The 72089-nt window shown below is 39.7% G+C and overlaps 1 protein-coding gene across 1 annotated transcript; it reads left to right on the forward strand.

Annotated features, from left to right (window-relative positions):
• Positions 1 to 25740: 25740 nt before the first annotated feature.
• LOC148013238 (norbelladine synthase-like) lies at positions 25741 to 26973 on the forward strand. Its single transcript, XM_087668155.1, has 2 exons — positions 25741 to 26012; positions 26365 to 26973. Exons 1-2 carry the CDS (start codon positions 25832 to 25834, stop codon positions 26685 to 26687), a joined length of 504 nt encoding a protein of 167 aa, XP_087524281.1. The 5' UTR covers positions 25741 to 25831; the 3' UTR covers positions 26688 to 26973.
• Positions 26974 to 72089: the final 45116 nt, after the last annotated feature.

Raw genomic sequence — 72089 nt, forward strand, 5'->3', positions numbered from 1 at the left:
TATAAATTTTCTTCCACTTGTAGCATGCTTTAGTCTTCTCAAATATAGTGTTTACTACTCTCTATCCTACCACAAGCTTTCATGAAAACCCTTCATAAGCTAAATATGTGTATCTATGTCAATGGTTATCCTCTTTTCTTTTTTAGATGCTTCCATAAGAAACCATCTTTTGAGGAAATAGCCATTTTCTTCCTTTTAATCCTCTTTGAGCTTTCTCTTTATCCAATCATCTCTCTTGGTCAGTGTGCTTAGATACTAGCCAAATCTGTAGCTATTCACCCTCATACAATTCCTCTGTTAAACATTCCATAGAAAATACCTAGCATTCATGATTCATTATGGTGGCTAAAATCTTAGCCTCATTATCCTTTACTACTATCATATCCTCTTCATCCTAATATTTGGATCTAGATAGCATGTTTGTTATCTAGAGAGTTTTCCTTACTTGAAATATGTTTTCATTTTGGGTTAATTGAATTTATATAAGTAATCCATCTTAACATTGCTATATCTAGAGTAGAGCAACTAGTAATCATGCTTAACAAAGGCAAATTGCCTGTGTATACTATCACTCAAGCAACACTGATGAGGTACTCTTTATCAAACTTTAATACAATCACAACGTCCCATAGAGCTCTCTCGATCTATGGGTATTTTCTTTGTCTTTCATTTATAACTTTTTCACCAAACCTTACTATATATATGTTCCTTTCTTCATCATCTTTACCTATTTTCCAACAATTCCAATTGGACTAGTGTCCACTATAATAATGATATACTATCCATATTCATACTCTACTTTTCATAATATTGGTATTTCTTCTCTTTCTTTGCACCCTCCTTAATGGACACATCATCCAAGAATGACATAGCTAGATTGGGAATATAATCCATGAGTATCTTGTTCATGGCATTCATCATATGAGACATAGAGTTTGTATCTCCCTATGGCAATGTACACATATGAACCAAATGAAGTGGAGTCTTCATTGTAGTTAAGTCTCTACTCTCCCATGTAAACTAGAAGTGGTCATAGCTCTATGTGATTTGAAAGATAAACCCAAAGTGGATAGAAAAGAGTATAAAAGAGAGAAGAAAAGTGCTCTACAAACCCAAAAGTGCATGATTGCATCCTTCTCTTCTACCAAAGCAATCTCCTAGTTAAGCTATGGACATCATCATGGAGAGTTGAAACACTAGATAAATGCTTGTTATAAGCTTGTAGTGAGCTCCACACACTCAAAAGTGTTTTTCATTTTAACAAAGTGCTTTTGGTGAAAAAAGTGCTTTATCACAAAAAAAGACATTTCATTTCAAAAAAAAACTTTTGGCCATAAAAATAACTTTTCTTTAAACAAATTTCGTTTTGAAAAAAAAAACCTTTAAAGTGGTGTGGGGCTAGTAAAAGCTCTTTTGAAAATGCAAAACTACTTACCTAGCCAAAGAGAAAATCCTCCATCATACAAAGTGCTTCATAACCTCCAAAACTACTTTTTTATCTAGGCTAAGTGCTTCCAACTTAATGGAAGTACTTTGTGATGTTCAAAAAGTTCTTTCTTCACTAGGACAAGTACTTCAACACTACTCAAATTTCTTCACTACTAGAGAAAGTGGTTTTAAGGATATGAATTTCCAATTTCCTTGGGAATGAAAAGACTTTCTCACATAGCCATGTTTAGTACTTTCTCAATCTTAAATTTTGTAGCTCTTGGAGTTCTATCGATCTTGAAGCTTTGTAGTGCTTCATTAAGGAAGAGTATGCTAAATTATATGAATTTTCACATTGAAATAAAAATTTGGAATTGAAAGAGGTAGTTTGCTACTGCAGCCATGTAGTCTCTACAATAGTGCTCTCAACTTTGCAGCAATAATCATTGTAGCATGCTTACAATTTCTAAAAAAAAGAAAATCCATAAATTTGAATTGCTAAAAGATTGGATTAAGATCTTAATAGAAATAAAATGATACAAAGGAACTTGTTATGTTTTCTATGATATTGATTCCAATACTTTATCAAGTGAGATTTTGGGCTTTTGTCCTATGGTATTGTCTTGGGAGTTAATAGAGGCTGACCACTTGAGATTGACCTACCATAGACTGGTGTCCCTATTCAGGATCTCTCATTGACCATATTAGTTGGGAAGTGTAAGGTTTGTGTAATATTTCCACGTAAAAAAATATTACTAGACCGACTTCCCGCATACCGAGTGAAACCCGTGCAAAGATTATCTTCAGTGCCGGCAGCTAATCTATATCCGCACGCGAGAGATGGCAGAGGATGTTTCCCTGTGGCTATGCGGGTTTGAATCCCCGGACTTATTTTTCCAAGACAGAGTTCTCCATCTCTCGCGTGCGGATATAGATTAGCTGCCGGCACTGAAGATAATCTTTGCACGGGTTTCACTCGGTATGCGGGAAGTCGGTCTAGTAATATTTTTTTACGTGAAAATATTACATTCTCTCCCCCTTGGAGGAATCGAGATGTCCTCATCTCGAGATGAACTGGGATATTGTTGGTTGAGAGTGCTTTCATCCATCCAAGTGGCATCCTCCTCAGGATAATCTTTCCACTGGACGAGGCGTTCTCTCAAGGTTCTGGATCTCAGTTGTCTCTCCCTAACATTTAGGATCCTGTCAAGCCGTAGGTCAAGGACTCCTTGGCTAGGCATTACAACTTGTTGGTCATCAAGTACATGGCTAGGATTAGGTACATACTTCTTCAGTAGGTTGATATGGAATACATTATGAATCTTTAGGTTCTCAAAGAGTTGCAGTCTATAAGCATTGGGTCCTAGGCACTTGAGGATCTTGTATGGTCCACAATAATAATGTTTCAAAAAGAGAATAACAAAGTGTCTAAAGTTGTTATCACATTTGAAGAGAGTTGGACAAAGGTTACACAAGGTATGGAGTAGAATCTAGTCATGTTCTTGAAAAATGATAGATTTGTTTCTTTACTCAAACATGAAATTAGAGAAAAGATCTTGACAAGAGACACTGATTCATTTGAGGATGCACTTCTAATAGCTATGAAAAAGTAGTGGAAGTTTCAAATAAGATTAGAATAGTCAAGAAATATTCCGACACCTAGAATTTGAGTGCTCAACATGGTGGATATTGTTACAAGAAATACAAGGCAGCAAGCTATAAATCTTTCCAAGATATTTGAAAGACATGAAAAATGGTATAAAACAAGATTATAGAAAAATAGATGATGGTGTAATTCAAAAGTTGCAAGGACAATTGGCAAATTTGAATTTAAACGTGAATATGTTGCAAGCTAGGCAACCTCCACTTTGAGATTTAGAGGACTCCTAGGGACAATGGGAGAACTTTGAATGTTTTAATTGTAGGGAAAGAGGAAATATTTCCTGTGATTGTCCATATCCAAGAAGAAGAGGAGGGGACATGTATCCCATGCTGCAATAGAATGCTAGGCAAGATGTAAGACAACAACAAGAATAATGGCAATCTAACCTTGCAAGGCAACAATAGAAAAAAAAACCCTAATAAAAGCCCATTTGGTATGAATCTAATTGAAACTATCATGTCCAATGATGGGGAAAATGTAGATGTTCTAGCTAACAAGAGAGCTAGAGAGAGGGGTACTAAAACTAAAATTCAAATGACAGCAAGAATTAAGAAAGGGAATCCAACTACAAATGAGCTAGAGACTAGCAATAAGGCCAAACAAATAAAGTAAATCCAAATGGGAAATTTTACTTTGGGGGTCAATTAGATTTTTTACAACCTACTTGAAGATCTTAAAAGTAAAACTATTGATTTTATATATAGACAACTGCTACAAATGAGCTCATCCTCCTTCAAGAGACAATGGCATGTGTTAGCTACTATAAAAAACGAGAGGACAAGAGTTGAGCATTTGGGGGATTTATACTTGTCAAATGTGAAAGACATTATACATATTATGGATAAACTAATATATGGAAAGAAAGTTGATCAAATTTATGTAGATGATGGTGCACAAGTTTGTGTAATCACCAAAGACAAAATGCTACAAATGCATCTAAAAATGATAGGGAAGTCAATGTTTAAGGGGTTAAAATGACTAGCAGCTCAAAGATAAAGTGTTTGAGAAAACTTGAAGATTAATATTGGAGACTAGAAGGCATGCTTGGACTTTCATGTTATGCTTGCAAAGCTAGGGCATATCCTCTCATTTTGGGGTAATCATGGTTGATTTCTATGAGATCCCATGAGGATTGGGATAAAGTCCAATTGGAACTCCATTTGGATAAATCTATTCATAAGAGAGAAATCTTTGATATGAAAATAGGGTCTATCATTCAAGGTGGACTTGAAAGTGATGTTGAAAGAGATAAGACTAGCAATTCAAAAAGTTCTGGCCTTGATAAAGAAGATAGAGAATGGACAACTAGTTTAATTTCTAGAGACATTGACCTCTTTTGGCAATCAATTCAAGGTTCAAAAGAAGAGAAGAAAACAATAAATCATGTACATGAAATGCATAACCAACAGTAGGAAATGAATGTTGGATTACCTAAATTGATAAACATGCTAGGAAGTTACTTGAGTACTGGTGAAAGAGCTAAATATTCATCCATCTTTCAAAAATACCCAAAGTTATTTACCTTAAATATTATCAATTGAGGGATACCAATAGCATTATGTAGCACATCAAATCGAAAGAAGGATGTGAACTAATAGCTAAAAATCTAAGAATACTTGGTAAAATTAAGAAAATATACTTAGAATTCAAGTTTAAAAATTGTTGGATACAGGGTTTATTTATCTATTGATGATGTACAATAGGTATCTCCTATTCTAACTAGACCAAGGAAGACTAGAAAATGGAGAGTATGCATTTATTTTCAACCTCTAAATGATGAAACTAAAAGGGGTTGCTATCCTCTTCCATTTCAAGATGAGATTTGGATCAAGTAGTAGGTCATGAGATTTTGGGTATTCTAAATACTTTCAAATTAGAATAGCATAGGAGGATAAAAAAGGAAAGTGTTCATTACTCTTTGGAGATGTTTCTATTACAAAGCAATGCCCATTGGTTTAATGAATTCATATGCCAATTGTCAAAGATGGGTTAATTGGGTATTGGCTCCTTTCATTGGGAAATCATTGTGAATGTTTATAGGTTATTTTTATATATATATAGCTCTAGAGCTTTGCATGTTGAAAAGTGTGATGAGACTTTTTGTAAACTAAATCAAGATGGGAGGGACAGCTTAATATTGATAAATCTAAGATAGCAAGGGATAAAGTGATACTCTTGGGTCATGAAGCATGTGCTAATGGAATTTTGCCCTAATCTAGTAAAGTTAATACTTTGCTTCTTATGGATTCTCCAAAAACTCTAAAAGAATATATGAGCTTTGTTCAAAAGCTAACGTATCTATCCAGATCTTTTCATATGCTAGCTTAGTATCTATATCCTTTGTAGAAAGCAATTTAACTAGATCCTTTAGTTTGGATGCAAATTGGAGAGGATGTATTACTATAGATAAAGGAGAAGGTGAGTACTTAGCTACTTCATATGCAGAAATGGAAAGAGTGTTGGAAAGAGTTCTCCCTCACAACTAGTTTGATGCAAAAATGGAAAGGAATGTCTTATATGCAACCAATGCTTTACCTAAGAAAATCTATTGGAGCAACTAAAAAAGGATTGAATGGAGAAGATCCATTATTTGGGGCTGGTATATATGGTTAAAAGATGAAAATAATATCTAATTCAAAAACAATTCGAATTACTTACTAGTTCCGACTCACTACTGTAGGTTTTGCAGTCTATTGAAAATGCCATGATAGTAACTAAATGGCTATTGGTTCTACATGAATTTGAATTTACTTTACTAAAAGAGGATACTCTAAGAGATAATTTAGTTGACAGTTTGACCCATAAAGATCCTACTGAACATATAGTTGTTACAAAACAAAAGTTAATCTGCATCCTTAAATTCTTGAGAAAATGAAAGTTAAAGACACCACTTAGTTTTTTCTTTTTGGTATCTATAGAAGAATGCTAAATAAGAGATGTTGGAATTTACCATTTTTAATACTAAAGTTCAAGAAGACTTTCCAAGAAGTCACAAAAGCAAGGAAATACAAATCAATAATGAGGTTGAATATGCAAGCTTACATGCTAGTGTATTCAGTTATTTGAGACATAGAGATGTAGTGGCAAAGGAGGATGATATGCTTGTTGTTAGGAAAGTTAAAGTGTTCAAAAAGCTAATAAATAAGTTTTATTAAATTTTTTATTCATGATAAAAGGTTTGGTTAAGTAGTTGTAGAAATTTGAAATTGGACACATTGGCAGGGAAATTAACACTAGAGCTCATGAGTTGAATGTTCTTTCAAATTATGTTGCTTCCATGAGGGTAGAAATTCCTAGATATAAAGGTAGGGAAATCCATCATTTGATTGGATAATTCCTTAAAATTGGCAAGCTAAAATCTTAGGCTAATGAGTATACATGTATGCAATGGTTGAAAAGGTAAAGTTGCATGTGTAGAGATGGCCAATTGTATATGAGAGGGGAAAATAATATACTAAGAAGAGTATTGGACTATTATGAAATTCTTGGTTTTTTATCTCTTTTCATGAAGAAGGACGTGGAGGTCACTTTGGATTTGAGCTAATCAAAAGGAATATCTTGTTAGTGGGACTTACTTGTCCTAGTTTTAGTGTTAACATTGCTCACCGGTGTATAAGTTACTTTGCTTGTCAAGTAATCATTCACCGAGAGGATGTTGATTCTAGAACTTGCTAAAGCTATTTTTTCCTATGGGCCATTTGAGAAGTGGGGTTTTGATCTCATTGGACATTTGTGGTACTAAATAATTAAGTTCTATATCCTTAGTGTAGTTGATTACATGACTAGATGGCCTAAAGCAAAAGCTACTCTAAAATGTAAGAAAAAGGATGTAGTCCAATTTTTTATGGAGAATATATGTTCTACATGTTTGGGATACCATTACAAATAGTGATAGATCAAGGTCACAGTTTGTGGAATAATCTAGTTCACGAATGGATGAGGAAGCTAGATCTAAAAATATATTTGCTACCCCTTACTGGCTCAATGTAATGCACTAGTAGAATCATTCAATGGGACTTTGCAAAAGACTCTCTTTAAATTGGTAGAGGACCATCCCAAAGATTAGTAGAAATATTTGTATCAATATTTATGGACTTGTAAGACAACTTATGAGTACAAGTTTCACTCCTTTTCATTTAGTATATGGTTAGGAGATTATAATGCATATGAATATCATGTTTTCCATGATGGAGTTTATAAGAAGCTGTCAATTGAATTAGTTAGGGTTGGAAGTTGACAAAGGATGGAAACTGCATATGTTTCAGGGGGACTTTATATTGCTTGCATTGTAAAGCATTACCTGGCAAGTTCTTGGCTGTGGCTGAAGTCCATTCACAGATGGAGCTTTGGCACAAAAGACTTGGTCATATGAGCCAGAAGGGCCTTGAGGTTCTCTCCTCTTCAAGGAGATTTGATGTAAAAGGCTTTGGTCTCGAATTTTGTAATGATTGAGAGGCAATAAGAACTAGATTGCTATGAGAAACAAATCTTTAAAAAAAGAGAAGGGTTGAATATACAATTGAGTAGGAAGGACCTTGCTAACAGAATGTTAGTCATGCATGAGATAGGATAGTAGTCTAGATTTTACTTTTCAAAATAAATATTGATGCATATGGAAAGGATCCTTTATGATTGACAAGAAGAAGTTTGAAGATGATACTTATCTATTACAAGATCTCGATAGGATAGTTCATAAAAGAAGGATCAATGGGTTTACTCTCAAGAAATATATTTGCAGAATCACATAAATATATTTCTTATAGTATATTTGGATAGTTTTGGTATTCTAAAATATATATATATAAGCTATAGGGTAGATTCTGATAGTTAGAATTTTTGGATAGTTTTGGTATTCTAAAATATAATGTTAATCATAGGGTTTCTAATTATGAATAGCATTCTTAAAGTACACGTTCACACCAAAGAAGTATACCTACCTAGTATGGTAGCCAAACGAAGCAAGTATGTGGGAGATATGTGCTCTGGAAGTTTAATATGTATAGTAGATTGCATATAGAAATGTGGGACTATAAACCATGTAGAGGTTTCTAGGGCTGAAATGTTTGGAATTTTACTTTGATGTCATTTGAATATTGTATTTTAGAGTCAGAGCTATATTTTTCCTTTAGAAAGCTTACAATTTGAGTTATTGACCAAAAATTATGAGCAATTTTATACCTAAGTGTTTTGATTGACAAGTTTTTGGAAGTCAAACCATGTCCTTATTAAATAGGGGTTTGTTGAGAATCTGCCAATCACACCCTATGTATGCCCCTTTGTATGGAATAGCTAAGCTAGGGAGATGCAATTCATTCCAGGAAGAGAGACAGATCCCATTGGCACAGTGGATGTAGTGTGCTACCAAGCAATCCTATATAATGATGTACTTGACTATCACTTTCATATGATGATAATGCAATAGTACTTCTCTCTTTCTATCAAGTGTCTGTGTCATTGTCAGTATTACACGAGAATGTCTTTATGAGTCCAAGTCACAATCTTGGAACCTAATTCACTTGTGTAATAACAGTTGTCTTCTTTGTCAATGTCATCATGATTTCTCTCTTCATCTTCCATCCTCCATAGCTTCCGCATCTGCCAAGCTCTAGATCCCGCATCTTTGACAGGGTTTACTTTTTTCACACTTATATTCCAAACAAGGGGGGTAGACTAATCATGGTTTGTGAAAATGCTCAACTATGGACTTATCACACTACTTGCAAACAAACTCGATACACAATGTAAATGTTTTTTGTTTGACTTCTCAATGCTTACACCTTGGCAAAGTCCTGCTAATGGATGGGAGTCCTAAGTAGTAACTTGCATATTTGCCACGTGTTTTTTCACTTTTTGAAGTGCATTCCTACTTTAGGAAGTGGAACTTGTTGCAAGATTTCTAGTCTTGCTATGGGAGTTGTGACCTCGAGTGAAATTTTCAAGTATTTAGGTGCATGTTTGCCACTTGGAAAGCACATGGACCTTAATGATAAGGAAAAACATTGGAGAATGATGTCCAAGATGAAGTCTTGGATAGGAAGAATACTAACCCACAGAGACTAAGCTAAAATTCCTTTAATGGAAAAACAATTAGATAAATACTAAGCTAGTGATGACCCTTACAATTTCATAGAACAATTTGAGCAAGACTGTGAGGCAAATAATATCATGGGTGATGCCAAGAAGACTCAAGCATTCGGGCTTTTCCTAGGAGAAAAGATGTACACTTGGTTCACAAGTCTAGGTGCCACAAAGACGGACTCGTTCACACTATTAAAAGACATTTATCAAGATTTTTGTTGAAAATGGTAATGGGGATACCCTCGTTGTTTGGAGGATAGACCTCAAACAGTAGGAAGTGAAAAGCATGAGAGATTGTGTCTCAAATCAAGAGCATAGTATCATCTTTGGACATGTTGTATCAAAAATTGGATTTGCAAACAACATTGCTAAGATTGAGATTGTAATGAATCTCTCTATGCCCATCAACCCAAAGGAGGTACAATGTTTTCTTGGCAATACTCGATACTATTTTCATATTGTGTTGAGTTATATAACAATTCCTTATCCTCTTTATAAGCTACTAGTCACATGGGCATAGACCAAAAAATGCCAAACGCAAAATACCAAACCTCCTACAAAGCAAAAGTAGGTTCTAATGATTGTACCCATTTTAAAAGCTGTGGACTCGATAATTACATTCTATGTGCACATCAACATTTCCAAGATTGTGATTGGAGCAATGTTGTGCTAGCCCTACAACCATAATATGCATTTATTGGTGAGTTTCACTAATCAAAAACTCATCAGATGATCGAGGTGAATTATTCAACCATAGGATGGGAAGGATTAGCAATGGTTTACACTATAAAGAAGTTTCACCATTATCATTTTGCTACGCCTTTCACCTTCTTTGTGAACCATCAAGTGTTGCTCTATCTTGTGAAGAAGCCTTATGCTAACAAATGCATCACTAATTGATTTCTCTTATTGCTGGAATTTGATTTCCTTGTTGTCATACATAAGAGAAAATAGCCCTTCATTGTGGATTACTTGTTTCAAAGAGTAACTAGTGGTGAAAAGGGCTATAGGAGCTCTGATGACCAACTCTTAGTGGCTTACCTATTCCACATTGATCAGGAAGCTCAGCTCTTCAAGGTTGATTTGACACCTCAATTTGTAGATGACATTGTCAATGTCCTTCAGAAAGGTCTACCACAAGGACCAATAAAAAAAGCATAAGTCACATGCCCCTTAATTAAAACCAAACCATACAAATGGATTGCATGTAGGGTAAAAATTAATGGGCCCCCATGATTTTTATTTTTTAGATAGGTGGGTGAATGCCACAAGAAAAGCCTCATTTTAAGCTATTTTTGGGTGAATTATTGGCCAAAATATGTAAATTTTTGTATATAAATAATCTATTTTTTTAGTTTTTAAGCTTGAAAAATATCCCATTGACAAGTAGCCTTTGGACTAAAATTTTCCTCTAATGTTTTACCATGATTGCATGTTAATTGTATCATCATCTAGGGTAGAATGACCTTCATAGGTGATGTGTCATTGAACATGAGAAAGAGACTATGTTATAAAAGGAAAATGGTGTGATTATTGGAGGATACTTTGATGCAATCATTATAGCTCAAAAATTCCTTCAATCACAATTATGGTGGCCTATGCTATTTAAATATACCAACTAATTTGTTAAGCACTAGGGCTGACAAACAAAGTTGCCTGCCAAAAAGGATAAAATGAAAGTCACACCATTGATTTCCTACCAATCCTTCGAGAAGTGGGGCATAGAGTTCATGGGACCCATCATTCTAGCAGCTGAATATTTGTAGACTTGATACATTATTGTAACCATCTACTAGATGACTAAATGGGTAGAGGCCTTAGGTAAGTTACTCATGAATATATGTATGCATCACATGGGTTCAAAATAAGGTATTTTTAAAATACCATTTTTATACATTTTTTACATATATATAAGGCTGTAATATAAAGGGGTTATATGCTCATAAGTGAAGTTTTGAACAACCAAGTTGAAGGAAGAGAATTAAGGACCAAGAATATTAGTACAATATGTATGTCTTTTCTTGCAGATGTCTTTTGGGGGTATGGATGTGTAGGAAAAGTGACTTAAAACATAGGAGAGTTAGATTAAAAAGAAGACATAGAGTTATTTTTAAGACTAGTATAAAGTTGGCATTAACTTCAAATTATAATCTAGAGGGAAATGAAAATAATTAGAGAGGGCATCAACCCATAGTAAAGACCTTAGCAAAGGCTTGTAGAATAAGAGTCATAGAGTGGCCACGGTTATTACCTTTTTCATAATATGTAGATTGCGTCATGCATAGTACTACCATAAGCTATAAGCTAGCTCAGCTCACTACAAGATACACGTCTCATATTGATGTTCAAAGCAACGAAAATGTCCATTAAAAAAATTGCCCCGTCATCATTAAACCTGTCGGTATCAGTGTCTCCTTAAAACCATCGCTATTTACGTTGATATTTGTGTTGCAATTTTTATCGGTTTCGCAATGCAAATACCGATGCATATAGGGACAGTTTGTGACACGTATTGCGACACCAATAATGACAAGTGCAAAAAAATTGCAATGCTAATAGCGATGGTTAAAGAGAATGTTTTTTATATCTATATTATAAAAATGAATTATATGCTAGGTGCTCAATGGTCATCACGATGAGCACAAAATGTACTTGAACCCACAAGACTGGTACATAGAATAAGTACAAGATCACTGATGAAAACTCATAGAATTATGGCAAGATATAAAGGATGATAACAACATATTACATAGAATATGCATGCATAAATCATAGGAACAAAAAAGAAGAGGATGTGCCCTCCACAAATCCAAGGGCGAGCTATATATCCTTGCCATCCAAAAGCTCGTCCAGACACAAAGGAGCATTAAACAGACTCTACAAAATGAACAAATACAAATCAATCCACCATACATAATGCATTCTTAAATAATAGTAACTATGAACAAGAAAGATGATTGATTTACTGGGTCACTGTATGCATATAGTCTATTGATCAATGTAGTGAAATCGTGTCTCTCTACATATCAAGTCTGTAGGCCAGTGGGATCGTGGTCTCTAATGGAGTGTTGCAAAGAAAACAGAATTGCAAATAAGAAAAGGAGAAGAATAAAAGAAAAACTTACAAAGTCCTCTAGATAAGTTCTATGGACACCCACTCACCAGATGATGCATGACCCTTGCCTCCAATCGGACACTCTATGTGACATGAACACATACATGCACTCCATCATCCACCCACTAGAAAACCTCTCTATCGTGGTAGGTACCAGAAAATCCTTGTGTAAGGATGCTACTATATAGTCCTTGCTCCTCTTGGGTATGTTCTTCCAATGGTCCAAGATGTTGTGTAGAAAAACTTGTTGGCACAACTCTCTCAAGCAAGACATCTATAAAACATGTGGTCACCTTTGGACTACATCCCCTCAAGAATTCCCACTCCTTAGTTGAGACCTCCACCCCTTCGTGAGAGTCTCCAATCAAAGCTTGATGTAACCATCGCATTGACATAAATCGCAGCATCTCCTCCATGCCCTTAGGATATCAAATTGGTCGATGAGGTGTACTACATTGAAATTCGGATCGTGCTTCTTCCTAATCTTTCCTGGCTTACTCCTACCTAGCGAGCCATGTCTCCATGGAGGAAATTTGGTGTAACATACAAAAATGGTTCACTTTCTCCTCCATTGCAACATCCATCCTTTTTTCTACCCATTCTCAACCACCACATCTCCAGTTAGTCTATCATCGTTCTTCAACGACCATAGCATACTCTTGTCTGAATCCACTGTTGGTAGCCATTGTGACATATGTACTAACACCTTAGACACCAATCAACCTTCAGCCATGCTACCCTCTGGCCAAGCTCATTGTCACACAAAGTCTTTCTAGGTTTTCATAAAGCACTCCAAGAAGAACATCCATCCCATATGGATAGGTCCAGCAATCTCTAATTCGTCTACAAGATACATCAAGAGGCGGGTTTGTATTGTGAGCATGCTCATAGGAAAGTACTTCTCAAAGAGACAAACCCTCTCCACTACTCCATACCTTGCAGATTCAATAGAGGATGTCTTGATCTCCTTCTATGAGATCCATTGCACTAAATTTGACAACCTGTAAACTACCCTACACATACTTCTGAAGTAAGGCATCCTACGATCGCTATCGGTAGTACAAACTGCCACAAATGAAAAAGCATTACTAACAACAACTACACTCAAAATAGCAAAATACGCATTCCACTTACAATCCATTAGCAGTACAAACTTGATATATCATATGCCAATCATGGGATTTTAGCCCTAATAATTGGACGTCTTTAGAAAACGGGGATATGAGAGAACGCATCATACCCATTGAAGTGCAGATATACCTAATAATTTACTTCACAAAGTGATCTTCTTTAGTGGACAAGACCCAAGGAGCGCGAGGTAGTTGCAAGCGACCATGAGCACTCGATTGTAGCCAAAGCTGCACCTCCATCTTGCCTACCTCTTTCAAATCCATTCATGCCCCTGTAGTGTCTCTCTTTCCTGTGATGTGATCCCATACTAAGTTGCCCACATTATTGAAAATATTCATGGGATCCAACAAGTGGTTGATCTGTAAGTCGGTCCAATATGGCAACTTGCAGAAAATTGAGAACCGTCCCATTCCACTTGGATGTGACTCTGTGTGGACCAATTTCAGCTCATACTAGCTTTGGGTATTCATTCATGCTGGAGGTTATCCAAGAAAACCTGTTCATGACCCTTTGGCAAGAAACTGGTTTGTCCTTGATATACCATCTTCTTCATGATTCATGACCTTGGAGAGTCTAATTATGGCCCACATAATGGACATACACTACAACAGGAACGAGGCATAGACGCGCAAAGTCGAACGTGTCTATCATAGCGTCTATAACTGCGTGTAAACGTGCATGTAAATAGACGCGAATTGTGCGTCTATATATCCACGCAAATAGACGCTAATATAGACGCGCCAGTAGACGCACAATTATTTAACCACCTAAAATTGCAATTCACATAATTAAAAAACCAAATTTAATAATTATTTAACCACCTGAAATTGATTCTTGAGCATGCACATGTGCGCATGATAAAAACCATAGAATTAAGAAAAATATAAACATTGAATCATTGAATTAAAAAAATAGAGTTAATAATTACTCGAAGTACCATTGGCATCCTCGAAGTGAGCAAGGACACCACAATCTTGGGTATTTCTCTTTTTATCTTTACGTTGAGTTCAAAGATGTTTACCCTCACACCAAAGTGCATTGAATAATGTGCACTAGTTGTAAAAGATAAAAGATCAAACTAGACATGCTGGACCCTCACGAGGTGTTCAAATAACTAGACATGCTGGACCCTCACGAGGTGTCTGTAGCAAAATATACTAGGTAGATGAAAGAGCCCTTAAGCTATGGTACACTTACTTGGGCCTTAAAACAAAGATCAGCATTAGTCCTACTCTAGACTTGGATAAAAGTGCCAGTGAAGACTTGAGTGTTTTATGGCTCGAGACTCAATCTATGAATGGAAAAACATCACGCCCACATCTAGGTTCTATCCCACTCTTCAAGTTCAAAAAGGGCACCGGGTTTGGAATTCCTGGCTTTTTTAAAGGCAAGCCAAAACCATTGAATAGTTTGATGGAAGGCCCTCCCTTTTTCTATTTTGAAAATGTTGAGAACGTTTCCAATTCAGAGTGGGAGACCATCAAATGGCATTTTAATGGCATAGATCCAGAGTTCACAGACTCTAGATATTTTTCAGCATGCTTTAGGCTGAGGTGGTTATGTTTATAACCTTCCAGTAGATGGAAGAAGGTTGATCCTCCCCCCTACTCCCATCACAATCTTTGAGGTGCTTCAGAAAACAAAGAAGTATTGGCCCCCATGGGATCCGAGAGACAAGCTGAATTGCATAAACACATGGGGTGCCCCTAGCACTATATGTGGATTGATCAGAAAAATATTTTCTTCCCACAAAGAAAGAAAGATACCTTCTTATCTTCAACATGAGATTAAGCTGGTGCTTGGATATGATCGTGACCACACTTGAGGCTGCTCTACCCTTTCAGATCGGTATGATGCATTGGGCAACTCATTTCAGGTCAATACTATTGCATACAGTCTTTCACCACTGAAAGAATTATATCCGCAAGGTTTAACACTTCTGTCCTTATTCTCGAGCCTTGGTGGGAAAGAAGTGGCATTGCATAAATTGGGTATAATTTTGAAGGCTGTTGATATTGTGGAGATCAATGATAAATGTAAAAACATAATAGCCAGCTAGTGGAACAAAACCTTCCAAACAGGCCGATTTCAAATGGAGGATGATGTTAGAGATCTTACTGATGATAAGTTGGCTGAGATTGTGGATGCAGTGGGAAAGATTGACCTCATAATTGGGGGAAGCCCCTGCAACAATCTCTTAGGCAACAATAGAGTAAGCAGGGTAGGCTTGGGTGGCAAAGAATCCTATCTTTTCTTTAAATTTTCCAAGATTCTGAGTAGTTTAAAACATATCATGCAAGGAAGAGGTTACCTGAATATGACCAAACCTCTTAACAACTAGTATTTTTTTTAATAGGGCATGATTGGATGTATATATGACATAATTACACATGGATCATACGCTAGGACATGATATACATGTATATGATTATACGGACATGATATACATGTATATACGATATGACATACATGTATAGGGCATATACATGCATAGAACATGATATACATTACCAACTTTACTTCTTTCTGAGTATTACAAATATACATTCAATCATTCAAAGCTAATTACATATATGTGATTTCAGACCCTATATACATCCAATCATGCCCTATACAAATGTGATTGGATAGGGCATGATGATTAGATGTATATATAAATCAAAGGTTATATATATATATATATATATATATATATATATATATATATATATATATATATATATATATATATATATATATATATATATATATATATATATATATAGAACTGATCAATACACTCATATGTCTCATTTAATGTTGTGCACTTAACCTAGCCATGCATGCCAACTCATAGCATGAGTAGATTGATGTAAATCAGTTGGCTTGTGTATATGCAAGCTATTCCAATCATGTCAAGGTGCACTTAATAGCTCACATATCTTTGATTGATTGATGGATAATATGTCTTTCTCTATCTCTTTCATGTACACCTTCATTGCATTATCTTTCTCTTGCTAAAAACCATTCGTGCTTTATCCACTTATTGATACGTAAGTGGGATAATATGCAATTGTAAGTGGGATGGTCTAGTAAGTCACTACATATATATGTGCCAATTGACTTGCCAATGTGTTATCTCTTATCCTCAAGCTTTGTTATATATGTCACTACATAGGTCAATTGATTCCCTAAATGCATGTATTGATTTCTTAAATTGTTGATGCACGTCTGTACCGCGTGTAACAGGAATTATCTACGCATATACACGCGCTATTACATGCGCTGATAGATGTGCCACGCAACTATAGAAAAATTTAAAAAATGTTGTGGCTTTCTTTTCAAACCTGTGCTTTCCTGTGTTTTTTGCGCGTTTTCTGCAGTTCGAGCTCGACATCACTACTCGTGTCTATCTATCACTTCATGAAGACAATGAGGCAAGGAAATAAGAGTAAAAAGAGGACAGGAGGAAAGAAGAGCCAAAGAGTAAAGAAGAAGAGCCAAACAGCAAGGAAGAGAACAAGATTGAAGCAACTTACGAAGGGAAGGGAGAAGGAGGACAAGGAGCTTGCAACCTAGCCGCCGCCACCCGTTGGAACAAGCAAAGAAGGTGAGTTCTTCTTCTCTCTCTCAATCTTGTTTGGTTTCTCTGTTTGTTTGTCTCTCTCTTCACATGCTGGATCTTGTCATCTATGGAGGTTTTTTAGCTTTGTTTTTTAAGCAAGTTTAAGAAGAAATGGTGCGTCTGTGCGCGTCTGTCAGCGCGTCCAGATGACAATGTAAACGCGGCTATAGACGCGGAAATAGACGTGCTGACAGATGCCCACAGAGACGCGCTGACAGACGCTGACAGAGACGCAGGTATAGACGCGCACAGAGATGCAAGTATAGATGCTCTATGTAATATGTTTTATCTGCACAGGGTAATATGATTTTTCTTGTGTAGATGTGGAATCCTGGATCCTCTAGCACCCCATTCAACAAGGAGCAATTCATGGGGGAGATGACCAATTGTCTTGGTCGCCCTCCCACTGCAGATGAGGTTTTCAGTGTGATGTCTGGGACACCTATCACATCTTTGCCTACACAGGGATCAGCTGAGGTACATGGATCGGCTGAAGCACGTGCATCTGCAAAAGCACGTGCATCTACAGAAGCACGTGCATCTGCAGAAGCACGTGTATCGAGTGAGGTAGAGGGTAGTGCACATCGAGGGAGGAGGGAGAGTGGTGCAAGAGGACGAGGAGGTCGAGGGCTTTGTGGGGGTTGCCTAGGTGGTGGCTCTCGATCACCCTCACCGGAAAATGAGAGAGGTGAGCCTCCACAAATGTACTACTCTATCACTGATGTTGGTGATATCTTGCATGACTTTGAGGGGAGGGAAGTGATAGCCTACTTGAGGAGTGTCGTGCATGGCACATACAAAGATTGCATGATTCCCTTGAAGCACCAAAAAAATGGTTTGTGGCAAGAGGTGCTGCGGGCAGTACATAAAAGGTACCCTAATCCTGAGAATTCACGATTCTCAAATGATTGGGGACGGTCAAAGGTGAGAGAAGCGCTTCATAACAAGAGGTCTCACCTTATGACGCGTGCCAAGGAGTCATTGCGGAGACAAGAGCAGGGGCGCCCTGGATATGGCCAACCACCCAATTGTCACCGTAAGGAGTGGAAAGAGGCCAAGAAGAAAGCAGCGGAGAAAATGATAAGTCGCCAGCATGCAGAGGCGCGACGTATCCAGATGGCAACCATGGGATCGTCGCATTATGGATCGGGTGCCAAGGAGTCATGGGAGGCTGAGTTTGTAAGTATTATTTGATTTTTTTAAAAATTAAATTTTGTAATTTGTTTCACTTCATTATGTAGTGTGTTTTAATATGTTGTATGTTCAAATTGTTTTGTAGTATCATATCGTTGGTAGGATGCCTACTCCTAGAGAGGTAGGTTACCATCGAAGTCATAACCGAGCGTCCACTTGGCAGCATTTCTACGAGGAGGGACTCATCATGGAGGAGCAATATAATCGCGCCATGAGGATTCCACCACCAGAAGAGGTATGTTTTATTTTTTACATGAAAAGTATAGATAACTCTAATTTATTGTTTGTAATGGTATTTATATACCTTAATCCTTTGTGTAAGCAAACCTTGATGCAGTTGAGGATAGCGAAGGGGGGACTAGTAGTAGCGGTGGCGGCAACGGCAGCGGCACAGGCAGCGGTGGTGGTAGCGATGATGATGCCTCTTTTGAGAAGATATAGAGGAGCCCCATGCATGCATGCCTCCCCTTGGCTTGTAATTTTCATTTTTGATATGTATTACTTTCAGCTAGTGCTTGCGACCATGACGTCACAAGCACTAGAACTCATAATGTAAAAACGTTTCATCTATATATATATGAAATTTCGTGTGCTACATACATTGTTTTGTTTTCAGTATCCAATCTTCGAAGTAATCTTTCTCTGTTATCCCTAAGCATACAATTTGATGTTGATGGGGGGAAAAAAAACCAGAGAGCATGTAGCTTTGCAAGCCACATGCTCTTTGGTTTTCTTTTTTATACCTCTATTTTGCGCGTCTATCAGCGCATCTAAATTGCAAGATAAATGCGCGTCTATTCACGTCAAAAACTTTCAAAGCAAACGCGGTTTTAGACGCGTAGATACACGCTTGTATAGACGCACAATATGAATATATCCACTTTTTTATAAATATGATTATATATTTACGTGGCACGTTTATACGCGCGTCTATGGCGCGTCTAAGTGTGCGTGTAACTCTGATCATAAGCGCGCTTTTAGACGTGATTTTGTAGACGCACAAATAGACGCGTTAATAAACGCGCTCGACATTTTTTTTCACAATTCAAATATTGCGTCTACAAGCGCATCTATGAACCCTTTTTGTTGTAGTGATACATGATAACCTGAGGTAACCAAACCTATCCCAATACCTCTATCCTCTGAATACAAACTTGAATGAGCTAAGATAGATATTACCAATGAGAATGAATGCCTACTTACCTGAGCACTCCTCAAATCCCACAAAGTCATGCATGGTCCACATGAAAATGGCTTGTATATTGGCAAACCATCGACCATCATGCTTGCTCATATCTTCCACAGCGGCCCTCTCCCACAAAATCTTGAGCTTGTTGACTAATGGACATGGATAGACATCTATATTCTTAACTTTGTAGTGGGCCAGGAACGAGAAGCTAAGGATCAGGTGTCCTTTCTTCATAGAAAGCCATGGTGAGATATTGTAATTAACAAGGACTACATGCCACACACTATAAGAAGTTGAGGGGAGACTGAATGAGTTCATGCCATCCATAGCAAGACCGAGCCAAAGATTCATTGGCTCTCATGCAAAGCCTGGAAAGGTAGAGTCAGTGTGGCTCCATGCGTGTAAATCCGTTGATATTTGTTGGACTCCATGTGTGGACCTATTCTGCACATGCCACGTTGTCAAGCTCGCCATGCACGTATGAAACATGTGATGTATATGGGGGATAAAGTAATGCCCATTGTTTCCTTTGTATTTATTATCATAATTTCTTCATGGCTTAAAGAGTGGTGTTGAGCTATCATCTTAGATAGAGTTTGTTTAATCTATATTCTTATGTGTAGTGTATTAAGCTTGAAGGCATCTATTGTAGTAGTACAAAGTTTCCAAGAGTATTATAGTTTCTTTTTTGGTTTCTCTTTTTCTTGTATTCTATTGTATATTCAAAAATCCATGTTCTAGTGTTTCCTTCTTCCATATGCCTTCTCGTTCCCTTCATTCCCAATGGACTTAGATGTAGACCTTTCCAACCTCTAACAATTGTGTAGCTTAATGAGATCAAATGCACCTAGTCCTTTTCTATTTACCTTCTTTGATCAAATGCACCTAGTCCTTTCATTTTGGCCATAGTCACAAGCGATGATGGTCGCTTGCAACTACCTCCCTTGGGTTCTCTCCACTAAATAAGAGCGCATTGTGAAGAAAATTATCAGGTTTACCCGCACCGTGAGGGATATGATGCATTCACTCAGATTCACTTTTTATAAAGATGACCAACTATCACGGATAAAATCCCATTATTGGCATAACATATGTCAGGTTTGTACTTGTCTCAATTGTAAGTGATCTGCGTATTTTGTTATTTAGTGTCTAGTTGGTGTTTATAACACTTCTTTATTTGTGGCACTTTAAACTACCAATCGTGTTCGCAGGATGCCTTACTCCAAAAATACGCGTGGTGATTTACAAGTTGTCGAATTTAGTGCAATGGATCTCACAAAAGGAGATCAAGTCATCCTCTATTGAATCCGCAAGGCATGGAGTACTGGAGATGGTCTATCTCTTTGAGAAGTACCTGTCCACCAGCATGCTCATGATACAAACCAACCTACTGGTGCAACTTGTAGATGAAGTGGAGATTGCAAGACCCACCCATGCACGATGGATGATCTTCTTAGAGCGCTTCAAGAAAACCTTGAAAGGCTTTGTGCGACAATGAGCTCGGCCAGAAGGAAGCATGGCTGAAGGTTGATTGGTGTGGAAGGTATTAGTGCACATTTCACAGTGGCTACCAATGGTGGATTTAGACAATAGTATGCTATGGTTGCTGAAGGATGATGATAGAGTGACTGGAGATGTGGTGGTTGGAGATTTGGTAGAAAAAATGATGGATGCTACAATGGAGGAGAAAGTGAATAGTTTTTGTATGTTGCACTATGCATCTATGGAGATGTGGCTCACTAGGTATGAGTAGGCCATGAAAGATTGGGAAGAAGTGCAATCAAACTTTCTATGCAATACGTGCCATCGACCAATTGGATATCCTAAGGGCATGGAGAAGATGCCACAATTTATGTCTATACAGTGGTTACAAGGAGCTTTGATCACAGGTACTTGCAAAGAAGGGGTGGAGGTCTCTACTAAGAAGTGGGAAATCTCGAGGAGATGTAGTCCGAAGGTGATGGCATGTTTTATAAGCTATCGTATCTAGATTTTATATGTGACAACTAATCTAACTATTTCAATATACAATACAAACTATACAGTGCGGCGGGGTCACACGGGTGGCATTTCTGCATCGAGCACAACAACAAAATGCGCTTCACAAACAAATTGTGGTATCATGGCAAAGTTTGAGAAAGAGACCCGACGGCAACCCACACACAAATCCAAACACCATTATAGATGAGATGGAGTATTTTAGAAACTTTCAAAGTGTTATCTCACTGGATTACCGTAGCTTCTTCCTGATCATTATTCCATGTGTAGTGGTTTAGGGTGGTATTGGAAGGAGCCGAGGAAACCGTTCGGTCAGGTCCATCTCAATTTCTCGAAATAGATTCTGAGAAAAGATGGACCCATTGTGAATAGGTGCATGATTTTTTTTAAATTTAATTTTCACAGCACAGAACAATCACAAATGTTGAATCTCTCTTATATGCGATTTTGAAAATGTACTTTTCTATCCAAACCCCTCACAACCTTAATCGTGGTATGTTTTTCCTTCGGCTCCTTGGAGTGCGAGAGTGTATGATAAGAGCAATGTTCTCAGCATAGATGATGAGAGTATGCAAGTAGAGGGGTGGATATTGCAAGGGGTGGAGGTCAAAGATGGCTTCGAGCATGTAGAGGAGGAAAATTCGGGTAATGATGATGAAAAGACAAGAGGCCAGGAATTCTTTAAGAACGAAGTGGACTCCTCTTTTCTGGTGACATATCTCTCAACCTTTCAATGTATGTGAAGTTGTGCCGGGACATTGACATGGGACCATAAGCTATCCAAGAGATACCACCCGTGTGGGTACACTAGATATACAGGGGTCTCCTGGATATGCCCAGGAGCACGGTCATAGGTGGGAGAGGACACATCTTAGATATACCCAAGATGAGTATAGAAACCTTGTAGATAAAAGGACATAAGCCGTCATCATGAATAATGAAGGAAGGAGGGTGATGGATCGTATGAGAGAGTTGTGCCAACAAGTTTTTCGGCAAAGTGTCTTGGATCATTGGAAGAACATACCAAAGGGGAGCAAGAACTATGTAGTAGAAGCCTTACATAAGGAGTTTCTAGTACCCACCGTAGTAGATAGGTTTTCCATAGGCTAGATGATAGAGTGCATGTATGTGTATATGTCACACAGACGATCGGGCGCATGCAAGGCACTTAAAAGTGGGGCCTCGAAGCCCGAGTGGCTAGACATAGATGACGGGTGCCGACTCAAGGAGGAGGCTACAGATTCTCTAGGACGTTGGAGATAGCGGCCCGAGGCAGCGAGGGCACAACTAGAGGCAGGATTGGTCCATTATCTTGGGAGTGGCGGCCATAGGACTTATCTGGAGGACTTTGCAAGTTTTTCTTTTGTTCTTCTCGCTTATTTTTTTGCAATGTCACTTGTACTGACAATTTTTTTTCTAACAATTGTATTGTGTTTTCTTTGCAACACTCCATTACAAATTGCGATCCCACTGGCCTAGAGACTCAATAAACAAAGAGACACGGTCTCACTGCATTGATCTATAGGTTGTAAGCATGCGGCGGCCTACTAAGTCACTCATCTTTCTTGTCTGTAGTTATTGATTTTAATTAAAATGTATTATTGTATGGTGGAAAGATGTGTAGTTATTTCTTTTTTTGTAAAGTCCATTTGATGCTCCTTTGCGATGGGATGAGCTTTTAGATGGCGAGGATCTATAGCTCATGCTTGAATCAGTGGAGTGCACATCCTCTTCCTTTTTGGTCCTGTGATTTATGTAGGCATTTTCTATGCACTATGTTATTATCATCCTTTGTATCTTGCCATGATTCCATGAGCACTTTTATTAAGCGATATTGTATTTATTTTATGTATCAATCTTCTGGATTCAATTACAGTTTGCCTTCATTTGACAACCATTGTACACTTTGTTGCCCTACCACAAATTTTTTTCTCTGTAACCATCTCAATTAGCGTCGCAAATATACTGCACGTGTCGCAATTTGTGTCGCAAATCGTCGCTATTTGTATCATAAATATGACACAAATAACGATGCAAATAGTGACGCCGATAGCGACGGTTCTATGATGTCCCTAATATCCACGTGTTTAGCGATGATGGGAGATTTTTTTTTTGTGAATATTTTTGTCACTTTGAACGTCGGTATGAGGCCTATATCTTGTAGTGTCATGAGAGTAGATATAGGTAGCATCAAGGATGTAGCCCTACGAGGGGCCAAATCCTTGCAAAATTTTCTTTTCTCTCCAAGTATCAAAATATCCATTGGAAACGCTTTTTCGTGCATGTCAATGTATTCATATAAGAAGATTTCCTATAAATGTCGGAGTTGCTATGGATAGATGCATCCGAACCAATATTTTTAAGGCTTCTTTTGATGTTTTATCGGACACTTATTCTAGTGCTAAGAGATTGAAGCTTTTACACACCCATTGTGATAGCGGGGCATGATATCTAAATCCATATGGCATTGCTCAAGTCACTATTATTACAACTCCCAATGAACTAGTTACATAATTATGCCATGTGTTCCTTTTGCTCATCATCCCATATCTTGCCAAGTGCCTTTCTATGGTCAAATATTGTTTAGTATTTTATGTTATTGTGGTCTCAATCTCTCTTCTTGCCAGTGTTCCTGAGTGAGATTCCTCTTATGTGTATTGTGTGTGTTTAGCATAGTAGCTCAAGCAAGTCTCCCCACCATGTGATTTGTGTGGCACTATGATGGCAGGGCATGACATTTAAAACAAGTTCCCATGCATTCTTCATCTTAGATATCATTAGTATTACTCTTATCCCCTGGTGTGAACTTGGAAGAGGTGCATATGCAGACTTCGTTGTATCTAGAATAGGGACAATGTATAGGCTTAGTCAAGAAGGATGGATATACACCAAAGGATCAAGACAAAATCAAGGATTACTACCTTGATTATATTCATATACACTTTTCAAGTAAGTAGCCTTTAAAAGGTAGGGTGACTCACCAAGCTTCATTCCCTAGATATCCCTTGTATGAGATGGGAATCGATAAGCATTGATTTATCATCAATCTTGTGACACTCCAAGAAACTTAGAAGAGGTGCATACGGAGACTCTCTTGTAGCTAGAATAGCAATAGCTTATAAGTTTGGTCAAGAAGGATGGATGTACACCAAAATGCCAAGGGAAAACTGAGTATTATTGCATGGATGATGTGCATGTATAGTTTTCAAGTGGATAGCATTTAAAAGGTAGAGTGAGTACTCAATGTTACAAGAGAACTTCATCCCCCTAAATATCCTGCATGTGAGATGGGAATTGATAAGCATTGATCTTCTTATCAATCCAAGGAACTTAGAAGAGGTGCATATGGAGACTCCCTTTTATTTGGAATCACAATAGCTTAATGTTTTAGTCAAGAAGGATGGACGTACACCAAAGCGTCAAGGTGAAATCAATAATTGTTGCCTCGATGATGTTCATATACACTTTTCAAGTAGGTAGCATCTGAAAGGTAGGGTGGGTCAGTGTATCAAGAGAACTTCATCCCCCTACATATCCCTCATATGAGATGGGAATTGATAAGCATTGATCTTATCATCACTCTTGGGACAATCCAAGAACATTATAACTCCAGTTTAGTAGTATGACATATGTTGAGAACCGAGGCTTCACACATCATTCCTATTAAAGAGACCTTGAAAGCCTAAGATATTGCTTGAACATCTGTAAGCAGGGAGATATTTAATTTGCATGGACTACCAAATAGTGTTGTGAGTGATCATGATTTCATTTTGCCATCCACCTTTTGAATGTGTGCCTCCTAAGAGTTGGGGACCACATTGAGACTTGCATTAATTGGATAAAAGAGGCTCGCTCGAAATGAGACCTGTGATCAAGGGGTGTCGAAACCTTAACCCCCAAGTAAACACATGCTTCCTTTACCACATCCATCTTTGTAACCACCTAGTGGAGCCATAATGACTTTTGTGCCATTAGAGAAGTTGCCTCCACCGTCTTCACCTTATGTTTCAACACACCATGGCCCGACCACTTGAGCTAGTGGATGTTGCACGCTGATCATATAACCACTAGCTTGGTACAAGTTGCGCATTCGAGAAGCAAGCCGTGAGCCAATATTCATTTTACTAAGCCAGTGAACGTTGCCACGAAAGTTTTGAATACGTCAAAGCCGCCCATCCGATCGTCAAAGGTAGAGGCTCATTTTTCGTCTGCCTGGAATGATTTGAAGGGATGTGTATATACATGTAATAAACTGCTGACGCAGCAGTTCGACTTCACAGATCAAATATAAATAGGCATCCCGTGTAGCTTCATGAGATCAAACACACTCAGTCCTTTCCATCTGCCTTCTCTGATTGGCTGGCCGCATTATTACACTGTGGCCGTAAGCTAGCTGTGCCTGTATTCATATTAAGCCCTTATATAGCCGAAATGGCGCCGTCGACGTTCAGTGTAGAGATCGAGTGCAAGGTGCCGGCCAAAAGGATGTGGCGCGGTGCCTATGAGAGCGCCCCTCAATGCCTCTCCAAGGCCCTCCCAAACCTAATTGAAGCGGTCGACTATTCCTCACCTCTCTCGCCCGGCTGCATCGGGACCCTCATCTTCACTAAAGGTATCGCTACCTCGGCTCGGCATTAGTTTTTCGTTGAATTCCTCACAACGGGCAGTCCTCTATGCCCTATAACTGCATGATTATAAAACGACGCAAACGCCACTAGTAGAGTGAGTAATTTGATCGATGTGTAGCTTTGCAAACTATAGTAGAGTCTGTGAAAGTCACAGTACGTGCAGCTCTGTGTCATAAATCGTGCAATTCACAGTGATCTGTACCGCAAACATATCATGAGTTAATCCGCATAACGGACCAACTCTCTTCGCTGGTTTTTTCTCTCGCATGGCCACCAGCACCTGCACTGCTGGTCATCGATTATCGTATTACCGTTTCCAATGTTGTTTGAGTGCAGATCATATCCAGGATGCCAGGGAGAAGCTGCAGGCGGAAGTTTCGTTTGTGAAAGAGAAGTACGTGGAAGTTGACCCTCATGCATACAAGCTCAAGTCTGTGATGCTAGAAGGGGGATTTTTGGTGAGGTTCTTCAAGAGCTACCAGCACACGGTGCAAATCAAGGAGGCTGGAGCGGAAAGCTGTGTTATCCACTATTCCTGTGAATACGACCCCCTCGATGACCAACATACGCATCAATTCCCTGAGGAGGCCAAAGGCGTGGTGATCCAGACATTCAAAGCCGTGGAGGCCTACTTGCTCTCCCACAGTGACTTTGTTTAGATCCTCATGGCAGGGAGCTGTGGGAGTCCGCCGTCAACAGGTCTTCGCCTTTCTTGTTTGTTAAGTCCGTGTTGTATACGAAATACACCACAAATAAAACAAAGGGCGACATTCGTCCGTATATTCAACTTATCACCACATGTCAGATTCATCCACGAACATAATCCAACCCCCCAAAGCTTCCGCTCTCTCTCTCTCTCTCTCTCCCCTGCGTGCGCACGTGTCTACATGGATTCATGCGTAATGATCGTTATATAAGAAATCATGTACATAACATGCGTTCAAATGATATTAAGAATTACCATTTTTTTAATATGTTATAAGGTTTTTTAAATGACACTTTTTACTTTACTAAATGTACGGATTTTTTTCATTTTATAATTAAAAATATTTTTTTAAACATAATCCGATAAATTTTACTAAATATAACACTTTTTCTTTTGAGTTCATGTGGTCTCTTGCATGTTCTATAAGGTGGATCTCTCGAGGAAATGCACAAAACTAGCTATAATTGCTTTCCATGAGTTTTAGGACGGGATGGTGGGAAGGTGCAGCTATAAGCTCTCATGCATCATCCATGCCATAATTAGGGCCATGCCACACACATGTCATGACTAGACTTTTCTATAGTCGAATAAGTAAAATTAATTTATTCCATGGCATCCAACTCATTTTACTTCCTGCATAGCAAGTAGTGGGTCTCTTTTCCAAGGTTTGAATGTGGTTGTAAATAAACTTTATGCATGATAGCAAACAGACTCAAAAATGTGTTGGCTTCCGAATAGTTCTTGTTTTAATACAACACCATATTTCAATATCTTAAATTGTGCATGCTATAAAACTAATCGGATTCATACCCTAGTTAGTTTAGATGGAGTCATCCATGTAGTTACTCTCAATGCACTATTAAAGACCATATTATTGAATGCAAGTTTTTCTCCTAATTAGTATGATTGTCTTCTATAGTTTTCTTGAGAGTCCTCATCAAAATCTTATTTGTGCTTTCATGTTGGCCACCTTTTTAATGGTAGGGTTTTTCGGTGGGGCTAAAAGTAGCGACATGTTTCTTGGGCTACATCTAGCTTTAATCTTCATCAATCATGCTCAGAAACAGCAATGAAATGCTTAATATTCTAGTCTTTATCAAGTCCAAGGCTTCAAAATCCATTCGCAACAATTGACCATTCTTCTCTCTTATAGATAGGATTATATCAAAATAGAAGAAGAGAGAGAAAGAGAGTGCAAAGGAGAAAGAAAGAGGTGGAGGCCATTAAAGCTATGAAGAAGAAGGAAGAATATGAAGGGGATTATTTATTCCTAAATGATGATGAAGGAAACAATCCTCTTCTATCCTATATACTCATATGAGTGTGGCTAGATATTCCCCCATTTATTTTCTCCGAAATAATATTGTCATGTCCAGTTTCTTGCACACGATGTAGCTTGAAGATATGCAAATCCATAAAATTCCCCTGCAAAATGAGATGACATGCATTGAGTATTTGTTGGGATAATATGGGCTACTTTATTAAACTTATCTACAAATAAATTAATACTAGTTATTCCCACTCGTTACAGAATCATAAGCCGCTAATGGTGATATGAGTCCACTTTCCTTAACAATTGTGTAATGCTTGGAGTAATCTTTTGAGCACGAGTTTTATTTTATTGCCATGGTGAACATTTGAAAATGGAATTCTTCAACCTTTATCATCTCTTCCAATAGAATCTTTCAGGAGTCTTAGAATAGGTCTTACCGAAAAAGATCTCAAATGGTTGGCCAGAAGTTAAGACCACTCTTAAGTTGATAGTGAGAAATATCTTTCAGGAAATATTGATTAAATATATGACAATATTGCTCCTTTGAAATTTAAGCCTCTTGTAGCTCCATAATACTACTAGTCAACTATGTTCTACAAGAAATATTGCATTCCCCTTGAAAGGGAATATAAACCACATTATTTTTCCCTCTTGTATATGAGATATCCAAATCATAGCTTTGAGTAGCATCCAACCATTTTCTTTTCTTTCAAGTGAGATTTGTTTAGGAAAGTAAGTGTTTTGGAACTCCATGATTTATCTTGACTCTAAATTTGCGACCACAATGAAGATAACAATATCATTTCTTGATAGGATAAAGCGTGGACAATATCTCTTAATCATAGCTGCTCCTTTGCACTTTTAGTGCAATTATCTTGTGACTTCTAAAGCCTATAATGCCATGATCTTGAAGTGCTACTACACACGTCTCTTCCACTTACATCATATTGGATAGTGGTCTCCTTATAGAAAATCCAAATAAACCAATATTGAGATTAAAGTAAGAAAATCCATGAGATAATTGTGTATTGTAGCATCTCAAAGGAATATATTTTTGAACCTGCACCACCCAGCATTATCTTCAAGCAGGGATATACTACATTTCATAGCAAGTTAGTACTTGAGCATTTTAACCTTACTTTATTATGAATTCTTCTGCGGGTTGGGATGATGATTGTGGTTAATATAATGAAGGTGGAGATTATCCCGATTTCTCAAGATTATTATTACCATGATGATAGATTTTTTGGATGATATAAACACAATGACCCTCTTGACCACCTTAGCTATACCCATCACTTCCATAATTTTTATAGTCCAACTTATTAAGATAATCACAATTAGTCCAAATTTATGGATTATAAGGTATATTAGGTTATCAAAGCACAAGATCCACCTTACTAATATTGAATTATAGTTTTTAGCCCATCTTCTTGAGTTGTGATGAATGGACCTTTAGCGACAATTCCTAGCACATTATCTACTGCGGCTTTACCACCAAGTATGTTGACTATATCTCCTATGTAACCTCCATGGATTTAGGACATGTCTAAATTGTTTAAGGATATAAAAAATCAAGAGATTAAAGTATATAGACCATATGAGATTGGCACTAGAGAGGCATGATTGATGTTAATAACACATGATGCTGAGAGAGAGACACATTGAGTGTGGGAGAGAGACATAGGGAGAGAGCAAGAGACATTAAGGGAGTATCATGACAAGTAAAAAGAGAGTGAGAGACCTTTAGAAGAAGGGACACACACACACACACACACACACACACACAAAGATCAATGGAGAAAGTCCTAATTGGAGTAAGAATATACAATAATTTAGGACCTCCTTAAATAATAGTGGCCATGAGCCTTCCTACATAATATGTATGTAGATGAGATTAGACTTATAAAGGCATCCAGTGAATGGTTATGTTTTTGTAAATTCTAACTTCTTTTGAAAAAATAAGCTCAAGTTAAGACTAAAAATTCAAGGATATTAAATTTGTCTTTCTTTGTGATTCACCATGACATTTATAATATCTAATAGATCTTTGCCATGTTTCTAGGAATGTATAGGACAAAATTCCACTACTAGGACTTTCATTACTAAGAGTTCTTTATGAGGAAGGTTGATGCTCTTTACCATCCTCCTTTCTTTTTTGATTGGATGAATAGAAGTTGAGATAAGATGTATTGATTCATTACAAAAACATTGGCATATCTTAACCATAAGTTAAAGCATTGATAGATGGAGGGGCTTAAGCTACTAGTGCTTTCGTTTCTTGTGAATCTGAAGCAAATGTAATCCTAATTACAGATTTCCAAAAGGTCTCCCAAATGTGTGATATTTATAATAGCATAAGGATTTTCCAAGAGCTTCTACTTGAAAGATTATAGAGAAGTGTGATACCATTATGATTCGTGTGTAACCTCAGGGTCAAGAGTTTAGTTTTCTTTGACAAATAATATAAGTTTCTAAGGTGATAGTAGCCTTGCCTATGAGTTTTCCTCCTGAATTTAGTGATATCAAGTTCCTATTAGTGTGAAGTATATTGTGGATGCACTGTTGTACACCATACTCCACTAATCCTAGCATTAACACTATGATGTTGTAGCTAAATTGGACCAGGTACAATATTATATTTTTTATTCTATTTGATTATCTAACCTTTTTGAGGATACTAATGACTCACAATATGTATATCTCTAGATTTTGCGTTTCTTTCATGCACTACATTTTTGGGTCACATGCTCTCGTTCTTCATTTTTTCTAGCTTCATATCAAAGGGACCCAATGAATGAGGCTTGCCTTTCTCATATATTGCGCCTACTCTAAAAATTGAAACAAAAGGCAAAGACAAGCATGAAAGAAAGAGAAAATAAGAAATCAAGAGAGAGCAACAAAAGGGTGCAAAGTCTGAAAAATTTAGTGAGGTTCACGCACCACCATTAGACCTTGGCATCGTCAATCAAATGATACATATGGCCTTGGTTGACATGCTCCATATCTAATCCCCTTTCCCACTTTTCTCACATCATAATTTAGGGTGCTTGAAGGAGGCTAGGACACACCCTAGCTTGCACAATATGAAGCTAAAAGAAATACTATCTTAATAGGTTCAAATACCAACACAAATTTCATTCACCCCCAAACCTAAGACACCTTAAAGTAAGAGAAGATCTGAATAGGTTAGTGATTATATACCAAAAACTCATAATACAACTCAATACCTCTTGTAATTCAAAACATAGAGTATAATATCACAAATTTGAATAGCTTAGTGATTATATACCAAAAATTCATAATACAACTCAATACCTTTGTAATTCAACACATAGGGTATAACATCACAAATTTTGTAGCCAAAACTCAATGGAAAATGGTGCATAGAGGGTCCATCTCACAACTACTTGTTGCCAAACTTGATAGCCTCACATAAATAGTATAACTCCTTCACAAGAATAAATACTCATGAAAGGTGAACAAAAAATCACTCTCGATATTGTTCATGATGGTACTTTAAGACTCATACCATTGATCAAGGAATACCAAACTTTCCACCAACCATTTGCAAACTAAAAGTATTAGTATCATAATTCCCTTGCAAATACATAATTACTGGGTAAGTAGAATTCTTGAGATCATCTTTAGTAAGGTCTTCCCTTAAGGCACTTTCAACCCACAAGGACTTATTCATGAAGATTCACCTTCACATCTCCATGGAAATACTTGAAATTGACAGACCTTCAATGTATGCAACCTTAACCCTACCTTATTATCTTACCTTCTTCACCGCACAATGGTGAGGAAGTTATTTCCTTTGAATACCATTAAACACATTCCGGAGACCAGTTCTACAGTATCATAGCCACAATTCTCATTTCATTATATATCCATTAATAGCACTCAATATTGTAACAATTCTTACACTATTAGTAATATTTTTAAATAATTTTTCAAATTCTTATAATTATGGTTATATTTTAAGTTGGTAGCCTATTTTCAACAGTTAAAAAGAGAGATTTTTGTACCAGAGAGACATTACAATAGCAAAAAAATCAAACAACCAGCACATATATGGATTTGGACATAGAAGAGCGATTACCAAAGTCCAAAACTAATATGTGTAAGATTGTTTTATCCAACATGTGTCAAATTTCCATTTTTGCATACCTAAAACTGAGAGAGCTCTAACACAAAATGAGGTCATAACACTACTCACAAGTATAGCTAGTATTAATAATGCAAGTGTTTGATATCAAGAATACAATTAGTTTTATCTCAAAAGGACTTTCTAATCGATGCATTTTGTATTTGTCACATAGATCCAAGTCAAAACGGACAAGGAAAAACCATCTTTATACAGTTGGTTTTAACTCAAAAGGACTCTTTAATTGATGCATTTCGTATTTGTCACATAGATCCAAGTCAAAATGGAGAAGGAAAAACCATGTGTTTCATCTTGTTGTGAGCTAGTATATTTGCTATCATGTTGTATATGGCCTTATAACCCTATCGACTAATGCAAGCTATATCACAAGAAATTGGTACATTCTCCACTGATAAGCTATTATGGACATCCATAAGAACCTCATGTAAAGTAATAAATAAATACCATTGGAAACAATAAATTAGAGTTATCTATACCTTTCATGTAAAAAATAAAACATATCTCTTCTAGTGGGGTGGAATCCTCATGGCACGATTATATTGCTCCTCCGTGATGAGTCCCTCCTCGTAGAAATGCTGCCAAGTGGATGCCCGGTTATGACCTCGATGGTAGCCTACCTCTCTAGGAGTAGGCATCCTACCAATGATATGATATTACAAAACAATTTGAACATACAATGTATTAGAACACACTATATAATGAAGTGAAACAAATTACAAAATTTAATTTAAAAAAAGAAATCAAATAATACTTACAAACTCAGCCTCCCATGACTCCCTGCCACCGATCCATAATGCGACGATCCCATGGTTTCCATCTGGATATGTTGCGCCTCTGCATACTGGCGACTTGTCATTTTCTCCATTGCTCTCTTCTTGGCCTCTTTCCACTCCCTGCAGTGGCAATTGGGTGGTTGGCCATATCCAGGGCACCCTTGCTCTTGTCTCCGCAGTGACTCCTTGGCGCGCATCATAAGGTGAGAGCTCTTGTTATGAAGCGCGTCCCTCACCTTTGACCGTCCCCAATCATCTGAGAATCGTGAATTCTCGGGATTAGGGCACCTTCTATGAACTTTCCGCAACACCTCTTGCTACAAACCATTTTTTTGGTGCTTGAAGAGAATCATGCAATCTTTGTATGTGGCATGCATAACACTCCTCAAGTAGGCTATCACTTCCGTCCCCTCAGAGTCATGCAAGATACCACCAACATCAGTGACAGAGTAGTACATTTGTGGAGGCTCAACTCTCTCATTTCCCGGTGAGGGTGATCGAGAGCCACCTCCTAGGCAACCCCCACAAAGCCCTCGACCTCCTCGTCCTCCTGCATGACTCTCCCTCCTCCCTCGACGGGCACTACCCTCTACCTCACTCGATGCAGGTGCTTCTGCAGATGCACGTGCTTCGGTCGATCCATGTACCTCAGCTGATCCATGTGCATCAGCTGATCTATGTGTATGCATAGTGTGTGGAGTACCTGTTAGTAGAGGTGTGCCAAGGTTTGGTGTTTGTGCGGCACTGCTAGGCAAAGATGTGATAGGTGTCCCAGACATCACACTGAAAACCTCCTTTGCAGTGGGAGGGCGACCAAGATAATTGGTCATCTCCCCCATGAATTGCTCCTTGTTTGGAAAACATCAAAAAAAGCTACTAACACCTCTAGAAAACTCTGCTAACGTGTTGTTCATGCGTTCCAACTTAGGATAAGTGCTGGAGGATCTAGGATTCCACTTCTACACAAGAAAAATCATATTATCCTCTGCAGATAAAACATATTACATGATGCGTCTATATCTGTGTCTCTGTGTGCATCTCTCAGCGCGTCTATTTCTACGTCTATACCTGCGTCTACACTGTCATCTAGACGCGTTGATAGACGCGCACAGTCGGACAATTTCTTTTCAAACTTGGTTAAAAAACATGCAAAAAAACCTCCATAGATGACAGATTATAGCATGTAAAGAGAGAGAAGAGAGAGACAAACAGACAGAGAAAGCAAACAAGATTGAGAGAGAGAAGAAGAACTCACCTTCTTTGCTTGTTCCGACGGGTGGCGGCTAGGTTGCAAGCTCCTTGTCCTCCTTCTCCCTTCCCTTGGTAAGTTGCTTGAATCTTCTTCTCTTCCTTGCTATTTGGCTCTTGTTCTTTACTCTTTGGCTCTTCTTTCCTCCTGTCCTCTTTTTACTCTTATTTCCTTGCCTCATTGTCTTCATGAAGTGATAGATAGACATGAGTAGTGATGTTGAGCTCGAACTGTAGAAAACGTGCAAAAAAGGAGGAAAGCACAGGTTTGAAAAGAAAGCCACAACTGTTTTTAAATTTTTTTATATTTGCGTAGCGCGTCTGTAAGCGCATGTAATTGCGCATGTATATGCGCAGATAATACCTATTACACGTGCTGACAGATGCGCAGGAACAATTAAACTGATTAGATACTAGCTTTTGGTTGTTTTTGGATCAACATGACATGACTTTCCTAGTCTTTCAATATCAAAATGTTTGCCTACATGTTGTAAGTATCAATGCATGCATTTAGGGAATATGACATATATAGATTGTATGTGCATAGTGGTCCAAGAAATCAAGCCTCTTTCTTATTTGCAGGCATTATATATTGTAGTTAAACTCTAACAGTTTATATTATGCAAAAAGGTGTCATTGATTTAAGCTAAGATCTTGATCTACATTGCTATTCATACAATTTCATTTATGTTGGGTTGGCCAATCTGCTTGATTAATGCAAGATATGCTTGATATGATGTTTTTTATTGAGAATACTGGTGAAATATATAGAAAATCTTGAGATAAGAGATGGTACACTAGCAAATCAATTGACCTATGTGGTGACATATATAACAAAGCTTGAGGATAAGAGATAACACATTGGCAAGTCAATTGGCATATATGTGGTAACTTACTAGACCATCCCACTTACAATTGCATGCAAGTTTCAATAGGTGAATAAAGCACGAATGGTTTTCAGCTAGAGAGAGATAATGCAATGAAGGTGTATACAAAAGAGATAGAGAAAGGCATATTATCCATAAATCAATCAAAGATATGTACATGAAGTGACTTGATATAGTAATTAGAGTATCATCATTTTTAGGATGCTCCATTGACTTCTGCGAGTTCCTATAACCTTGAAGTAGATAGCCAACCACACTGTCCATGGAAGGAAAACTTGACCTCATCAAATTAACCAAGTTAATTTACTTATACATTTCATAGATAAGAGATTTGTAGTTGGCTTGTTGGTATTGCAAAGTACCCTTACAGTGATCTATTTTAGTCACCAACAGTGGAGAGAGAGAGAGAGAGAGAGAGAGAGAGAGAGAGAGAGCTTAACTGTTTGATGTCATTTGGTCTAGGCTGGTTGAAATCCTTGGTGGCGCATCTCTTTGTCGCCATGGCTGCTGCAATACAAATACAATAATTACACCACAACTCCCTTAATTACATTGCGCACAGAGTCCTTCCATCATAATCAGGCTGTAAATATGCCCAGCTGATCGTCAACCCTCTTCCATTATGCTTAGAATTGATCAGCTCGGTGCATGAAAGATTGTTTTGCATTAAATAGAGGACAACCAAGGGATATTGGAATTATTATAACTCACACAGAGCATTGATCCTGCAGTAGAGTATGATTACGATTAGGATTAGGCACTGAGTAAGAAGAGAGACTGTGATGCAGTCGCTTCGGGTAAGGCAATTATTGTTGGGGAGCTCTCTGGTCTCGATATCGCGTTAATTTGCATTGAGTGATAACATAACGAAATTGAGAGAGAGAGAGAGAGAGAGAGAGAGAGAGAGAGAGAGAGAGAGAGAGAGAAGGAGAAAGTAACATAACATGGCATGATAGCTGCAGCCTGTGTGTGTGTGTGTGAGAGAGAGATGATAGCTCAGAGAGAGAGAGAGAGAGAGAGAGAGAGAAGAGCGAAGAAAGGACGTCGAGGAGCCAAACTTCTAAGCTAAAGAAATGATGAATATGGTTTCCAATAATTTATGTATGTCTCTGCAATAACAGATGGGACTCATCATGGGAGCCGACATTTCACCGTAAGTCTCACCGAGTCCGCTGCTTTTCTGGACCATCTCATCGATTAACAATCCGATGGAAATACCTCCTCGGAACCCTGATTTCTAAGATAGCAAAGAGAGCGTATCCAGGAGAGTAGATCATGTGGATGTCCTCGTCGTTGCATTCAAGCGATGCAATAGCATGCAGGTGGAAAAATCAAGTCGGATCCATGAATAACCCTAGGGCTCCATCGTGTCGACACTAAAAATAATGCTATATGCATAAGTCACATCATCTGAGAACCCGAGGCATTAGCCTGCCCACATCATATCAACTCAAGAGAGAGAGACACACACACACAGACATCATATCAATTGAAGAGAAAGAGAGACAGAAAGGACATGTAATCTTTAGACAATCCCAAAGCATCGTGAGTTTTGGGATACGATGCGCAAATATAGCGGAAATTGCTTGTAACAAACACAATATAGTGACATGATGAATCATCGGTGGCACCAATATAGATAGTAATATCACGAATCATCAGTGTCAACAATTTACCTATTCGGGAATCTTAACGATAAATTAACTCATTGGAAACTTTCTATACCACTACGAATTTGCAACATGTTCATGTAATTTGAAGCCCATTTGAGGTGTTTTGAGGATTTGGGGGTCAATTCACACCTAAATTTTAAGAATTAAGACCCCCTCTCTCTCTTTCTTTTCTCCCTCCCTTTTAAATTAAATTCCTTCCCCCTCTCTCTCTTATTTGTAGGGCCTAGGTTCTCTCTCTCACTCTCTCCTTTAATTAAATAAACCTTCTTTTTAAATCAAAAGTCTCTCTCTCTCATTAAACTTTTTAATTTAACTTTTTTAATTAAATATTTTTTAAAATTTTAAATTTAAAGTTTTTCAAGTATAATTTTTTTAAAATTTTAAATTTAAGGTTTTACTGTTAAGTAGTAAAGTCGGACCATATGAGAGGTTTGGTCATATTCAGGGACTTTATGAGAAATTAAAAATATATGCATTTATTTTCGCACTATAAGCACGTTTATAAACGTGGATATATAGACGCATTCTGTATACTAGCATGAATAGACACACTGATATACGCGCTTATAAACACTCCCGTTTTTTCATGTGTATAGTGCGCGTCTATAGGGCCTTTCTCTTGTAGTGTTGGATTACTTCATGAAAACCCTAAAAGGCTTTGTGCGACAATGAGCTCAACTAGAAGGTAGCATGGCTGAGGGTTGGTTGGTGTCTAAGGCATTAATGCATATCTCATAGTGGCTACCAACAGTGGATTCAGATAACAATATGCTATGGTCACTCAAGGACGATGTTAGACTAATTGGAGATATGGTGGTTGGAAATGGGATAGAAAAAAGGATGGATGCTACAATGGAGGAGAAAGTGAATCATTTTTGTATGTTACACCATGCCTCCATGGAGGCATGGCTCGCTAGCCAGGAAAGATCGGGAAGAAGCGCAATCTGAATTTTCACATGTCATGGCAAAGTTCAAGAAAGAGAGCCGATGGCGAGTCACAAATCCAAACACCGTTATAGAAGAGATTGAGTATTTTGGGAACTTGCAAAGTATTATCACGATGGATTACAGTAGCTTCTCCATGATCCTATTCAATGTGCAATGGTTCAAAGTGGTATTGAAAGGAGCCGGGGCAACTGCTCAATGAATTCCATCTAGATTTCTCGAAATAGATTCCGAAAAAAGAAGGATGGATTTGCATAACACATTTGTCTTACCGGATCATTGTGAATAGGTGCATGAACTCATATTTTTTTAAACTTTATTACGACGTGGTATATGCCACAAATGTTAAATCTCTCTTGTATGTGATTTTCAACAGGTAATTTTCTATCCAAACCCCCAACAACCTTGATGGTGTTATGTTGTACCTTTAGCTCCCTAAAGTGCAAGAGTATATGATGAAAGCAATGTTTCCAACGTAGATGAGGACAGTATGTAAACAAAGGGGTCGATATTGCAAGGGGTGGAGCATATTGAGGAGGTAGAATCGGGTAACGATAATGGAAAGACAAGAGGCCAAGAATTCTTTGAAAATGAGGTGAACTCATCCTTTTGTGGTGACCTGTCTATCAACCTTCTAGTGTATGTGGAGTTGTGTCAGGAGATTGACATGGGACCATAGGCTACGTCATACTTGTAGCATCCACCTACCCAATTCGTTGATGAATTGCTTATAAGGGTACTCTAGAAGTTTTAAGTAATATCATTTTTTTAAGATGTATATTATCATGCTTTGCTTGAATCTTTATATTGATTATGTTAACATGAATCTTTGTATGTGTGCAAGTGACCTTTGTGGATATTTGGACACCACGATGAGTCAAGAAATGAGCAACGAGGAGTTGTAGGAGACCTTCACACGTATGTCTCCATATCAAATGGCTCAATTCAGAGATATGGCGGACTAGGAATTTATCTCAGACACCATTAGGCATTTCGTGAGATCTAGTTTGGCATGCTTTGTTGCTTCCATTTCTAGTAGATAAGGTCGATGCTCTAGACTTGGGCCAAACGAAGGGAGTGGTTTTGGGGGATGCTACGGAGATGTGGATACGATGAGCCCCCGGTTACTCAAGATATACATACTACTCCTCGCTCTTGTGCAGGTTCAAGAGAGGGTGGCTCAGGTGGTTGTTATGGAGGTACCGACGCAGTATCTCCATCTCGTCATTCTTCTAGAGTTGCGTCACCTATGGGATTTGTCACATCTATGGGGACATCTACTCCAATCACTCCATAGTGGTCCATTGCAAGTGGCACCCCTATGGGTGCTAATCTCAGAGATACCACCCCCATTGAGTACACCAGATGTATAGGGGTCTCCTAGATATGCCTAGAAGTGCAGTCGCAGGAGATAGATGACACATCTTAGATATACCCCAGAGGGGTATGGATACCTTGTAGATGATAGAATAGGAGCTTTTTCTTTATATTCTTCTCGCTTTATTTTTTGTAATATCTCTTGTACTGACAATAGTATTTCTAACAGTTGTACTTTATTTTCTTTGCAGCACTCCATTATAAACCACAATCCCACCTGCCTAGAGACTCGATATGCAGAGAGACATGGTCTCACTACATTGATCAATAGATTATATGCACACGGTGGCCCAGTAAGTCACTAATCTTTCTTGTCCTCCATAGTAACTATTTTTAATTAAAATGCATTATTGTATGGTGGATTGATGTATAATTGTTTCTTTTTTTGCGGAGTCCATTTGATGCTCATTTGTATCATCGGCACGAGCTTTCAGATATGGCGAGGATCTATAGCTCGTGCTTGGATTCATGGAGTGCACATCCTCTTCTTTTTTGGTCCTATGATTTATGTAGGCATTTTTTCTATGCACTATGTTATTATCATCCTTTGTATCTTACGATGATTCCATGATGCTTTCATTAAGTGATATTATATTTATTTTATGTATCAATCTAATGGATTCAAGTACACTTTTTCTTCATTTTGAGGACCATTGTACAATCTATATATAACCCATTTGTACAATGTAATTATAACACATAGTGCTACATTAAAATAAAAAAATTTGTAATCGTTTCAATTGGCGTTGCAAATTTACTACACGCGTTGCTATTGGCATTGCAATGTGCATCGCAAAGCGTCACCATTAGCATTGCTATGTGTGTCATTATTAGCGTCGCAAATGCGATGCCCATAATGACACTAATAGTGACGCCAATAGCGATGGTTCTATGGAGATGCTAATACCGATGTGTTTAGCGACAACAAGGGCACTTTTTTTAGTGAACATTTTGTCACTTCAAACGTTGGTACACTACAAGATATAGACCTTATAGCGACGTTTAAATACAAACAACAAAATTTGCCCCCATCGTCGCAAAAAGCGTCGTTATTGATGACGCCATAGAATCGTCGCTATATGCGTCGCTATATGAGAATTTGCGACGCTCATAGCGACGCCAATAGCAACGCGAGCAGTAAATTTGCGACGCAAATAGCGACAGTAACAGAGAAAAAAAAAATTTGTGGCAGGGCAGCAAGCTATCCTACCACATATAGCACTGTGTGCTGTATGAGAGCCATACAAAATAGTTTCTGCACTGTTGCATACAAAGCGTTTGCAAACAAAAAGAATGTATACTAAAATCATAAAACTGATACATGAAATAAATACATGATCGCATAAAATGCGATTGGTACAATCATGAAACGATATCACTAATACATAGAAAATGTCTACATAGATCAGGCGACTAAAAACTAAAGGTGTGTAAGCTCTAAGGATCCAAGGGCGAGCTACAAATCCTCGTCCCCCGAAAGCTCGTCCCGCTGCAAAGGAGCATCAAACGGAATCTGCAGAAAAAGAAACAACATATCAATCCACCATACAATAATGCATTCAAATATCTCATGGTAACTACGGACAAGAAAGATGAGTGACTTACAGGGCCGCCGCGTCTATACAATCGGTCGATCAATGCCCTGAGACCCTGCCTCTCTGCATATCGAGTCTCAAGGCCTTGCGGATCGCGATTTGTAACGGAGTGCTACAAAGAAAACAAAATGCTAACTGCTAGAAACATGATTGTCAGTACAAAGAATATCTCAAAAAAACAAATAAGCAAAACAAAAGAGAAACTTACAAAGTCCTCCAAATACGTCCTGTGGCCGCCACTCCCAAGATGATGCACCGATCCGGCCTATTCGTGCCCTCGCTGCCTCCCACTGCTGACTCCAACGTCTTGGCGAATTTGTAGCCTCCTCCCTCAGTCGGCGCCAGTCGTCTGCATCTAACCACTCGGGCTTTGGAGCCCCACTCTTGATTGCCTTGCATGCGTCGGATCGTCTATGTGACATGTATGCACGCATACAATCCATCATCCAGCCCGTAGAGAATCTATCTACTGCGGCTGGCACCGGGAACTCCTCGTGCAAGGATGCTACTATGTAGTCCTTGCTCCCCTCCGGTATGTTCCTCCAATGATCCAGGACGTTGTGCCGAAAAACTTGTTGGCACAACTCCCTCATGCGAGCCATCACCCTCCTCCCCTCATCATTCATGATGATGGCTCCTGACCTACTATCCACTAGGTATCCATAACCCCTAGGAGTCTGCCTAAGATGGGCCCTCTCCCATCTTCGTCCACGCTCCTGGGCATATCCAGGAGACCCCTGTACATCCGGTGTACCGACGGGGGTACCCTCTCCCGGAGTGCCACCAAAGGGGATGCCACCAAAAGGAGTGCCACCAAAAGGAGTGCCACTCAAAGGGGTGCCACCAAAGGGGGACATCCCCACAGGTGTGACAAATCCTGGAGGTGACGCAGCTCCAGTTGAACGACGAGACAGAGACACCACGTCCGTGTCTCCACAGCAGCATCCCCCTGATCCTCCTGCAGTCGCAGTCCCTCCCTCTAGCCCAAGTGGCGAGCATCGAGATCGTCTGCTCGAAGCTAAAGCATCTGATCGCACTGAAGCTGATCTAGCAGAGCGCCCTGACGAAGAACGAGACAGCTCCTGGTCTGCCATCTCTTTGAATCTCACGAGCTGATCTGGAGACATGCATGCCATCATGTCCTGAAACTCCTCATCGCTCATCCCTCGACTCATCCTGAAAATGTCGATACTTGCACAGATAAAAAATGATGTTAGAATAATCAATTTAAACTATACAAAGCACATTAATATAAATCATTTTTGAAAAATCTCTCTTAAAATGCATATCTTATCTACCTTTATGGAAGATCTAAACAACGAATTGAGTAATACAATTCTCCAAGAATGAAGTATTCTATGGTTCCATGTTAATCTCCTGACACAACTCTGCATACACTGGAAGGTTGATAGACATGTCACCACAAAAGAACGAGTCTGCCTCGTTCTCAAAAAATTCTACGACTTCTGTATTTCCATCATTGTTAGAGGATGCGGGCTCCAAGCTTGCGGTGGCCTCCACCCCTTGTAATATCGACCCCTCTATTTGCATATTTTCTTCATCTATGCCTGGAACATCGCTTTGATCATATACTCTCGCACCTCGAGGAGTTGAAGGTATAACATACCACCATCGAGGTTGTCGGGGGTTTGGATGGAAGATTACCTATTCACAAACACTTACAAAGCGAGTTCAAACCATTGTGACATAAACCATGTCATATTACAATTAGCAAGCAAATGACTATTTGCACCTATTGACAATGGGCCGGCAACACAAAGGTGTCGCGCAAATCCGTCCTTTTTTTTTCGGAATCTATTTCGAGAAATCCAGATGGACCTCGTCAAACTGTTGCTCCAGCTCCTCCAAGTACCACTTTGAACCACTGCACATCGAATAGTATCATGGAGAAGCTACGGTAATCCACCGTAATAATACTTTGCAAGTTCCCAAAATACTCCATCTCATCCACAACCATGTTGGATCCGTTGCTCGTCGCCGACTCTCTTGCTCAAACCTTGCCATGACACCACAATCCATTGTGGAGCGCATTTTGTCAATACGCTCCACCCGAAAATGCCATCCGCGCGACCACGCTGCACTATATATTTTGTACTGCACATTGAAACACTCAAATTAGATGTAGCAAGCAAATTTAGATACGGCACATTCTAAACCCCTCATTACCTTTGGACTACATCCCCTTGAGAACTCCCACTCCTCCATTGAGACCTCTGTCCCTTCGCTGGATGCTGCGGTCAAGGCTCCATGCAACCATCGTGTTGACATAAACCGTGGCATCTCCTCCATGCCTTTGGGATATCGAATCGGTCAGTGACGCGTACTGCGTCGGAATTCAGCTCGCGCTTCCTCTCGATCTTGCCTTGCAATCTAGTACTTGGCGAGCCACGTCTCCATGGAGGCATGGTGCAACATACAAAAGCGATTCACCTTCTCTTCCATTGAGGCATCCATTCTTTTTTCTATCCCATTTCCAACCACCACATCTCCAGTCAGCCTATCATCGTCCTTCAGCGTCCATAGCATTTCATTGTCTGGTTCCACCGTTGGTAGCAGAGATATGCACTAACGCCTCTGACACCAACCAACCTTCCGCCATGCTACCTTCTGGATGAGCTCGTTGTCGCACAAAGCCTTTCAGGGTTTTCATGAAGCGCTCCAGGAAGAACATCCATCGCGTATGGACAGGTCCAGCAATCTCCACTTCGTCCACAAGATGCACAAGAAGGTGAACTTGTATCGTGAGCATGCTAGTGGGCAGGTATTTCTCAAAGAGACAGACCATCTCAACTGCTCCCCGCCTTGTGGATTCAATAGAGGACGTCTTAATCTCTTTCTGTGAGATCCATTGCACCAAAGTCGACAACTTGTAAATGGCCCTGCGAATTTCTGGAGTAAGGCATCCCGCGATCGCGATCGGTAGAACAAACTGCCATAAATGAGAAAGCATTAAGAATAATGGTCACTTTTGAAATTTCAAAATGTTCACGCTAATTAAAATCCATTCTGCTCACAAACTTGACATATCTTATGCCAATCATGGGATTTTAGCCCAGACATTTGGTCATCTTTAGAAAATGCAGACATGAGAGAACGCATCATACCCGTCGGAGTGCGGATAGACTTGATTACTTGCTTCAAAATGTGCTCTTCTTTGGTAGACAAAACCCAGGGAGCACGAGGAAGCTGCACTCCCCCTTCAGCACTCGACTGCGGCCAAAGCGCCTCCATCTTACTTACCTCCTTTAAATCCATTCGTGACCCTATAGTGTCTCTCTTTCCTGTGATGTGGTCCCATAGCAAGCTGCCCACATTTTTCAAAATATGCATGGGATCCAACAAGTGGTTGACCTGTAAGTGGGTCCAATATGGCAACTCGTAGAAAACTGAGAACCGTCGTATTCCATTTGGATGTGATTCCGGGTTTACCATTTTCAGCTCATACCAGCTTGCAGCGTTCATACGTGCTGGGGGTCGTCTAAGAAAACCTTCCCTGAGTTCATGATCCTCCGGCAAGAAAGCGGCGTGCCCTTGATATACCATCTTCTTCATGGTTTGTGACCTTCGGGAGTCTAACTGTGGCCCACACAATGGACATGCATGATAACCTGAGGTAACCAGACCTGTAAGGCGATCCACGACCTAGTGAATACTTGATTAAATGAAATAAAATATAGATATTACCAGCGAGAACAAAGGTCTGCTCACCTGAGCACTCTCCCAATCCCAGAAAGTCATGCATCGTCCACATGAGAATGGCTCGAATGTTGGCTGACTGCCGACCATCGCGCCTGCTCATATCTTGCACCTTGACCCCCTCCTCCCACAAAATCTTAAGCTCATCGACTAATGGACGAAGATACACGTCCATATTTTTTACTTTGTAGCGGCCCGGGATGAGCAAGCTAAGGATGAGATGTCCTTTCTTCGTAAAAAGCCATGGAGGGATGTGCTATAACCCTTCTACTCGTAAGTTTACAGTGAGCAGAGATGTTGTTTTTGATGAGATGAGTAGCTGGTATAAACCAGTAAATGTGATTGATAATGTAGATGCACAAAATGGTAATGGTGCACAGAATTCACAACAGCAGTCACAAGATATTAGTGGACCTGGAGTGTCCTCTAGCAGTCGTTCACATTCTTCACCATGGACAGGCAGATTGAGATCAGGAGAATCTTCTCAAAGCAATGAAGGTAGTGGTATGCAAGTATCACGAAAAGGAAAAGAGAAGGTAGATCAGTCCATGTTTGATGTGAATGGAGGTCACTCTTATGTGGATGGTGAATCTAGTGGCTCAGAACAGAGCATTGATGATAAGTTGGGTATTCCTTCTATTGTTACTCCTGGAGTAAGGAAGACCGGGATGTTTTGAGAGCACCTGGAAGTGGGTCTACATTGCATAGGTCTACCAGAGCTAGGTATCCTGTGGATAGGCTAAAATATGATGGATTTACAGCCATTCGCTATGCCTATATAGTCAAAGTGATACAGGAACCATAACCCACTTCTTTTGAGCAAGCCATGGGAAAAGAAAAATGGGAGAAAGCCATGGATGAAGAAATGGATGCTTTGGAAGCAAATGCTACATGGGAATTGGTACCTTTGCCTAAAGATAAGAATGCAATTGGTTGTAAGTGGGTTTATAAGGTGAAGCACAATGCAGATAGTTCTGTGAACAGATACAAGGCAAGATTAGTAGTCAAGGGGTATACACAAACATATGGCATTGATTATGAAGAAACATTCAGTCCAGTTGCAAGGATGGCAACCGTAAGAGCAGTCATTGCTATGGCTACATCAAAGGGATGGTCTTTACATCAGATGGATGTAAAGAATGCCTTCTTGCATGGTGATTTGCAAGAAGATGTCTATATGGAGCAGCCACTAGGTTATGTGCATACTGTTCATCCTGAGTTTGTTTGTAGGTTAAAGAAAGCCTTGTATGGCTTGAAACAAGCACCTAGAGCATGGTCTGACAAGATAGGACAGTGTCTTGTCACTATTGGCTTTCAAATTTCCAAGGCAGATTTCTCACTTTATGTAAGAAAAACAGAGAAAGATATTATGCTGCTTGTCATTTATGTTGATGATTTGATTATCATAGGTGATAGTGATGAAGATATCTTTCATGTGAAAATGCTATTGAAGCAGAAGTTTGAGATGAAGGATTTGGGAGAGCTGTGTTATTTCTTGGGCATTGAGGTGATAATATCACCAAGTGGAATATAGCTCTCGCAGAGGCAATATGGATTGGACATGCTGTCCAAATATGGGATGACAGGGTGTAAGCCTATTTCAGTTCCTTTGGAGCAGAATGTGAAGCTGAGCGCAGTTGTAGGTGAGCTTTTGGAAGACCCTACTATGTACAGGCGCATAGTAGGAAGCTTGATTTATATGACTATTACCAGGCCAGATTTGAGCTATATTGTTGGATTGGTAAGTCAGTTTATGCAGGTTCCAAGGAAACCGCATTTGGATGCAGCTAGACGCATACTCAGGTATGTGAAGTCCACATTGCAGTATGGATTATTTTATGAGACTGGGGTTCAGATACAGTTGCATGGATACACTGATGCTGATTGGGTTGGTAGTATTTCTGATAGACGATCTACCAGTGGATATGTGTTCTCTTTTGGGAGTGCTGCAGTCACTTGGAGCAGCAAGAAACAGCCTACAGTTGCCTTGTCGAGCATAGAGGTTGAGTACAAGGGTGCAGCAATGCTTGCATGTGAGGTAGCTTGGTTGCATAAGCTACTTTATGATATGCATCAGCCTACAGATGGGCCATTTGTCATTTATTGTGACAACATGAGTAGTATAAACTTGGCAAATAACCCAGTATATCATGCTAGAACAAAGCACATTGAGGTGCATTATCACTATGTGCGGGAGAGGGTTTTACTAGGTCTTATTGATCTAGTCTATGTCAGCACAGAGGATCAGGTAGCTGACATTTTACGAAGGCATTGGGCGCAGAGAAGCTGCGCAAGTTTAGGGACCTGCTTGGTGTGCAGGAATTGGGATTGAGCTTGAGGGGGAGTGTTGAGATATCGATCTCCACTCGTGATATGCCAGGGTGACCATTGTGCATTTATGTCACCGACTTGTTAGTTGCAGATGCGGTTGGTACACCGCCCATGAATAATAGCTAGATGACAGCTATCCTTATCTACTCTAGTTCGTGGTTCAGTTAGTATGCCACCTTGATTAGTTGAGTTTGGTTTGAGACCCATATATAGGGTTCTTCTATTTCTTTGTATGAGAGTTCTTTTGGCTTACACAACTAAGAAGAGAAAAACTGTTTTCAACCTCCACCTTTGTGTGTATTCCCCCATTCTGTAAGGGCAACCCCCCCCCCCCCCCCCCGAAGGAATGTATTTCTGCTCAACCCAAGTCCCTTAGGGAAGAGCTCAGTTACAATCAACCTGAGAGTGAGAAGAAGTAATTCTCACTCTCACAAGATCATGCAAAGATGTACAAACACACATGCATTATCTATTATGCAATGATAAAAACTGATTTCTTTACAGTATGAGAGAAGAAAAAGGGGAATTCAGCCTTTCTCCATCGTTGATCAGCAGTACATGGATAGGGCTTGCTTCTTGTAGCTAAAATGGAAGAAAGAGCTCGAGAAGGAGGTGCTGTAATGAATTTACAGGCTTGCTGTCCTGTAAAACATCAGTGATAGAAGAGGGAATATGGAGGAATTTGATAATGGAGAAGTGGGAGATGATGATGGGGATGGATGTGGCCAGTTTCTGGCTATCTGTGGGTGCTGTACATGAGTTTACAGCAAAGAAAAATGATGATGAATGAAGAAAAACGAGCTCTTATTTATAGGAGAGGGGAGAGCTAGTACAAAAGGGGAAAGTGGAGTAGCACAAGACAAGTGTCCAGCCACATGTCATGAGATGTGACAAGTGGTGGGACACTTGGAAACTTGTGTGACAAGTGTCTTGACACTTGTCTCTTCTCTCTGGCCTTCCTTTTTGGGTTGAATACTGTCAAGAATAGAAACAACCAAATTTAGTAAGCACAGTCAGAGTACAGAACTTACTATTTTTAGAATGACATCCCTATTTTTTAGGACGCATTTTTAGGCTAATTCGAGGCTCCTAAATTTTAGGGACCTCCTAAAATTTAGGAATCTCCTAAAATTTAGGGACCCCCCAATATGGGTGTCATATGAAAGCTTTTTCCGTGTACATCGCAAAAATGGTATCTGAATCTTCATGTGACTTTCTTATGCAAAGAAATGTGCATTTCAAGCTTTCAGCCCACACATGCACATTATACAAGTATTTCATGATCATGCCATCTTGTTGATTGTAATTGTTTGTTCTAGTGGATCTAGCCCACACTTCAAGGCATCAATCCTTTCTGTGTGCGAGTCTAACCCTGATATGCGTGAGTTCTAGTCACAGGCGCCCAATCGGGTCATATGGGTGGAAGTGTGAACTATCTTTTCTCTAACCCACCGCGTGGGTCCACCATAACCTGTGACCACTCATCAGTTGGCCAGCTCCAATGCACTTTTCTTTATATCTAATTAGTGCAAAGGAAATAAATTTAATAAATCATTATATAGACAAATTAATGAAAAATGATACAAATTCTATTTCTATAGAGTTGTGACAGCCCTCTGGCTTTTATTCAGCTGTCCTCAGCTGAAAAGCTTCTTGATATTGCTGTAGAATATTTGGGTAATCCTTCATGAATTTTTCATCTACCCACTGTGCATCTGTTGTGGGTAGATTCTTGAATTTTAGTAAGAATTTTCGTGTCACAAGGCCACTTCTCGTGGTTCGATCCTTGAGAAACAAAATATTTTCAGGTTCCAAGAGTTGCTCTTTTTCTTCAACTTCTGGGGGATCTTCAGTAATGGGTTCCTTTGGTTCTGGTCCTATGTAAGGTTTTAGTAAACTTACATGAAAAGCATTTTGTATTTTCCAATGAGTAGGAAGCTCAAGTCGATAAGAAACTTCATTTATTTTCTCAATCACTTTGAAGGGTCCAAAGTATCTACTGGAGAGCTTTGGAAAAGATGAATTTTGACCAGAACCTTGTTTGAGCCTGCTTTTATCAAACTTTAGCAAGACATATTGACCTTTTTCAAAAGCCAAAGGTCTTCTTCGTTTATCTGCTTGCTTCTTTTGTCGCTCTTGGGAAACTTTGATAGTGGCTCGAACTTGATCCATTGCGGTTTTTAAATCTGAAGCAAACTCATCGGCAGCAAAAATCTTATCTTTAGTGCGAATAATTGGAGAAGGAATCACTTTACCCTGTACTATTTCATTTGGAGCTTTCCCTGTGGATGAGTGCACTGTATTATTGTAAGCAAACTCCAATAATGGAAGATATTTCTCCCATTGTGACTTATGTTCACTAACATAAGCTTTCAACATATCCAAAAGAGTGAGATTCATCACCTCTGTTTGGCCGTCAGTTTGAGGATGAAAAGCTGAGGAGAACTTTAAAGTGGTTCCCAAATTCTCAAATAAAGCACGCCAAAAGTTACTTGTGAATTTGGAGTCTCTATCTGAAATGATCTCAGAAGGCATACCATGTAATTTGAAGATATGTTGAATGAAAAGTCTTGCAGCTTGTGCGGATTTCAATGTTTTATGACATGGAATAAAATGTGATTGTTTGCTGAATCTATCAATTATGACCCAAATCATATCATGACCTTGAGGTGTTCTTGGAATACCTGAGATGAAATCCATTGTGATAGATTCCCATGGATCTTTGGGCACTGGAAGAGGTTGCAACAATCCTGGAATCTTCTGCCTATCATATTTGGATTTTTGGCATACCAGACAAGCCTCAATGAAGTTATGTGTATCTTTTCGTAATGTTGGCCAATAAAAGTAGCGCTCAATTGCACTTAGAGTGGATGCCCTCCCTCTATGCCCTGCATAAGGGGGTTCATGACTTTCTTTAAGCACCTTTTGTCGAACAGGAAGAGTGACACAAATGCGATTGTTCATGAGAAGGTAACCGTCTTTGATGGAATAATCTGGATGAGAACCTCCTTGCTGTAAATTTGACCAAATTGCTACAAAATCAGTATCTTCATCATAAGTATTCTTCATCGTTTGAAAATCTTCATGATGAGCCACTGTAATAGTTGCAATGCGAGGCACTCTAGAAAGTGCATCAGCAACTACATTTTGTTTCCCTGGAGTGTACATAATTTGAAAATGAAACATAGACAAGAAATTTTCCCATCTTGCATGTTTCTCCTGCAAATGCTTTTGAGTCTTGAAATACTTCAAGCTTTGATGATCGGTTTTAATAAGGAATTCATTGCCTAAAAGATAATGTTTCCATATCTTTAAAGCATGAACCACTGCTAAGAGCTCCTTTTCATAAATGTCATACCTTTTCTCTACATCATTTAGACGGCGGCTTTCAAAGGCTACGGCATGGCCTTCTTGATTTAGCACTGTACCAATACAATCACCGCAAGCATCTGCTTCCACCACAAATGGTTTTACCAGATCTGGAATGATAAGAACAGGTCCAGAAGTAAGAGCTGTTTTCAGCCTTGTGAAGGTTGCCTTCTCTTTTTCCTTCCATTGGAAAGAGATCTTCTTCTTTGTAAGGTCATGAAGTGGAGAAGCCATATGTGCAAAATGCTTGATGAAGCGGTGGTAATAAGAACATAAGCCAAGAAACGATCGCACCTCATGTACATCACGAAGATGAGGCCATTCTTGGATTATCCTGATCTTTTCAGGATCCATCTGAATCCCTTCAGAAGAGATGACATGCCCAAGGTAATTTATTTTATGCATGAAAAATTCACTCTTTTTACCATTTACCAAGAGTTGATTTTGTTGTAGTAATTGTAGAACAATTTCCAAGTGTTGATGATGCTCCTCTTCATTCTTGCTAAAGACAAGAATATCATCAAAGAAAGTACCGACATATTGTCGATGCTCTCTAAAGATGCGCTCCATCATTCGATTAAAGGTGGCTGGTGCATTGGTTAATCCGAAAGGAACCACCAAGAATTCATAAAGATCGTATGAAGTGTGGAAAGCAGTTTTGTGTACATCTTGTGGTATTACCCTAATTTGATGATAACCACTCTTTAGATCAATGCGGCTGAAAACCTTTGAGCCTCCTAGACGATCCAAAATGTCGTCAATTCTGGGAATAGGAAACCGATTCTTCACAGTGATTTTGTTGAGGGCTCGATAATCAATGCACATCCTGAATGTGCCATCTTTCTTTTGAACAAGAAGAACCGGTGAACAAAATGGTGAGCTACTTGGCCTAATTAGCCCACGGTTGAGTAGGTCTTCGACTTGCTTTCTGATTTCTTCTTGTTGAGGACGGCTCACACGGTATGGTGCTATATTAGGAGGAGAACTGCCCGGGATAATATCAATATGATGGTCTTCTGGCCTTTCTGGGGGAAGCTGATAAGGAAGATCTTTCGAAAAACAATCTTTATACTTTTCCAAGAGCTGAAGTTGCTCTTGGTTTTCAGCATTCATATTATCTTTTACATCAGTGACATAAAGCAGACAACATTGAACACAATTCTTAATTGCTCTAGAGACTTGCATATGGCTTACCATAGGTATTGTGTCTCCAGAAACTCCAGCTTGGATCTCGTACTTCTTGCCTTTGTTGGTGAGTTCTACCTTCTTTTTCTGAGAGAAGATGGTTGAATCTACTCTATGATTCCAGGGCATGCCAAGAATCACATCGCAACCATCAAGGTCTCTGATACAGAAGGTATCTTCGTCATTGTAGCCTTGAATTTGAAACTTGAGCTTGCCAATGTAGGGTATCACAGTCTTCACTGTGTCACCTTCATCAGCATCTAAAGCTTGGCGAACTTCTGCCGGAGTGTCCATCTCTTCATTCTTTAATCCAAGCTCTTTAGCTAATTGCAAGGAAATAATATTTTCATTCGCCCCAAGATCTATCAAGAATAGTGCTTGCTTACCTTGCAACTGTCCCCAAGCTTTTAATAATTTGCGCGTCTCTGGAGTGTGAGTTGTGTTTGCAACTACATCACTGATAGCATTGATTTTCACTGGCGACTTAGGCTTGTTGTCAGAAACCTTGCTTTGTCCCTTGTTTGGATATTGCTTCGCTATGTGGCATGTTTGTCCACATTTAAAGCACTTCCCTTCTTTCATGAAGTGTTGCTTTTCTTCTTCGGAAAATTTCTTTGCTTGTGGGTATAGATTGGAGTGAAATTGAGGAGCATTAGGAGGTGCATAGGGCTTCATCTTCTTTTGATTTGATGGCTGCTTTTGCCACATTTTTTGTCCTTCATTTGGGGCTGAATACTCCTCATCATCAGCTACTCTCTTCTTATCATTCTTTTGGAATGATTTGTTGCCATTGTGCTCCATTTCCCATGTCTCAGCATGGTCAATGAGTTCCCTGAGACTAGAACAATGATAATGATTAAGAGCAGTACGAAGTTTAAAATGCAAACCTCCTTGAAACTTCCTAAGCTTTTCCGAACTGCTGATCTTCTTGAAATGTTGGACCTTCAAAAGTAGCTCCCAAAATCTCTTGGTATAGTCACCAAGTGACTCATTTTTCCTTTGCCAAAGCCGATCCCATTCCATTTTTACATCTCTTTTGAAATGAACAGGAAGAAATTGGCTTTGTATCAGGCGAACAAAGGACTGCCATGATTTTGGGGCAGCATGATCATATTCCAACCCCGTCCACCAAGTATGGGCTAAGTCGGTTAAATGTAAAGCTGCAAACTTAATCTTTTATTTTTCTTTATACTTGTCACGACCATACAAAATTTGAAATTGACGAATAAACTTCAGAAGAAGATCAGGATTTCGGGAACCATCATACATACTGAACTTGATCTTCTTTTCAAGTTGAGATAGTGACTTAGTCTTCTTCTTCTTCTTATGCCTTCGTCCATGCTCAGATCTTGAGGTTGAAGATGATGAAGTGCTTGATGGGGATGAAGATGGAGACGAGGGTGAAGAATGTCGACGCCTTTGACGATGATGAGGTCTTCCACGAGAAGGGTGTGAATCTTCATTACTAGAAGAGGATCCATCAGAATAGGCGCCAGATGACTTTGAAGAAGAGGATGAGCTTCGACGCGATCTCTTTCTTTGTCTTGAAGTAGAATGGGATTGCCTCTTAGAAGTAGTTGGACTTCTTGATCGGCTCCTTTCATTGGTATGGCTTTGTCTCCTTGAAGTAGATGGGCTTCTTTCCTTGAATTCTTTGGGATTCTCAACTTTTTCTAGTTTGAGAAGTTGCTCACGAATTTGTTGATTCTCCTCTCTAAGACTTTGAATGGCTTGAAGGATAGCACTCGATTGATCCATTGAGACTAAAGAAAAAAAATATGCTCAAGCACTCAATGCAAGGGCTGAAAACAAACAAACTTATAGTTGTAAGCACTACCAGTGTTGGGGGTGAGGACCAAGCCAAAGCTCTGATACCACTGTAAACGCCCCGAAAAACGTAGTATGCTTAACAATTATGATATTCGCTTGTTTTCGAGACTTAATATAAAAGAGAATGAACACTTAAAGCTGAAAATGAAAATTACTCACAAAATTACAGCCATGAAAATGTAAAAGTAATGGAGACAAGATTGAGGGTTGAAGATGGGCAACCCCCCCCCCCCCCGAAGGAATGTATTTCTGCTCAACCCAAGTCCCTTAGGGAAGAGCTCAGTTACAATCAACCTGAGAGTGAGAAGAAGTAATTCTCACTCTCACAAGATCATGCAAAGATGTACAAACACACATGCATTATCTATTATGCAATGATAAAAGCTGATTTCTTTACAGTATGAGAGAAGAAAAAGGGGAATTCAGCCTTTCTCCATCGTTGATCAGCAGTACATGGATAGGGCTTGCTTCTTGTAGCTAAAATGGAAGAAAGAGCTCGAGAAGGAGGTGCTGTAATGAATTTACAGGCTTGCTGTCCTGTAAAACAGCAGTGATAGAAGAGGGAATATGGAGGAATTTGATAATGGAGAAGTGGGGGATGATGATGGGGATGGATGTGGCCAGTTTCTGGCTATCTGTGGGTGCTGTACATGAGTTTACAGCAAAGAAAAATGATGATGAATGAAGAAAAACGAGCTCTTATTTATAGGAGAGGGGAGAGCTAGTACAAAAGGGGAAAGTGGAGTAGCACAAGACAAGTGTCCAGCCACATGTCATGAGATGTGACAAGTGGTGGGACACTTGGAAACTTGTGTGACAAGTGTCTTGACACTTGTCTCTTCTCTCTGGCCTTCCTTTTTGGGTTGAATACTGTCAAGAATAGAAACAACCAAATTTAGTAAGCACAGTCAGAGTACAGAACTTACTATTTTTAGAATGACATCCCTATTTTTTAGGACCAGCATTTTTAGGCTAATTCGAGGCTCCTAAATTTTAGGGACCTCCTAAAATTTAGGAATCTCCTAAAATTTAGGGACCCCCCCAATATGGGTGTCATATGAAAGTTTTTTCCGTGTATATCGCAAAAATGGTATCCGAATCTTCATGTGACTTTCTTATGCAAAGAAATGTGCATTTTAAGCTTTCAGCCCACACATGCACATTATACAAGCATTTCACGATCATGCCATCTTGTTGATTGTAATTGTTTGTTCTGGTGGATCTAGCCCACACTTCAAGGCATCAATCCTTTCTGTGTGCGAGTCTAACCCTGATATGCGTGAGTTCTAGTCACAGGCGCCCAATCGGGTCATATAGGTGGAAGTGTGAACTATCTTTTCTCTAACCCACCGCGTGGGTCCACCATAACCTGTGACCAGTCATCAGTGGCCAGCTCCAATGCACTTTTCTTTATATCTAATTAGTGCAAAGGAAATAAATTTAATAAATCATTATATAGACAAATTAATGAAAAAGGATACAAATTCTGTTTCTATAGAGTTGTGACACAGCACTTTCGATATGCAAAAAAATCATACTATTGAAGCAACAACAAGCATCCGAAATTATATGCCTCATTTTTTCCTCCTCCTATCTTCATGCGGTGGTTACATGCATCTCTCCTTATCCATCAACAACAATGATAAAATTATTTTTTCAAAAAAACAAGGGCATTGATTATTAAGTTTTTTATAAAAACCCTTTTTGGTGGTTCATACGCGTATCTTTGTCTTACCTTCAATTTGTAACATGTCCACGTGTTCCCCTTTATCAGGACATGTCTTAGCAGTCCATCGGAAAGAGAGTCTAGAAAGCTCTGCCCGACACTCCCTTGGAATGTACTTATGGGGTTTGCGATCTAGGACTTTCCGCGTCTGCTACGTAGTGGAAGTATTCCGGCTGTTTCCACTTAGGACCGACCTGAATCAGGGTTTCCCCTAATGGTCATTTTCCTAAACGCCAACTAGCGTCGAACCCCAAGCGAACTATTTTACATAGAAACTCTAGGGTCGAAGCAGATTCATGCTGCACTTGGTTCAAGGAGAGTGGGAAACGAGAGGGATGCAAGGCTCAACCTCTCTGCCCATAAGGCATAGTCCCATTTCGTTCTCCTAAAACAGCATAAACCAGGATTTTTGTTGTTACCTAAACTCTAGGTCAGCGCCCTTGCTGTTCATTTCCTTTGAGAAGAGTTCCTTGCTGTCCATTATGATTGAGAAAAGTTCCCGGCCAACTGAGACCACCCATCCGTAGGACGAGGACCCATGGCTACATCCACTGCACTTTTCTCAAGGTTGCTTTAGTTGTCTAATTACCTACCATATTTAGTTGGGCATGCATCAAGGAGCTTCATTAATTACCCAGTTAGACACTGGTTCCTTCACGTAATCTTAGAACTTGACATAGAAAAGCAGTGTCAAACAAGTTCCTTTTCAACAGGTTATCTTACTTATCTTTGGAATACATCCATAAAATCCAACCCGCAGGCTTATCCATAATCTGCCCGAAGGCTATCCATAATCTGCCCGAAGGCTATCCAGCAATCCACATGGATTACTAATCCAAGATTATGCCCGTAGACTAGTATGCGGGCCTCGAGATCCAATCTCGAGTCACGTTGGCCTCTTGTGCAGGGCTCAGAAGGCAAGGGATTTACGGCCAGAGTCCCCCCTGGCACCCAAGCATCCTCTTGCTCCAAGTAGCGCTCAACGGAGAGACCTCACTCGGCAGGTTTGGTCCACATTCTCGGCGCGGCTAACAACCCCCTTGGTTAGGGTCAAACAGACAGTCGGGGGTAACTGAGGATGCCTCTCCCTTCAGGCCTCAAACCTGAAGCATTAAATATCTTTCCATCCTTTAGTTCCTTGAGCAAACAAAGAAAATAGTGCTCTCTAAACTGTTACAAGCACAATCATTTCCAGTGGTCATTATTTGGCCAACTGCTAAGGAGTGAATCCTTCTCTCCGAATGCATCGAGCATTCGATCCGGGATCAATTGCGACTTGGCAAGATCCCCAAGGGTTTTTTGTTAACCCTTTTGTCCTTGGGTTAGGGCCATACCCTATTAACCAAACTCAACCAATACCTTAGGTTTCATATATTAATCATAAATTCTAGCGACCATGTCGCTCTAAATTGTCAACTGATCCTTTGCTTCCAACCAAATACTTAATTTCCCTTATCTTGGCAATTTTTCCCCAAGAAAGGTGCTGTAGCAGGACGCCTACTCATCCTTTTGCAAGTTAAACTTGCACAAGAATCTGCCAATCTCATTCCAAGGAATTGGCAACTCTCTTGTGAACAAACCACAAGATCGCGATGTTGCAACTTGTTGCACAAGTGTCACATCTATTCCATGGGATCATTTCACCCATCGAACGGCGTCTTTTGGTCACGAAATCACGATTAGACAAGAAGCAGGGTTTAGGGTGTCTTCTTATCCAACCCATTCCTGATTACACTAGGCCGACAACGTTCAGTCCTAGGGGTTCCAACTCAATCCGAGTTTCAACATTTGATCGAGTGATCCTTAGGGTAGAAACCCTAGATCGTTTCTTGTAAGTGCATCCAATTGTCCCTACATTCCGTGAATGTGGGTAGGACCTTTGGGTATGGGGGTTTCGACTTGGCAACAAGTAAAAAATTAGGTCAAGTCCTTAACGTGCTAAACCTTAGTTAGCACTTTGAGTATTTATTGCATTGATTGAACCATCCTATGCGAATTCTTTGCGGTTTAGGTGATTTAGGTAATCCAGTTTACTTGTCTTGCGACAAGGACGAACCAATCCTAGGGATGTTAATTTGATCTAAAATGGGAAAACTAGTTGCATTACGCCACAATTCACGTAAGCACGTGATTCATTGCCTCTACGTACGACTAGATTCACAATCCCTAACTTCTCTTGTTAAGACCAAAGCACATGTTAAGTTACGACATAATTTCCATTGATCCTACTAGGACTTGCATTCATGAATCATGCCACTAAGCTTTTAAGATTTTACGCTTAAATGAACCATGCAGCCTTTTCCTAAATACGACTCCTGATGAATGAAATTCTTTCGTACGATGAATGTGCATTATGCAACCTTTCCTAACTACTATGTAGATAAATGAGATTCATGCCAATTTAAGCTAATAGGCATTCTAGACCGTCACTTTGAAATGCACCAATAAAGCAACTTGCTAATAAGGTCCTAAAATGCATAGACACCTTATGTTTTTTTGTTCATTCCATTGAAAGTACAAATGACCAACTTCATATCGTGAGTTACTTCAAGTAAATTTCAAATAGCTAATTTATTTCAATCACATTTAGCTAAGTGGATTTGACAAGAATAAATGCATCCTAGTTCATGAAATAACCGTGCATAATTGCAATATTTCTACGTGAAATCAAAAATAGGAAGAAAACCTGGACTTGTGGGCTCAGGGAAATGTCCACATGAATACTAGGAGATGACCCTCCTGCAGGTGCGCTCTTGTGACTTTTTAGGGGCCATCTTAGACGTGATTTTGGCTTCTGGTTTGCCTTCGCGGTTTACGAACCTACTCGCCTTGGTTCACAACCTTAAGATCTTTGCTCGTCTCCCTCGTACGTGGAAATCCCCTTTGAAATACAGATCCTTGAAGAAGTACCGGCTTATGGGATTTGGCTTATGGAAGGCCTTAGGGTTTGGAGCTTGGGCCTTTTTGCAGGAGAGAGAGTTCTTCGGAATGGGGCTTCTATGAAAGGAATTTCAGAAATTGAAGCCTTACAAGGGGGTTGGCGAGAAGGGCTCTTGTGAACGGCCTTGCGATAATGGAGGCTTTGAGAGTTCTTCCTCTTCTTCTCTTAAAAGTCTCGGGCTAGGGATGGGCTTGTTGGTGATTGGTGGGAAGGGTGCTTTATAAGCTTTCTCTTCATCTCCTCCCAAGTCCCAAGGGGGGGGGAGGGTTAGGAATGGACTTTTGGGGGATCTAGTGGGAAGGGGTGTTAAGGAAGCCCCTTAGAAGCTTCCTAAAAGAAACTTCTAAGAGCTTCTGATTACGGGCAGCAGCCACGAAACCACGTGGTGGAAGATGACGTCGCTCGGGCGGAAGGAAGAAAGGTGGACTTGATTGGGGGATGGCGGCGGTTTGATGGCCAATGGCGGGGCTGGCGGCAATAATCGGCGGCCTGCGGTGAGCTCCACGACTAGCAGCATCAGCAACGTCTTCCTCTCTCCCTCCACGACGTCAACACGACAGCTCCTCAGTCCTCTTCCTTTTTCCATGGCATAGCAGCCTCACGGTCCCTCTACTCCCACGCAGCTTCTCAGCTTCTTCTCCTCTCTCACGACCTCTCCTGCAGCCTATCCCCTTCCACCCACTAAGGGGGTGGGTTTTTAGGGGGGGAGAGGGGACCTCCCCCACGTGTGTTGTGCATGGAGCCTAGGACCCCCCCTTGTTACCACATCTCCCACCTAGCCATCCCCTTCCCTCAGCCACGCATCAGTTCGGGGGAAATTTAGAAAAAAATTTGCAATTATTTGCACCTTATCCTCTTAACCTCCTCCCAAGAGGGATTTTCCCCACGGTTTATGCGGACCCCGGTCCCGGTTTGCCAATACAAAGGCCTTGATTCTCACGTGTGGTTTACAAGTTACACTGCCGGTAATTCCAATACTGAGAATAACCTTTGCATGAGTTTCACACGGTGTGCAGGAAGTCGGTCTAGTAATATTTTTAAGTGGAAATATTACACAATTCAACCCTTCTTTTACCAAGACTGTCATCCATTACACACAATGAATTTCCTTAAGTTTTCCTTTTTTTAATTTCCATTCTTTTGTTTTTCGTAAGCATTACCTTCCTTTTCTTTCTAAAGAATATTTTTCGGGTGGGAGAACTCCGATATTTTATCCTTCGTAAGGGTATGCTTAACATTTATATCTTTCTCCGGTTTATTATTGTGCTTCACAGTGTGATTGTCTTTCAACATATCTTGTGTGTGATGTCATCCTTGTAAGAAAAATTGTTGAAGAGCCTTATCTTTTGAGTTTTGTTTGGTGTGCTTTGTAACCTAGGCTAAACGTCCTAGTTGTGTGTGTATTTTTGTGATTATTTTCCTTTCCAAATCCAATGACAATTCAAAGACAATGAAGAAAAGAAATGAATATTGAAGAAAGAAGATGAAGATTTGTCCAAGCTGATTGTGGTTCTTCTTCAAGTTTGTTCACGGGGACGCTTCACACTTAAGCATGGGAGGAATGATGACTGGAAAATCAATGCAAATAAAGGCACAAAAATGTGCTCAATATGGAAACATCCATGGTAAAATAACATTTTGCTTTTGTACTCTCTTGTAAAATTTAATTTATGAAGCAATGTAAAATGTGTAGTCCAAAAGAGACACACTATAAAATGTTGCTAGGAAAAGGAAAGGTCAAACCATTTTGTCTCATGCTAAAAATGAAAGGTCCTTAGACGTTAGTCCATGTAAATTTGAATTTCATAATGCAAGAAAAGGAAAAGGGTGGTTGCAGCCATGGGATTTGGGGAGGTGGGAGGTTGAGGTGGTTACACCCTCTCTCTTCCTTTATCTTCTCCTCTCACGCTTCATTTCCTCCTCTCTCATTTTGGCACAAGACTTGCCTTCTTGTTCTTGCTTTTCTCTCTTGTGCTCCTTTGCAAGATCTCATGGAGAGTGAGGAAGAGGAAGAGAGTGAGGATGGAAGAATTTCTCTCAATTTCTTGTGTGCCATTCACTTGTGTGTTTTGGAGTAATGGATTCTTGGTGAGGAAGAAAGGTTTCTTGCATGTTTTTGTGGACAGCAATGTATTTTTAGCCTCTACCTAGCTAGTTTGTGGTTCTATTTATGCCATGGCAAGGTGCTCTTCATGAGGAGATCTCAAACATTTTGGAGAGAGTTTCATCCATTGGGAGAAATATGGACTCAAAAAGGGCCTCATAAGAAATGGATTAAGGGAAGTTTACTTTTTCTAATCTTGAAATTCAAGTGGGTCTTGATGTCACGATGAGGGGAAGTTTACTTTTTCTAATCTTGAAATCCAAGTAGGTCTTGATCTCTTCATGAGGGTATAAGTTGTTTTGAGAAACATTTTGCATTATAATGGTTACTTTTGAGTCTTCAAGATAAGATTGGAACTTAGCCTAGTGGTAGAGCGAATATATTATGAGCAAGGGGTACACACTTCAACTACCACACATAGCAACTCAAAAAGTGACATTTTAAAATGTCAAAACATTTGTTCTTGTACACAACCTATGTCACATTTCATGGTTCTTACCTTTCTATGATGGGGCATTAATCTAGGTGGTAGGTGGGCTAAGTTGCACAAAAAATTGGCTTCTAAAATCAAATGTCTCTTTATTGTGACTTCTATCTCTTAAATTTTAACTTTGAAGGTGCCTCAAAAACATTCAGCCCACACCATGCCAACAATTTTTATGATTGTAATGTCATTGTGTAGAATTCATACCAACATTTCTATTGATATATGAGGATTGTACTAGCTTCAAAATTCTTGCTCCATGATAATGATTATTAATTACCAACATGAATGATTGACAAGTCAAATTAACAGATCCACTAAGTGTGCCTACTCAATACAACTAGAGGTAGTTGTTGACACAATAAGTGGGAGAATCCCAAACATTAGAAATCATTTTCCATTTATAACTTGATGTACCAAATAACCATGCATGCTCTTGATTGGAGGCAATGGACAATTCCATTGAACCTAAGATAATCTACAACCAATTGTGGATCATGGTGGAGAAAAAAGGTGGTATTAGGAAAAATTGATGAATACGGGAATGAGACAAGTAAAAAAATGAATAATAATTTAGGCTTAAAACATTATGAAATGAGAAACAAATTAATTCTATTAGAATGAAAGAATGGATAGGAAAGGTAGAACGAACTAGATGCTTAAAAGAAGAGATAAGTGGAGTTAAAACAATGCTAGAATCTAGTAAGAAATGAGTGAACATATGAATGTGGGTAGTATGATAAACTTGAAACAAAAGTGTAGGAGTTGATGTGGATTCTTTGGTACTACTATACTTCATCATTGAGTTGATTATGTAGTTATGATCCTTTCATTAGCTCCAGTGCTTTTGTTTCAAGAGTTGATGTAGTTGGTTTGGCCAAAAGGGATAGATAGAAAGGAAAAAAATGAGATACTTGTTGATAGAAAATCAAATAAGTATCTCTAACTCCTAAGGAATATCAATAGGTAGAGGTATCAAAGAAAGATGTAGCAAATGAAGGATGAAAAGAGATGTAGAGAATGAGGTTCTTCCTTACTCAGTAAATGTTAGAAGCATGAGCTAAAACTTTAGAGTGATCCTATTCCACAACTAATTCCACTAAAGGTAGGTACCCACATTCATTGGAGCATCCCTTGAGAGAAATAATTGAGATATAGGTCATGCATCCATAGATCCAAGGGGAATGGACATATAATGATGTATGAATTACCATATATTAAAAAAGCTACAAGGAGGTAGGAACAACATGGAGCAAACCAATCATCTTCGATTGGAGAGATAGCCATTGTGGACAAGTAAGTGTAAAATATAATATCTCTTAATTGCACTATATACAAAAAACATAATTATGCCACATTATATTAATAAACTACTAAAAATTCTAAATAACCACATCCTTAAAATCTTGAAATTTTTGCATCTTCTCTTGAGAGATAAAACATCAATTAGCTTTCTTTTAAACAACTAAAAGGCATATAGGTTTAGAACATACAATCACAAGAGCATTTGAGCTTTATTGTGATTGGATAAGGAGCTTATTTGATTTCAAACTAACAAATGAACCTCTTTTAGTATCCCACATTATCAAGATATTTTATTTCATATGCTTGAAAGTCATAGAGACTTCGATAACAATAGCTCAAAGTACATAGAGAAATAATCTCGTAGAAGAAAATCATGGGAAACAACAAAACTCCAATACATGTAAGAAATCTAATTGTAGATTATGATTATGCCTTAGAAGCTTGAGCCAAACCATATATTACATATATCTCAATATATAAACTAAGAATAGAGGCTATGACCTAGTATAAACAAAACTACATTCAAGTATGCATTTTTTCCTAGTTTACATGAGTTTGGGCATCAAATAAAGTATTCTGGTTGAAAAAAGTAAATCCATGAGAATAGGTCAAAACTTGTGCATCCCATACAAACATGTAAGTATTCCGATTCCCCAAAATACTCTTTTTCTAGCCCCAAATATTTATCTTGCAACCTCTTATAGTAATAGAACAAGAAATATGGAAACAATCAATAGAAAGTAATGTTTGGGGTAGCGAAAAGCCTTATTCAAGGATAGAGCAAAGATTGATCTCACATAGAAAAATCTATGAACAGTAATGTTAGCCTCTTTCTCTACATATGTAGAAGTTAATCTTAGCATACATTAGCTCCAAACACTAGTTGTGTATCCATTGATAATAGTGAAGCAAGAGGTATCAAAACAATCCACTATCACCATTGTTTTGAGATAGGCAAGAGCAATCTTTATGTAATATAGCTATTCTTCTTTTGCTAATTGTGTGATCACACCTATTTTCATCCCTAGGCCGCTTATCCACAAGTTTTTACATTTATACATATTCGCATGGCCTCATAGAAGTCTAAATGATTTTTATCTCAATTCAATTGGCTTAAAATATTCAATCATGATTTAAATATGATTTTTACTTTAAAAATGAATTATTTCTATTTCTCAAGATTTTTTATTGAATTATTTTGATTTATTATAAATTTCTATTAATTTGACCTCATTAGTTACCAAATTTTCCTAATTTATTATTAACTTTCTTGTGTCGTTCTAGTTTATTAACAATTTTTCTACATTACTTTAATTATTATTAATTTTTAAAATTATAAAAAATTATCTCCAATTTCTTAAATTTTTTTCCTAATTTCTTTGTGCCTTAAGAATCATCACTATAGTGTGAATTTTATTCTAATTTTTAGTAAATTTTAATGTTTTTTTTTCAAAATTTTCTACTTAAAAAAATAAGTGATTACTAATCACTACTCAAAGCTACACAGTCATTAACTCCCAAGACTTCACTTGACTAACTTCTATTATCAAGAGAATGAGCAAATTAGAGAGGTCCACTCACTAAGAAATTTGTCACTTACCATTTTGTAGACAAATCATGAACTCTTTCACAAGACAAAGCATATTCCTCTTTCACACTCTATCTCCATCAAACTTACTCTCTTCTTGACCGAAAAATTGCCTTGTAGGACCACCTTGTAGGAAACTAGTTGTATCGTCCAAATCTTAAATCGGATTGTCAAGTAGCCTACAACTAATCTTTATAGCATGTAGTCTTGGCCAAACATCGCCCTTCCCAACCCTGTAACTTTTGCATATGAAACCAAATGTCAACTAAACTCTATAGGGGCCTTTCCTAAGTAGCAAATCTCAGTCTAGATGTGTGGATCACCATTAATTTACTTCCAATTAAAAGATTTTTCAACATCTTCGAATTTTTCCTACCTGTTCATTGTAATCTCTTACAACCATTTTGTTTGCTTAGGTCTCCAAACCTACACATCCTTTGGTATATGCTAGAGTATTAGTATTTAGTAGATCTAGAGTATTTCTTATCCATATCTATTGTTAACCAGAGCATGAAAAAAAGTGAAAAAGCGCAAGTCGCGACCTAAAAGAGGCGGCCCAGTGGGAAATTGAACAAAATGGAAGGAGCAAGAAGGGAAACGCCAAAAGTGCAAGGGAAGTCTCAAAAGCTAAGGAAAATGCAAAAGTGCACTTTTAAATGCGAGGCACCCTTAAAGCTTTTCGTAAAAGAGTGCCAAGCTCCCTCCTATGCAAATTGTAAAGGTAGATGGACGGTAGGAAGGAAGCTAGGAAGATAGCAAGACATTGGAAAAAAGGGCCCAGCTGGCCATGTAAAAAGAGGCCTAGGCCATGGCCCGGGCCATGGAAAAAAGGGGATAAGGGGATGGCCACCCAAAAGGGATTTAGGGTTTTGTATATAAAGTTGAAAAGTGAATGAGGAGCTCATACTTTGGTGTGTGGCAAAGTGGATTCATCTTCTTCTCTCATTGCTTGCTTGTGTGTGCTTGAGAGAGGGAGTGTGAGAGTACAAGGGAGTGTGTGTGTGAGGGTGAGGGATCAAGGAGAAGAGGCTCTCCATCATTTCCCCTCATCTTCTCTTCTCTCCTCTTCTCTTGTCTCACACATGGCTATGGAGGTTGGAGCTTGAAGATGGAGGCTTGAGGTTACTTGAGCTTGCATCACGAATCGTGGAGCTACTAGTGTGCTTGAGGGAGAAGGCAACTCATTTGGGCATCAAGGTAAGCTCACTACACCCCAGTAGGATCGAAGGTGCGTTAGCTAGGTGAGAGATAGACATAGGTGTTCACTTGAAATGCTTGAACAATAAGCGGTCCATGGGTCTTGGGGGTTGAGTGCAAGCTCGCCTCTACATTTTGGTTCCATTGTCGAGACCAACGGATTCAAGCTTGAGCACTTGTGCACCTCAAATCAAGCGAAGAAGGGTTTCATTCCCGAACTAGAGCTTGAGATAGGTAGGAGGTTTTGGGTTTTTAATCTATGTAACAAGTAAGTATTTTGGTTTTTTGATGATTAGGCAAGTAGGAGGAATCATTTTAGTATTTTGCTTTTGATTTTTGTTGCATTTATAGTAGGTTAGGACCAAGAAAGTGAGGGAAAAAACTTTCGGGTTACTGCTGTTAAATAGGCCCAAAGAAGAATGGAAAAAAAGAGTGCTTGGAGGTGTTAGAATCGCACGAGGAGTGATTGGGTAGATTAAGATTGAGTCCAACAAGGGTTTAAGACCTTGGGAGAAGGGAGACCTCATTTTTAGGTTCTGTAGTATAGAGAGAGAGAGAGAGAGAGAGAGAGAGAGAGAGAGAGAGAGAGAGAGAGAGAGAGAGAGAGAGAGAGAGAGAGAGAGAGAGCTTGAGAGCTTGTGCAAGACTTGGTGCCTCTAGCGAATTGATCGAAGGTCATAGGATTTTTTTACTTGGATCAGGTATGTTGAAACCTTTTTTTGCATCTAACCTTGGATCCTAGCTCTAGGAGACACCACAAGGAAGGGAATTGTGGATATATGAGTAGGAGTTAGTGTGCTGAGCTACGTAGTACTCTGGGACTGGGGTAAACCACCTATTGAGAATGCTAGGTTCAATGTTAACCTAGCTAATGGAATGAAAGTGCAGCCATTTGGAGTATTAAAGAACTGGCCATTGAAGATCATAGGGATCCAAATCTCTGTTGACTTTATAGTCATGAAGGGAGTGGACTATGACATCCTACTAGGCTGGCCCTGGATGCACCATGCACGGGTCATGGAATACTAGGGTAACAATCTAATCTTCTTAGGCAATTGAATAGAGGTAGTAAAAGTAGACATGGATACATGGAAGACCATACGAGTCAACCTGAATGCCATCTCCACCATGCTGAAGGGTGATGCGCAAATTAGAAAATATTACAGGCCACTAACCAAATATATCCCCTACGCCCCAAAGATGAGCAAGATTGGATGCTCGTGCTTGCCACAATCGATCTGCCATTCTTAGATAGTGAGGAATACAAGCAAGTTGTTAGGACAGTCGATAAGCCCAAAAACACACCCTTAGTGCCAATCTTCACGATGGCCAAAAGCTCAATTCGATAATCCAACACCATCAAACTCCATGTTCTAAGTAATAAGTGTGAACTCCTAGAGATCCTAGATTATCTGACAAGCAAGCTAGGTGGCAATCTAGCCACTAACCTTAAACCTCTCCAAGATCTCTTCGATGAACCTAAGTGGCGATGGAACAAAGTGCATAACTTAAACTTAACATACAATTGGGCCCTGGTCATGGATGAGCAGGTAAGGCCCTATCAAGACCTAGGAGCTGACAAGCAGTCAAAGGAGGAAGGTTCTAGCAAAGAATACAAGGATTGTTGTTCCTTCACTGATGGAAGTGAAGGGGAGATGGACATAGTAGAATATGACACTGAGCGAAGGGTGATAGAGAAAATTCAAGTTGACTCCAACCCGCATGGAAAGAATGCCTTTAGAATCGAGAGAGGAGTCATGCACATGGATTGTGATTGATACTAGCTCTAGGGTAAGTTACTCATGAATATATGATTGCATCACGTGGGTTCAAAATAAGGTATTTTTAAAGTACCATTGTTATATTTTTTTACATACAAAAGTGTGTAATATAAAGGGATTATTTAGAGATTAAATAGAAAAGGGTATTATGAACAGTAAACTCTTTGACAGCGGGTGAACTCGTCCTAGAGAAGCTTCAATAGAAGCTTCTCAAGTCTTCTGGGAGAAACAGGGAGATGACGTGGAGTGATAATTGGAGGTGATGATGGAGAGGATGACGATGGAGGTGAAGACGATGATGAGGACGACGACGACGACGACGATGATAGGGTAGGAGGGGATGGGCAGGGGCCCATGGGGATGGCCAAGGGATGGGGAGCCCCTGGGAAGGGTAGGGGTAAGGGTTAGGGTAGGGTAGGGGTAGTGGTTAGGGTTAGGGTTAGTGGGCGGGGTAGGGGTTAGGGAGGAGGCGTACCCCCGTCCCGCCCGCGTGCGCGGGGCGGGGTAAAAAAAATTTGCAGTGATGAGAGCGAAAGGGCGCCGAGATACGGGGACGAGGCACACGGATGCGACCGAGGCACGTTAAGACATGTAAAATCGAAAACGGGCGCGTTCACGTGCGGGACGAGGCGAGCAAAAACACATAAAAATAAAGAAAAATTAATAACTCCCAATCCGATCGTCAAAACGAAATGGTGTAAAAACAAAAAGTGGGCAGGAAGGCAGGGGGAAGACAGGGAAAATGTGCAACGGGAGTTCCGGGGGGGTAAAGGGCGGTCACGTGCAAAAAACACAAAAAAGGGACCAAAAAACACAATTAAAAATTAATATCGGAAGATCCGTGCATCGGAACGAGGTGCAGCAAAAAGGAAAAATGTGCAGAAAGACATGCCCGACAATCCTATCACATCAAAACATAGTTCCGACTGAGATAAGGTGCGTTCACGTGGGAAAAACCCAAAAAAAAACCCGAAAATGGGATCGAAAATTAATATTGGACGAACCGTTCACCGGAATGTCATGTAGTAAAAAGAAAAAATGTCCGCAGGAAGGGATGGCATAGGGTTGTCATGTCAAAACGCAATTCTGGTTGAAGTAGGAGGGGTTCACATGCAAAAAAACCAAAAATACGCCCAAAAACACATTGAAAATTTAATAATAAAAATCCAGATGGCGAAAGAGGGTGGAGGAAAAAGGAAAAAGGTGGGGGAAGGCACGGAGGACACGACTGTCAAATCAAATTTCAATTCCGATGCAAACAGGGCAGGTTCACATGGAAAAATGTCAAAAAGACGCACGAAAAAGTCTCGAAAAACCGAAAAATTAATATTAGACAAACCGTACATTGGAATGACTCAGAGTAAAAAGAAAAAATGTCAAGGAAAAAGTGATTGTCACGGCTATGATATCAGATCACAGTTCCGAAGCAAGAAAAGCGCGTTCACATGGAAAACCGGCTAATTTGTACAAAATGCTTCAAAAATTAATAACTCGAAAATCGTGCACCGGAACAAGGGTAGGTAAAAAGGAAAAATGGTCATTTCAAAAGGAAGAACATGGCTATAAGGTTGGATATGGACTTCGGTGAACGTAGGGTGCTTTCACATGGCAGGACAGCAAAAGCAGGGAATTAAGGAAAACTGCAAGGAAACAGTCCCAAGGGGGGGTGGAAAATGAACGGATGGGTGGGAAGGGACCTCATTAGGGTAAAAGCAAGTCATGGCATAGATGCATTAGCAGGTTGAGGCATATGCAGAAGGGTATGCAATGTAGATATGCAGGGACGCGTCCCCACACTTAAAACCTTAACGGATAGGGTTAACCGAGCAACAGGGACCTGGGACCACACAGCAGACCATCCACTAAAGTCCCCACACTTAAAACATGAACGTCACTGAGAAACAGAAGTTGTAGGGTTAGAAAAACTTGGCCCATGTTGTCGGGAATCAAAGTTGATTGTCAATGGCACTTCCTGTGTCGTTGTCGGCTGCTGGAGGTACCACGGCATCTTCTCGGCACTCGTCTATCATGGCAAGGACCACGCAGCAACACCCAGGGAGGTAGCTGGTTGAAGGAATCGCAGGAAATTCGTCGATGATAAGGAATGTTGCACTCAACTCACAGTCACTCAAATGGAATAAAAGAACTCTCACTCGCCCCATGACAAATAACACTCGAGGAAGAATGATTGAAACCCATATCTCGTACCCAATTTAGAAATCGATAGGGGAAATGGTGCATAGGGAGTATGCCAGGGTGCACAGTTGATGGTGCATTAGTGCATCCAACCCATCTGGCATAAGTGCAAGGAGGAAGGCAAGGGAGCCTTACAGTGTAGTGTTCAGAACAGGGTGATGTGTCCTGCGATGACGGTAAAGACCCATCCTGTGGATGCATAGGGAAACGGAAACATACCTTACTCCAAGTGTCGTAACGTCCCTCAATCTCACCTCTCGGTAATTGATTGAAGAAACTCCAGTCACACTCAGCCCACCCTCTGTCTCATACTCTGTTGATAGATACAGGAGGGCAGCCTTTCCCTGAAACCCATTGATGTTATCCTCACGGTCACTTGTGCAAGGGTTGTATGCCTTGTGCACATTGGATGGTGCAACTGTGCATCCCGCCCCCTGTGTCGGCATACGGTGCGAGAAGGAAGGCCAGGGAGCCTTATGGTGCAGTGCACAGAAACAAATTGTGCTTTGTGCATTGAGAGGCCTGTCCCGTGCGTGTAACACTTCATTCACACTACTCACCTCTCATTTGATTTAAAGGGAAAAGACTGGTCACTCGCCCCACCCTCTGTCTCACTCGTTATTGATAGTTACAGAGGGCAACCATACTCACTTCCCCATCCGGTTAGGATGAAAGCTCACATCACTCAATTGTTTGTCGATGAAGATTGCGTCATCAGTTGTTGAAGAGGCATACCCAGGGAGGTAGCCATCAAATCGAATGTTGTGTTGGATAGGACATGTCGTCTGCTAGAGGACAGTTAGACGCTCTGCAGAGAGACACAGGACACAGCCTACCAAGGGAGGCAGCTTCGGAATTGGATCCTGGGGATATCAACTGATGAATCCACTTTCTGGACTGCTAGGTGTTACCACCTTTTCCACAACCAGCTTCTCGCCCAAGGGTGTTTGCCACCTTTTCTTGGAACGAGGCCTGCTATGACAGGGAATTTCTTCCTTTTCTCCCATAACAGATTTGTTTTTCTTATCTTGTTTTTTTTTTCTTTTTTTTCTTTTTTTTTCCCCTATTCCCGAGGGTGTTTCCACCTTTTCTCGAAGAATAGGTCGCCATGACAGGGACCGAAGTCCTTTTCTCCCATGACCGATATGTATATTTTTTTTCTTTCTTTTTGTTTTTTTTTTCTTCGAATTAAGCAAGGGAATGATAGAAAGACCATGTATCAGAACCAGCCTCGCCACTGTCGCTGGTGGAAAATAGAGGATAAGAGATCAAGGCTGGAAGGTAGAGTGAAGGGAACAGAGGGTTGTGTCCACCTCATCAGGAGTGGCCGAAGAACGGCTATCAGAATTAGCATCAAAAGAATGAGAGTGCCATGCCAACGAGGGAAAGGATCAGGTGACCATAATTGTCAAGATCCCCAAGGAGGGAAGTACTTCTTCAAGCGATATCCATTGATCAGGAAGGGATCATCAGAGGCATCAACGGTCTGCACTTGGACAGAGCCATTAGGGTTGACAGCAAGTACCTTATATGGGCCCATTGTTGAGATATCGAGCTCCACTCGTGATACGCCAGGGTGACCGTTGTGTATTTATGTCACCAACTTGTCAGTTGCAGACGCGGTTGGTACACTGCCCATGAATAATAGCTACATGATAGCTATCCTTATCTACTCTAGTTTGTGGCTCAGCTAGTATGCCACCTTAGTTAGTTGAGTTTGGTTTGAGACCCATATATAGGGTTCTTCTATTTCTTTGTACTAGAGTTCTTTTGGCTTCCACAACTAAGAAGAGAAAAACAGTTTTCAGCCTCCACCTTTGTGTGTATTCCCCCATTGTGCAAGCAAGAAAGCTACAAGTGAGACTCCTTCCTTCTCTCCCACAATCTTGACATGGTATCAGAGCCTTGTTCGTGGTAAGGAGCTCAAGAAAGCAAGTCAAGCTCGCAGTGTTCTGGTAAGAGGAGCAGTGTTGCTTTCATTTTCTGTTTTGGGAGCAGATCTCTGCAGGTAGCACAGCCGGAAAGTGCAGGAGTGCATTGTCTCAGGTTGAGACGCCCTTCACGGTGAAGCAAGAGGGCAGTATATGCTGCGGGCAAGGGCTTTAGCCCTTGGCGACCCTGTTTTTTTGATTTGAGGCCATTTCGGGGCCTGTTTTGGAGGCGGAAGTTTTCTGCACGCACTCAAGAAAAGGCCCAGTTTTATGCTGTGCGACCACTGTTCTACAGGTCGATGAAAAGTTATTGTAGAAATTGCATCGTATGCTTGTGCGCAGAGACATTGGGAGTTTCAGAATCATCCTTGGTTCCTGTTTATGCAAAATCGTCACTAGGAAGTGACTGTGTGGTCAAATACCACTTTCGCCAGTTTTGCAGATTTGCCCTTGTGAGGGTGAAACTGAGTTTTTGCAGTGACAGAATTTTTCGCAGTGTTCTGTAATGGCGTCTGATTCTCTTTCACAGATTGTAACTGAAAAGCTTGACAAGAACAACTTCCAGGCATGGAAGTTTAGAATGACGAATTTCCTTATGGGAAAAGGATATTGGGAATTTGTTGCAGGAAATGAAGAAGAACCAGTTCTTCCTGATGTTCCCAATCAACAGCAAATGCAGGCATTCAAAGCATGGCATGAGAGAGCCAGGAAAGTTATGTACTGGCTGTCTATCAGCATTTCAGACTCTATGATTGTGCATATTCAGGATGTAAGTACGCCAAAGGAGGCATGGGATACTCTGTCAAAGATGTATAGCACAAATACGCAAGCCAGGAAAATGCAGGTCAAGCAAGAGTTGCACAATGTGCAAAGAGAAAATATGAGCATCAATGACTACCACATGAAGGTGAAGAAGATTGCAGATGCACTTGCTTCCATTGGGTCGCCAGTGGAAGATGATGATTTAGTTTCTGTGACCTTGAATGGTCTAGGAAAGGATTATGCACAGTTTCGGACATCCATTTCAGTTCGTGAAAGATTTCCTGATTTTGAGGAGTTGATTGCTCTTCTAATTTCTGAGGAGCAGAGAAATGGTGGTGCATCTTCTTCAGGAGGAACTTCAAAAGAAACTGTCTTCTACTCAAATGCTGGAAGAGGTAGAGGCAGAGGTAGAGGAGGCCGATTTGGAGACCGTGGTAGAAATCACAATATGCAGCAAACTCAAGAAAACCAGTCCTATGGAGGAGGACGTGGTAACTCTAGAGGCAGGGGGAGCCAAAGAGGTCGTGGTGGATGGCAAAGAGGCCAAAATGCAAACAGTAATGTTGAATGCTACTATTGTGGTAAAATGGGTCATGCGGCTAAAGACTGCTATAAAAAGCAGAATGACATCATGAATGGAAAACTGCAACAAGGAAATTATGCATCTTCTAGTAGACAGGGTGATGACAGAAATGAACATTTGTTTATGGTGCAGCACATGAACAATTCTGTGACAAGTGCAGAAGAAAGCAACGATGTGTGGTATGTTGACTCAGGTGCATCAAACCACATGACAGGTCATGCAGAATGGATGGAGGATGTAAGGAAAATGGAAAAACCAGGATTTGTGGAGACTGGTGATGATACTGCACATCCGATTGTGCAGATTGAAAAAATTCCTTTGTCTATGCAGGATGGGAAAAAGAAATACCTGTCCGATGTATTTCATGTCTCGAATATCACCAA

This window comes from Lygodium microphyllum, chromosome 26 (genome assembly GCF_053477565.2).
Source record: "Lygodium microphyllum isolate KBCC chromosome 26, Lygodium_microphyllum_v1.1.10, whole genome shotgun sequence".
Taxonomy (NCBI): domain Eukaryota; kingdom Viridiplantae; phylum Streptophyta; class Polypodiopsida; order Schizaeales; family Lygodiaceae; genus Lygodium; species Lygodium microphyllum.

Excerpts from the sequence above, each read along its gene's own strand:
- LOC148013238 (XM_087668155.1), top strand. The coding sequence starts at position 25,832 with ATGGCGCCGTCGACGTTCAGTGTAGAGATCGAGTGCAAGGTGCCGGCC. Across the intron at positions 26,013-26,364 it reads GACCCTCATCTTCACTAAAG|ATCATATCCAGGATGCCAGG; the intron begins GTATCGCTACCT and ends GTTTGAGTGCAG.